The sequence below is a fragment of the Coptis chinensis genome, chromosome 8 (genome assembly GCF_015680905.1).
Source record: "Coptis chinensis isolate HL-2020 chromosome 8, ASM1568090v1, whole genome shotgun sequence".
In the NCBI taxonomy this organism is placed as follows: Eukaryota; Viridiplantae; Streptophyta; class Magnoliopsida; order Ranunculales; family Ranunculaceae; genus Coptis; species Coptis chinensis.
Window position 1 is genome coordinate 10,050,399 of NC_141463.1, and position 60,948 is coordinate 10,111,346.

The following is a 60,948-nucleotide window of genomic DNA, read 5'->3' on the forward strand; positions in this document are numbered from 1 at the left end:
TGGGGGAGAGCAAGGGGTGGAAGAGACAGCAGCATCGTCTTCGGAAGAAGTGAGACAGCTAAGGGAGGAAGTGGCGAGGTTGAGGGAAGAGAATGAGGAGTTGTGAAGGGAGAGGGAGACCGTAGAGGAATCAGAAAAGGAGATGTCAGAAACGGGGAGAGAGGAAGAAGGGAGACCCAACGTGGGGGAGAACGGGGTGCCGGGACTCACTAGGGAGCAAGTAAAGGAGATGATTGCCAACGATTTGAAAGCGAGCTTGGAACAGGAAAAAGGTACATCCGGGATGGCGAGCCAGGTAGTGGCGGGATTGAACCACAACCCATTGGCGGATGCAATTTGGAAGGCGGAGGTCCCGAAGCGGTTCAACCAGCCTAGATTTGAGAGGTATGATGGGATAGGAGATCCGGCTGACCACATCCATCACTTCCGGCAGCAAATGCCGCTGTGGCAGGAACCCAGATACGACGGACTGCGGTGCATGATGTTCCCAACAAGCTTGAAAGGGGGAGCCTCGGACTGGTATTATAGACTGCCCTTGAAGAGTATACACAGCTTCCTGGAGATGGAGCAAGCCTTCGTGGACCACTTCATACACCAGAAAAGGCGGGTGGTGGACATAGCGGCCCTGTTTAACGTGAGACAGAGGACCGCGGAGTCAGTGAGAGAATTCTTATGCAGGTTCAAGGTAGAAACATTAAAGGTGGAAAACTTGGACGAGAGGACGGCGGTGATTGCCTTTGAGAGAGGGCTGCGACCAGGAACAAGAGTACACGAATCTGTGGCTAAGAACGAGATTGCGTCACTGCAAGACTTATACCCGAGGGTAGAGAAATATATATGGTATGAAGACACGCTGCAGAAAGAGACAAGGAGGACAGGGAAAGCCGTGCTGGCCTTGGATCGAAGCGATGACCGCGGCAGGTATGGGACATCATATAGAGAGAGCGGTGGACGCCGTGGCTACACTTCACGGCCAGAAAAGAGTAGCATGGAAACTCGGAGAGAAAATAGAGAACGGAAGCCTTATCGAGAAGTGGATCCGACACCAGTGGATCGGCCATTGAGTGAACTGTTACCGCTGATTTAGGGTTTACAGGGCTATGAAGGTCCGCGGAGTAAGCCCAATGAAATACCAGGCAAGCCATACTGTGCATATCATCAAGTACAAAATCATGAGATGAATGAATGCTACGCCCTCAAGTGGATGGTACAAAAGATGATAGGGAGGGGAATGCTTAAGGAGTTTACCAAGGAGAAAAGGAAAGTGGAGCAGCCGCCAAACCAGGGGAGAATACTAGGTACAATAAATGTCATATTTAGTGGGGAAATTTTGAGTCACAACGCTCACCGGGATAGGATATGGCGGACAGCTAGCATACAACAAGTTAATGAGGAGGCAGGGTACTCACGGCCCATCCCATGGCCCGCGACCGGCAAAGGAAGCATTGTGTTTACAGACGCGAACTTGAAAATAGTGGACTTCCCACACGAGGATGCACTGGTGATCACGGTGGCCATGGGGAATTACATGGTGAAAAGGGTATTGATTGACTGCGGTAGTGCGGTGGACTTGTTATTTGTGGGGACGATGGAAGAAATGAAGATAGACAGGAGACAGCTGAGGCCATCGCAGACTAACTTGTACAGGTTCAATGGGAGTATGACCGAACCACTAGGAGAGCTGCTGTTGCCCGTGACCATAGGGCCAGTGACAGTGTTCTCTTGGTTCAAGGTGGTGGACGCGAATTCACAGTACAACGCCATCCTTGGTAGGCAATGGATCCACGAGATGAAAGCAGTACCATCCACCTATTATCAAGTGATCAGATTCCCCACTCCGACGGGGATGCACGAAGTTCGCGGAGACCAGGTGACAGCGAGGAACAGCCATCAGGGAACAGTGAATAGGTTGATTCGTGGGGACGAGGGGGAAACCTCGAAACCAAAGAAGAGGTAGGCATAACAATTACAGTGCGCCTCCGCGGAAGAGGAGGCTGAGACACCGGTGGTGCCAAAAACACTGGATGAGATCGAGATAGTAAATGTGGGAACCAGGGAAGAAGAAAAGTTCACATCGGTGGGGTCAAGTTTGTCGAAAGAGTGGAAAGATAAATTGGTGCAGTTCCTATCAGAGAATAAGGACGTCTTTGCTTGGACAATCGAAGAGATCACGGGGTTGGACCCCGAGTTCGCGTGTCATCGGCTGCACATGAGGGAAGGTGCCAAACCAGTGAGGCAGAAGATGCGCAGTGTTAGGCCGAGATATGCGGAGGATATCCGCGAAGAGGTCTCAAGGTTAAAGAGAGCGGGCATAATTCGGGAAGTGGAGTTCACAGACTGGTTATCCAACATAGTCGCGGTACCTAAGAAGAATGGGAAGGTCTGTATGTGTGTAGACTTTACGGATGTCAACTCCGAGTGCCCCAAAGACAGTTATCCGATGCCGCGGGTGGATGAGCTAGTGGACCGGATGGCAGGGTTCAAGATCTTTTCTTTCATGGATGCCTCAATGGGGTATAACCAGGTCGTGATGTATGGACCGGATCAGGAGAGGACATCATTTATAGTGGAGGGGGGTACATATTGCTACACAAGGATGCCGTTTGGTTTGAAGAATGCTGGGGCCACATTCCAGCGATTAAGGGAAAAGATGTTTGCGAGCAAGATAAGGAAGGGTATTGAGGTATACATCGACGACTTGGTAGAGAAAAGCATGTCAGAAGAGGAACATTTAAAGGGGTTAAAAGAGACATTTGGCATATTGCGGGTACACAATTTGAAGCTGAATCCAGAGAAATGTACATTTGGAGTCACCACAGGGAAATTTCTGGGTTATATTGTGACTCACCGGGGAATAGAAGCCAATCCCGAGCAAATACGAGCACTGATAGAGATGCCGTCACCTCAGGACGTTAAGGAAGTACAGAGGCTGGCGGAACGGGTCGCGGCCTTAAATCGGTTCATATCTAAGTCATCTGACAAATGTAGGCCGCTGTATCGGTTGTTAAGAAGGACGCCAGATTTCGTGTGGACACTGGATTGCGAGGAAGCTTTTCAAGAGTTGAAGAAATACCTGGGGTAGGCGCCTTTGCTATCGCGGCCTGAACTAGGAGAGAAGTTGTACCTATATTTGGGAGTATCCGAATATGCGGTAAGCTCAGTCCTCGTCCGAGTGGTGGACAAGATCGAAAGACCAGTGTACTTCCAGAGCAAAACACTGCTGGATGTGGAGACTAGGTATAGCAAGGTGGAAAAATATGCCTTGGCATTGATATTCTCAGCGTTGAAATTGAAAACCTACTTCGAGGCGCATTCGCTGGTGGTGGTGACAAACCTGCCTCTCAAGCAAGCACTGAAGGCGGAGCAATCCGGAAGAATGCTCAAATGGGCGGTAATTTTGAGTTCCTATGAAGTACAGTATCAAGTGAGAACCGCGGAAAAGGCTCAGACGGTAGCGGAGTTTCTAGCAGATTTCCCAGCGGAAGACCCCACTTGGGGGGGAAGAGATGCTCATGGAGCCCGAACAGGAGGGAGCGCCAGATGGGTCAGATCCTTGGGATAAAAGGAATGGGTGAAGAGTGTTCGCGGACGGGTCGGCAACATATGCGGGCAATGGAATAGGCGTAGTGTTGGTCACCCCTGACAATGACCGAATCGAGTTGTCCATGAGGCTCGGGTTTACGGCTACCAATAATGAGTCGGAGTATGAAGCCATGATAGCAGGGTTAGGAATGGCCGAAGATTTGGGAGTCTGCAAATTAACCGTTTATTCAGATTCCAACCTAGTAGTATGTCAGGTGAATGGGGGATTCGTTGCTAGATATGCTCGGATGGCGAAATACTTGGAAGTGGTGCATCGCAAGGCAGCCAAGTTCAAGAACGTCAGGTTTGTGCATTTGGTCCGCGGGGAGAACCGGCATGCGGACGCCCTTGCGTATGTCGCGGCTGCAATGCCGGGGTCGGAAGGGAGAACCATAAGTATAAAGAAATTAGAGAGATCAAGCATTGAAAAGGTGGTCGAGGTATGTCAAGCTGCGGAGGGGGAAGGAGGATGGATGAGCCCTATCAAACATTTCTTAATGGGAAGAGAGGTGGTGGATGAGAAAGAAAGAAGGAGATTAGAACAAACGGCGCGCAGATACACTCTGGTAGAGGGAGAAATGTACCGAAAGAATTTTGATGGATCGCTGCTAAGATGCCTAGGACCGAGCTTAGCACAAAAGGTATTGGCAGAGCTGCATGCCGGGGACTGTGGGAGCCATTCGGCGAGGAGAACAACGACACACCGATTGTTGACGCAAGGGTACTTCTGGCCTCATATGAAAAGAGACGCAGTGGAATTTGCCAAGAAATGCGGGAAATGTCAGCGATTTGCTCAGCTAATATTCTCACCTGCAGAACCGTTGTACAACGCATCTAGTCTGTGGCCATTTGCCATGTGGGCCATGGATATTGTGGGACCGCTGCCAATGGCGAAAGGGAAAAGAAGGTTCATGCTAGTTGCTACGGATTACTTCACTAAGTGGGTGGAGGCCGTGGCCTTGCAGCAAGTCAAGGAGGAGCAGGTGATCAAATTTTTATGGGAAAACATCATTTGTAGATTTGGGTTGCCTCATTCAATCATCGCAGACAATGGAACGCAGTTCGCGGGGTCAAGAGTGAGAGACTTCTTGCAGACTTACAATGTGAAACAAGGATTCTCAGCCCCTTAAAACCCAGAAGGGAATGGTCAAGCCGAGTCTTCGAACAAGATGATCATGAACAACCTCAAAAGAAAATTGGAGAACCGTAAGGGAGCATGGGCCGATGAATTGAGTCAAGTATTATGGGCGTACCGCACCACACCACGGACATCGACAAAAGAGACGCCGTTCTCACTGACATACGGAATCGAGGCCGTGATCCCTTCAGAGATGATGACAACTACAACTCGCACGAGGGCAGTCGACAGTGGATTGAACTGGGGCATACTGGCCCGTGACCTGAACTTAACGGAGGAGAAACGGGACACCGCACGCATCAGGCTAGAGGAATATCACTGTCGCCTGCGGAGACAATACGGCAAGCGGTTGAGGCCCCGTCAACTCCAGGTCGGCGATTTGGTTCTCAGACGAGTCACTCCAAGCACTAAAAGGGCAAACGAAGGAAAGTTGGGACCTAATTGGGAAGGGCCATATACAGTGGTGGAGGTCGGAGGCGCTGGAACCTACCGACTGCGGACCGAGGAAGGGGAGGCTGATAGAAAGACCTTGGAATATAAGAATGTTGAAAAAATTTCATATTTGAATGTAATGCCAATCCAGACAAGAGATGTGGGCTGTTTGCACATATATAAAATACAATGGCACTTTTGAGAAGTTAACAAAGAATCGTCACTCCTAGGGGCAAGACGATGCCCCATCAGGCTCATCAACCGTAGAGGAGAGCGGGGGGAAAGGACCCTTCGCGGATATTTGATCCGAATCAAACTTAGGGGCAAGGCAATGCCTCAACCGGCCCACGGGACACAGAGAGAGCGGGGGGGAAGAGCCCTTCGCGGACATGATGTCCGAATCAAACTTAGGGGCAAGGCAATGCCCCAGCCGGTCGCAGAGAGAGTGGGGGGGAGAGCCCTTTGCAGACATTGTGTCCGAATCAAACTTAGGGGCAAGGCAGTGCCCCGGGCGGCCTATCGGTCGCAGAGAGAGAGCGGGGGGGAAGAGCCCTTCGCGGACATTGTGTCCGAATCAAACTTAGGGGCAAGGCAATGTCTCACCGGCCTGTCGAGAGGGGAGGGGAAGAGCCGCCCGGGGACATGGAGTCCGAATCAAATGTAGGGGCAAGGCACGGCCCCAACATGCATTTCGGTTGCGGAGGGAGTGGGGAGTCAAAACCGAACATTGGGGGCAAAAAAAAAAAAATGTGCACAAGACTAGAGGCAGCAAAAGTTGTAGTTAAACATAACATATGAGATGGACAAGCAGGAGGCCCACATGCTTAGCAAGGCTACAACTCCATGCAAAACTCCTTACATAAAGAGGGAATTTAACATAACAGAATTCAGAAATGTTTGGCTCGCCACAGTCAAAGCATTTAGAGCCAAATACAAACGCCAAATACAAACGCTGACAAGACAAGTTCAAAGTCAAGGAGAATCTAAACGGGTATCCGAGGTGGTATCGATGGAGTCACCAACGGGGGTCTCTTCAGTAGAAACATTAGCAGCCTCCTCAACAAAAACGGTAGCGGCCTCAGCACTAGCTTCATCAACAGTCTCCCGGGTTTCTTCTAACTCTTCAACAGCTTCCCCAATGCCAGCTGACCCCTCCGGCCCCGATTTATCCGCGATGCCCATCTCTTCATCAGCAGGGATCGGCGGTACCTCTGGAAGGAGGCGGCCTTCCTTGAGAAGTCGTGCATGCTCCTCTTGGATCTTCTTGGCCACTCTCTTGTCTGCCAAAGACCGGTAATGGGCCTGGAGGGTAGCCAAGTCAGTCTTGTGCTGATCTAGAAGAGCCGCGGTATCTTGCTGATGCTGCTGGAGGAGAGAGGAGCGTTGCTGGCTCAAGCGGTCATTGACAGAGTCCATGTATTTTTGATGGTTGTTCTCTGCGATCCTCAATTCATCCTGAGCTCGGGATTTAGCCAGGTCGACGGCATCTAGCTCTTGTTAGAGTCGTGCACAAGTAGCTCTCAAACCATCGGAACCGCCGACCTCTTTCTCTAAAGAGTCTACCTTGGACCGAGCACTGAAAAGACCACGGATCATGTATGACATGTTCAGACTCACCTAAGTACAGACAAAACAAGTAAGTCAGAATGAAAAGACAAAGGAACAGGAGAATAGGGGAGGGGAAGTACCTTATCCCAGTTGGTGTACAGGGAGGTGCGGTGATGTTCAAAGGTGTCGGCGTCGGCATAAGCCCGGTCCTTTGGTAAATGGGAGCCATAAAAGATGGAGGATGCCACCGCGGGATTCTCAAGAGCCGAGTCTTCGACATTGACTCTGGGGTGGCGTACCTTGAAGACAGGGACAAAATCGACAGGAGGAGCAACTTCTTTTCCTGGTCGACGAGTGGTGGGAGGGGGAGCTTCTTCTTCTGTCACACGGACGGCGGGAGTGGGGTCTTCGGGCGCTACCATCCTCTGACGCTTGCTCGGTGGCCCATCAGTCGAAAGTGCCACCATGGAGGGGGAGACTTCAGTCACTTCATCATCGCTGTCAAACAGTTTCATTTGTGAGAGGTCCATGTTCGTGGAGGGAGACTGTGGAGGGGTATATTGATCTTCCCAAGTGGAGATGACTCTGTAGGAGGGTAAATGTTCGGGTGCCAAGGGCTGATGAGGAGCACGGGATGAAGGGGCTGCGGACACAGGGTGGTGGCCTCGAGTAGGTCGGCTGCGATGATGGTGAGAGCGGGAGCGGTTTCTGGGGGGGTGGTGAGGCTCTAGATTTACGCTCCTTGGGAGGGGGCGGACGGTAAAAGGGGGCAGAGAAACCCAGAAAGTCGCGGAGCTGAGGAATCTCGAGCAAAGGGGTACCGGTGGAGGGGTGAACGTTCAAGCGTTCAGCTTGGGCAGTACCAAGATCGCGGAGTCTGTCGAAGATGGGGCGGAGGTAGCCGGAGTATACACTAGATTTAGAATCGGGCTGCCAACCTGAGATGGAGTACAAACAAGAGACCAATGTTAATTCGCAAAGCTAAGGCCGAAAGAAGAAAAGATAATAATGAAACTCACCACTGGACTGAAAAACGAGGTGATTGAGTGTCACCCTGGCAGGGAGGTCCACAGGCAGAAAGTCACCGAAAACATATAGCGGATAGTGGTGCCACTGTTTATCTGAAATGGTGACGCGGAGTAAGAAAGTTTTCTTTTGGGGGCGGACACAAAAGGATTGGTATCCTATACCCACATCCTTGGTACTTTTCTTTAGGAAATACTGGGAGACACGGTCGCGGCTAGTTATCTGAGGGTCGCTGGTCCTGTTATAGTAATTCACGGCATACATGACTCTCCAGAAGTTTCCGATGCCTTGACAGGGAGGAATGTTGAAATGATTACACACCTCAACATCCAATACAGTGAGAGGGAGCCGCAGCCCGGCAACAATCTGACCTACCGTCACTACTACGCACTCGGGCTGCGGAGGCACTAAGTAGGGGTAATGGGTGATGGACGGCACGTGTTCTATCAAAATGCCAGTTGGAATGCCGTAGGCAGCCCTAATTGCGCTTAAATTAGGCCTACAATATCTAGAAGGTGGCAATAAGGGGGCAAGGAAACGGCCGGAGGTGGAGGGGGCCGCCGTAGTGGCCATAGGAGGTGGAGAGGCCACCGCGGTAGATCTAGAGGACGAAGAGTCATTGGAATGAGAGGAAGAGGAGTTCTCGGAGGCCGTTGCCGAGATCAAGAGGAAGATGAACAGACTGGAAGGGAAAGACGATGCTAACAGTTGTAAGAGGAAGATGTAGAAACAAACAATGCTGATAAAAAGATAAGAAGAGCAAGAAAGACAAACCTGAACCTGAGCCCAACGATGTCAAAATCCAACCGGAGCCACGCCAAAGGGAATGAATTCAGGGAAGAAAGAGTAGTGAGGTTGGAGAGAGAGAGAAAAATGCGAAGCAAGAAAAGCTAAAGGAAGAAAATGAGGGAGAGAATGGAAGCGGGAGTTTAAATAGGGCAGGGGCAAAAGGGTAATTGCCCAGGTACGGAAACCGAAGGGACAGCAGAGGAACCGCCAGGAGCTTGACACGTGGGGATGCATAACACGAGGAGGCACAGGAACGGCGCGCATAATGAGTGGCCAGCGGCGCGTGCGAACCCTGAGGGAAGACCAAGCGAATCCATATAAAGAAAAGGTGGATAAAGTTCTCGATCCCGGGCCATTCTCCATAGGCCGCGGCATCTAGAAGGGGCATTTGTAGTGGTAGGATTCGCGACTATCAAGGTCAAAGGTCGGTTGACCGATGCAAGCCGCAGTACTGGAGTCGGGGAGTAGAGGATAGCTGGGAATAGTGGGCCCAAAGCAAGACAAGCTGCTGAGTGGAGTGTACAGTATCGTACCGCAGAATGCTAAGGTGGACAGAAACCCTACACGTGGGAGGCCGAGAAGCGAGAGATGGAGAGACAGGTGGACGGCTATGGTGCGAGGTAAGGGGTATAAAAAGAATAGTGTTAGAGAGAGGAAGGGGAGGAGGAGGAGACATTAAGTCTTAGTGGGCGGAATACACGTTCATACAATTTTTAAGATAGTTATATATATATAGCTCAACCCTCCTCAATTGAGGAAACGTTAATAGAGCCCCAAAGCTAATTACGATAAAATAGCTTAATTTATTTCAATACTTAGATGACGTGATTAGCATGTGAGCTTCTTTTATTGTCTAAATTCTTCTCTTAAACATTTGAGGCCATTAAATTGTTGTTTCTGTAAGCTTGGCCACTGCATCAAAGAGTCAGTCACCTAGAGAAGTCATTAATTTCTCTCGTCAACCTCATTAAACTCTAGGGGTTTGGCGGGTGGGTGCTAGCATTTTTGGTGTTGTATATAGTATGATAATTCTTTACTGTTTAGTCTTTGTATGTTCTATAGGGTTTTTATGTTCAATATACTACTTTAGAACCCTACTTTATATCCACTGGGATTAAATGAAACACCTCAGGTCCTTCTTAATTAACCCCAAAAATATAAAATCAGTGAGCCGTATAACACTCAATGAACCATAATTTGTAAGTGTGGGACTATTGGGTGATTTTTAAGTATCTTTGGGTTGGGAGACTGCTTACTATCAATCAAATAAATTTTGTTTAGTTTAATGTGTTACATAGCCACAATCTAAAAAAGGTGGTTTGGTTTTTTTCCCCTTGTTGTAATATATCAATCTGCTCACTCTCTGGACTTTTGATTTGACCAGCAGAAGAAACTTATAAGAGGCGTAACGAATGGACAAACTTATATCATCCAAACTATGTAGAACACATACTAAAGTTGAGGTAGATATTTCCACTAAAGTTGCATATGTAAGTACATTTTCATTTTCTTTAGCAAACATTGTGTTATGATCGAAAGTTGATTGTGTTTTGTGATTCATTATTTATTTATTTATAATACTCTTCAGGTTGAGAAGCAATTCATTGAGTGTTCAAGTCTTTAAGTAAAACAAAGAAAGAGTGAAGCAGCTTGAACTGACATGTACTTCTTTACAATTTAATTTTGCTTCTTCATGTACTCTGTGTTTATTCACATCTTCTAAAAAAAGCTTGCATTTTCATCCTCCTCAACTCCTTTGAAAAGCTTTTCCATAACTTAGCTATTACCCAACACCTTACTGAGTAGTTTAGTACAAGCTGTAACGAACTCTAAATTTCCTCGGGTCTGCCACTAGCAGACTACAATAAGTGTCATAATATCTTCAAACCATGACTACAGTGAGATGTTTACTAAAATATGCCCACGCCATAGAAACCGAAGTTTACTTAGCTGTTTGTTCTCTGTTCTCAGTTCACACCAAATGCGCTACAAAAGATTTAGATGGTATACAAGCGCTGAAGCACATAGGCGATTTGATCTCTTGGAGGTTGGAGCATTGATAGTGAGTCTGAGTTTTGTTGTGTATCAGTAGTTTACACATGAACAAGGAATATGCTGGAAGACTTGCAATTTAATAATTTTCTACCTAATATGCATGCACATTTCCTGGGAAGCCTATGTAGTACCAAAAGTTGCCTTTTTGTCAAGGCCTTTAAAGTAGTTGCATGAGTCTATGAAATCAATTTCAAGACACCCTCACAATCCCTGAAAGTTGCATCCCACCTAGCTACAAAACCGTTGCATAAAAGTGACATTGTAGGAAATGACATCCTCATAATCCATGAAAACATCACCCAACCCAGCTTGACCTGCTTTGCCTAAGCTATGTCCTTTGACAATCACTTTACCATTTGAATTGCCAAATCAATTTGTTTCAATGTTTACGTAAGGGTTAGAGGTTATTTTGGATGCTTCCTTGATATGCCTTTAGATTATTAATATTTACAAAGAGAAGATTTTTAATGTTAGATGTCTGATATTGTGGTGATATGGTGATTGAGCGGAGTCAAGATTAGGCATGCAAAGCTGAAGGAGGTCCTTCTAGTGGATATTGTGGGAACTTTCAATGGTGGATTTTTTGTCGTGGGATCTCTTAGACTAATGGACTTTCATTGTTAGCATTACCTGAAACTTTGTTGTTGGTAAGTTCCTTTCTCTATAAAAGTTTTAATATACAAAGATCAAGAAACCTTTGAGTGCATATATTATTTACAGCCTAACTGCTCACATTTGAACATGAGTGTTTTTATTTGATCATTTCATTTTTCGTTCATTTTACATCGATTCTAGGACACACTATAAGTTTATTTAATCATTGGTTGCATGAAAAACAAATGGTTGAACACACTGTCCTGTAATGAATTGAGTGTTACCTTCTTCTACACGCCATTTAGAATTTTTATTAGATCTAACTACTGAAGTTTAATCCAAATTTGACTATTAGTTAAGCCTAGCATTGATTTTTAAATTGGTTGGTTTAGGACTTTAGGTGAAAAGGAAAGAAGGTCAACGTGTTATTGCAAGTTGTCTCTTCTAGATAAGCTTCTTGGTGGAATCATTGTTTATAGATATATTTCATTTGCTTGAATTTTTCGTTATCAGTTTTTTTTACTGTGATTTGATCATTCACTTGAATTTTTCGTTATCAATTTTTTTTACTGTGATTTGACCAGTATGATTTTTTTTATCAATATTTGACCAGTATGATTAATATTTTTGTTCTAAAATGTGATATGTGCTATGGTATTGTTAGTTGTTAGTCTTTGTTCATTTGCATGATGTCTAGCTTCCAATATTTTTATTTTTTGCAGTGATTTGATTCTTCTGCCGATTAAACTCTTACAAATAATAATAATCCATCGTAATAGTACCGATGGTTCTTCGCCATTTATATGTTTTGGTTATACTATTTTGGCACTATTTTAGTTGATTGAAAAGTAGTTTGAACTCTATATATGGGTAGTTGTTTCAATCTAGAAGTATCCAGTGGTTTATGATGTCATATGGTGTTATAATGTGCATATGCATTGTTGTGATGATAGGTTTGTTTTAAGCAGTTTTGAAAGGAAGCAAATACCATGTTTGATATAGGTCTGTAACCTAGCATCTTGGGTTTGACATAAGACTGTAACTTAGCATCTTGACTTCATTCTTCACCTCTCACATACTGTGTTTTTTTTTTGTTGCCATTCCCAAACCTGTTGCTCACCGAAAATGGTTTTTTCAATCAGAGTGTTGTTTTTCAGTCTTTGGCATGATGCTTATTCCACACAAACATCCTAACTTTGTATATAAAATACTACAAATGATTACTTTATGTGGTTTCGTTGCAGGAAGCTCATGACATTGCAACTGTTATTGATTGAATGATGGTAGAGTTTTCTTACCATGATAGTTATTGTAGAGTTTGATTATCTCCTATAGAATTACACATCTTAAAACATGGAATTTTGGAGAACTCTGATACTTAGTTTATGGCATTGAGTACTTTTTTTGATTGGGTTCATTAGCACAACCCAGTAGATTTTGTAGAGGCAGTGTTGGGCTTGCACACTATTCTAGCCCAACCATGTAGGTATTTTTTTTTTATTTATTTTTTTTCATCAGAAAACTGAAAGATATTGTATGGTTTGCATCCCGGGGAACCACACGAGCACCATTTCCTTAATTCTTAACTCTTTGTTGTTGTTGTTAGCACTGATGGCTTTGCCTTTCTCAAGTGTTACACTTCCATCCTCAAAGTTTCCAACCAATTCAGTCTCTAATCCTGTATTCCAAAAGTCTCTTATTATCACAAAATGTGAACAAACAAATGATTCATCAAAGTTATCTGCAGACTGAAATTCAACACTCAAGATAGGGTCTGCGATCATAATGGTTATGCTCCAAAAACCATTAAAACAGCTGCTTCAATATCGTGCCTCAGAGTTAACGCAGACTTAGTCAAGACAGGTAATGTAGGAAGGTAAGTAGTGTAAACTCATCTAATTATTTCAAGCTTAATTAAGCCTTGCTTTTAATTTGCTCCTACATGTGTGTGTGCATCTCACGCTATCCCAAGTTGAATTGAACTTTAGAGCTTGAGTGTTTTGTCCGTGCATTGTAAATATTAATGCAGTTACTTATTTCGTGCAGAATCGTTAAAGCCAAAAGATGTATGGGCAGTTCAGCTTGCTATTGGTACATATCAAATAGATGGGAAACATTTCAGGCCTTGGACCTTGATCAACAATGAATATATTTACATAATGATCTTGAAGAGGTGATCAAAAGAAGAATTTCTTATGGTAAAATCTATGATGTTTAAGTAGATCAGTGTTACAGTGTATCAATGAATAGTTATTAGATGTGCTTCAACAGTTACTATGAAACTTCAGAGGAATGAGAATCATTTTGTAATCTAGGCAATGCATATGGTTATTTGTAAATTTCCCCTAATCAGCATCTTTGGTAACCGGCCTTTTCGCTAGCTTGCTGTCAGCGCTATATGTACAAGTCTCAACAAGAATGTGATTTACTGAAACAATCATCAATAATAAAGGGTATTAGATAATATGACTTCTTTATACTCAGTTCTAACTTCCCAAGCTCCCATCAATCTTAATGAAAATTATGTCCAAATAGCTTACTATACAGCACAATGTGATTTCACACATTCACTATGTTGTATATGCTAATGTGCGTGGGTGTGGGTGCGGGTGCGGGTGTGGGTGCATGTAATAGTGATCTAATTCTTCTGCTGATTAAACTCTTACAAATAATAATAATCCATCATAATAGTACAGATGGTTCTTCACCATTTATATGCTTTGGTTATACTATTTTAGTTGATTGAAAATTATTTTGAACTCTAAATAGGGGTAGTTGTTTCAATCTAGAAGTATCCAATGATTTATGAAGTCATATCCTTAGATATATATTATAGCTATACCTTCCCTCTTGGTTCTATTTTTCAAGGCTTCACAGAGTCTCCAATTTTTTTTGTAAACTCTAATACTAATTACGAAAAAAAAAAAGAATTCTAAATCTTTATATATATTATTGCTATACCCTCACCAATCTATTTTTTTGAGCACTCACAGAGATTCCAGTTTTTTATAAACTCTATTACTAATTACGAAAAAGTAGAATATAAATAAATAACCAAGCACATCTAAAGTTTCACAGAGTCTCCAACTTTTCCTAAAGAATATAGCTAATTACGGGGAAAATAAAGAGACAAAAAATTAAATTGCTAAAAACAATAGTTTCAACCAAAAACGATTTTTCTAAAACCCTTACGCTACAAACAATAGTTTCCACACTAATCTCAGGTGAAGTTTAACATAACAAAGTTTCTTTCTAGAAAATGATTAATGATATACTAATTAATGATATTCATAGGAATCACATCAAAAGTTTAGTGAAAGCCAATATAATATTCATATCTCATAGCTCTACATAGAACATGTGGATAACAGTTACACAACCGAACTGGAAAAGACAAAGAACCGTCCACATCAAAAATTAAGTAAAAACCAATATAATATTCATATCTCATAGCTCTACATAGAACATGTGGATAACAGTTACACAATCGAACTGGAGAAGAAAAAGAACCATCCACATAAAAAATTAAGTAAAAGCCAATATAATATTCATATCTCATAGCTCCACATAGTTATTATAATTTTCATAATAATTTAATATAACGGCACCCGTTCATAGGATTGACCTAAACTAGAGAGTAATATTAGTTCAAGCGTTCTATGTTATTACCGTCTAGCTTCCAATTAATTGGTTATTGGAAAATTTCCAATTAATTTATTTTATTAATTGGAAATTTAAGGACAATATTTTAATCACTGTGGCTTAATCCTCTCCATTTTATATAACCACTGCCTACAAACGGGTGCTTTTATATGATTATTTTTTATTTTGAAAAAAAAAATTATAAAAATGCAAAGCTATGTATGAGATATGTAAATTATATTTTTCGGTAACTTTTACTCAAGTCAAAGCAAAGATTCAATTGAAAGCAATTTTCAAGAACTTTCTTAAAAAAAAAAAAAAATAAGCTAGGGTTAGGCAGACCCCCACCTGTATTGATTCAACTATTTCGTACATAGATTTGTCCACTTACATCATCATTTACAATACATTGTAGTCTATGATCTAGTGGAGGGACAAACTGTACAACAAATTTAGATGCATCATGATGTGAAGCTAAATAGTCCGCTGCTCGGTTCACTTCTCTATAGACATGGGAGAAGGATATAAAAGTGAACTCCGATCGTTTCATATCTATAGCTTTGATCATGTCCATGCAGAACCAAGGAGGTTTCTCCAACTTGTTGATTGCATTCACAGCTCTCAGAGAGTCCGACTCGACCTCCACTTCCTTATAGCCTTCTGCAATACATCTCTGCAGGCATATGTTGATAGCTTTGATTTCCTGAAACAGCACAGACGCCATGCCTCCACTGCCACTGAACCCCGCTAACACATGACCCTCTTTGTCTCTGATAACTCCGCCATGTCCTGCTCCCTTACTACTAACTGCTCCATCGGTATTAGCCTTCACTCGTCTGCCATTTGGACCCCTCCACACACATTCTACTTGCCTTTGCGTCATATATTTGGGGTCGATGTTAAGTCTCTGAAACAGGTTCCTAACTCTTGCCGTATCCTTGACTGCTGGTCTTAAAACTTGCAGGTAATTCCTTGTGTCTCGCATCATCTTCTCATAAAGGTTTTGCGCTGTCTTGGCAACATGCTAAAATCTTCTATCGTTCCTTTCCGTCCATAGGTATGCCACTGTTGCACAGAAAAAGACCTTGTAGATCTCCCCTAGCTCCTCCTCTTTGCAAATGCGAAGGATAGACGACCACTCCCCTATTTGTTTGCAGCGATTATCGATCTTTGATGAAGCCGCAGCCGCTTTTGACTCTAGCTAGGACTTCCTTAGAGTATACACATTCAAAGAACAAATGCCCTGAGAATTCTCGGCTATTATTGCATAGGCAGCAAGCTGAAGTTTGGAGGATTTTCCTATGTACGAGTCTGTCCTGGGTGGGAAGACTTTGGGAGAACAGCTGCCATGTAGAGAAAGAGTGTTTAGGCAACACCCACTTACCCCAAACCAACTTATGCCATCTCTTCTTTTCCTTCTCTGGTGACAGCGCCTGGTACGCACTGTGTGAGGTGAACTGCCCACTCGAATACGGTGTCCACACTATCTGATCTTGAGCGAGATGTTTGTTGATGTCCACCTCTTGGATCACCGCCTTTAAGGTTTGAGATTGTATCTGATTGACTGCATCAGTCCATTCCCCATTAGAAATGATAACATTAACCTTAGCATCTAGCGGAAAATCCCATTCTGCCTTTGCTTTAGTGTCTTCGAGTAGTGGTGATCTTGAGCACCAAATGTCGTGCCACAGCAGCGTTTCTTCCCCTTTTGCAATGGAGTATCTGATGAGTTTCTTGGCTGCGGTTCTATTATTCAAAATACTTCGCCACGTCCAGGAACAGTCTCGAGGCACTCTCATAGTCCAAAAGAAGTTGGACTTGATGTGTTGTTTCCAAATCCAATCTACCCAGATGGTGTCTTCTTTAGAGATTATTTTGAAAATCAGCCCACAATGCGCACCCACGTTCCATCTATGAACATTCATAACTCCGACCCACTTTCTTCCTTTGTTTGACAAAGCGCGGCTCCTATTTCGCTGGTGTAGTTCTTTTTTTATTATTTGTGCCAATCCAAAGGAATTTTGCACAAATACTTTCCACTTGCTCAAGTACTGTCTTGGGCAGAATGAAGGTTCTTGCCCAATATGTGTGAAATGACAGCAGGATGGACTTTATAACCTGTAATCGACCCACATGAGATAATACTCTTGATTTCCAGTTGGTAATCTTGCGTGTGACCTTCTCTACCAGAGGTTGGCATTCCTTGATACCCAATCGGGACGGAGATGAGGGGAAGCCCTAGATATTTCACTGGCGGTTTGATCAAGTCAACCTCTAAAATGTTAGCCAGAGCACTCGCCTCTTGATCGTTTAGACCTCCCACAAGTAGAGTTGTCTTGTGCTTGTTGATCTGTAGCCCAGTAGCATTTCTAAAAATTTCCAGACATTCTTTCATGGCTTGCATGGATGCACCCTCACCCTTATAGAACAGAAGAACATCATTTGCGAAAGCCAAGTGAGACAACTTCACCTTTTTGCATTTGGAATGGTACTGGATAAGTCGATTGTTGAGCCTTTCTTGAATCACACCACTCAGGATCTCCATAACTAGGACAAATAAATATGGAGAAAAGGGATCTCCTTGTCTGACACCTCTGCCACCCTTAAAATATCCTTCCGGCGCACCATTAATCATGACAGAATAGGAAGGGGATGAAATGCACATTTCAATCCACTGACACATATTATCTGGAAATCCGAAGGTCCTGATCATTGCCTTGATAGACTCCCAATTGACCATATCAAAAGCTTTCCGAATGTCCAATTTAATGGTACATCTAGGTGTGATATGCTTCCTGTCATATCCTCGGAGGAGCTCATGAGAAAGCAGAATGTTGTCTTGAATGGATCTGCCAGGAATGAAAGCTAATTGGTTAGGCTGAATCAGATCATCAATAACTAGCTTAATCCTATTTGCTATAACCTTAGAGATACATTTATACACAGTATTACACAAGGCTATAGGCCTAAAATCTTCAACTGCATTGGGATTATTGACTTTAGGAATAAAACATAAGAAAGTGGCGTTTATTCCTCTAGGAAAAATCCGCTTGCGAAAGGCATTAAGGATAGCTAGAGTGAAATCATGCCCAACTACATTCCAGCACTTCTTAAAGAAAGTGGGGGTGAACCCATCCGGCCCTGGAGCTGTATTTTCCTTCATCTCAAAGAGTGCCTTTTTGACTTCAGCCGTTGTAACCTCCTCTTCTAGGATAGTCTTCATATGTTCAGAGATGGTGTTTCGGACTTGCAACTGATTGAAGAAGTTCTCTCCACTTATCTTTAGTGCCTCGGTGCCCAGAATAGAAGTGTAGTAATCGATGATGGTTTTGGTCACCTCTGCGTGTCCCGTGATAGCATTCCCTTGGGCATTCTGGAGAGACCATATCCCTGCTCTGGCCTTCTTTTCTTCTAAGGATTTAAAGAAGAAAGCTGTGCATTTATCTCCTTCTAACATCCATCTTGCTTGCTTTTGATCTCAGAGATTTCCATACCTGCTAGTTCTCCATATCTTTGCAATGCTACATGTTCCTTCTGTCCCAGGTAAGGGTCCTATGGCTTTGATTAGAGCTGTCTCTGGATGTCATATAGGTCCTCTCTGGCCTGCTGAACTCTTCCATGGATGTTTGAGAAGTTATTCCTAGCCTACGACTTTATCCTCTCCTTCAGAAGCTTAAGTTTTTGCATTAGAACATACATAGGGTTGGAGAAAATAGGGTTCTGCCACACTTCTTTCAGCATGGAGTGGAACTGCGGCTGCTCAAGCCAAGAGTTCTTGAATCTAAAAGGCGTCGCCTTCCTCTCCGCGTCATCCCAAGATAGGAGAATAGGCGAGTGGTCAGAAACACCGTGAGGCATAAATTCTGCTTTGGAATTAGGAAACTCCTTTACCCAGCGACTGTTAACCAGACATCGGTCAATTTTGCTCATGATTCTGCCTTTGCCCTTCACCTTGTTGTGCCATGTGTAGAAGAAGCCTCTGAATCTCAGGTCAACAAGTTCTGCTTTGAGCAGACAGTCCACAAAATCCTCCGCTTCTCTTGGGTGCATTGGACGCCCACCCTTTCGTTCCTCCGCTTTGGTGATGTTGTTGAAATCTCCTGCTGTGCACCAAGGCAAGTTCAGTGAACTCTTTATGTCAATTAAATCTCTCCATAAAAGCTGCCTGAGATTTTTGGAATTTCTGGCATACACTGCAGTTAAAAGGAACTCTTCGTTATTGGGTTTGAATCTCCCCTTACAGTGTATGTATTGATCAGATTCTGATATCTTGTTGATTTCCATCAAGTACGGATCCCAGCAAATCCAAATACGGCCAGAAGGATCCTTATTGTAGTTATTCGTGTGCTCCCATAAAGGGCAGCATGTGTTTCTGATGAAGTCATATCTGTCTTGCCAGACTTTGGTTTCCAGCAAGCAAAAAACGCTTATTTTTTCCTCTATTCTGACCTTGTTTATTTCTCTCGCTCTCGCAACATCATTTTCACCTCTAACGTTCCAGAAGCATATAGGTGTCATCATCTATGATTCCGGTTCTTGGAGCCTTTAGGTTTGCCCCTACTCTTCTTGCCACTATTGTTATTTCTTGAATTCGGTTCCTTCTGCTTACCGATATCAGTTCTACTCTTGCCACCTTGTTTCCCAGATCTAGTTGTAACCCCAGTTGGTATTTCAACCATCGGTGTAACAGGTTCAGCAGCTGTTCTGTTATCTACCTGGACACAATCGTGGAAATGCTCAGTCTCCACTTCCGAGATTTCTGATTCCTCAGAGTCATGTATAGCTGTCAAGAGATGGTATCGACTTGCTTCCAGGTTGTACATATGACTCTCTTCTAGTTCCATGACCGAGTAACAAGGTTAGTCATGATTTGCTTCTTGTCTTTGGGCTTCTCTGACCCTGCTTTCTTCTTGTTGTCCAGTGTACACTATCATCAAGGAATCCAAGTTGTCATTCCCCGGAATATCTTCACTCTCCAGAGCATTCTGATCAGCCTCCACTTGTTCTTCCTGAGTTTCTACATCCTGTGGTTGCATAAGGCTTGTTTCAGGTATCGAGTTACTAGTGGCTGCTGACGTTCTTGGTCTCCACTCCTGTAAATTTTCAAGAACTTTGTAAATAGCTAGAAGACAAACACTATGTAGTCGTAGTTGCTATTACATTTGGTAGGTAGGAGTAAAATATTTTTTATTGGTTGGATATAATAAGTTTAATTATATTAATTGACGGCGTGTGAGTATCATTTTGAAACTTCAGGATTACCAAAGTGTAAAACTATATAACATTTGAAAAAATCACTAACTTATAATCAAGCATGATGATGAATTGATGCAACTCATATCAAAATACATAGCAAGGCATTCCAATATAAATATAAAAAAATTAAATTAAATTAAATTAAAAATATGAATACCATTATAAACACAGAAGTAATTTTGAGCTGAACATGTAGTGCCCTTCATGCACCTCAATGTGGTGAAATATTTTATCCTAATACTCACACGGCCCTATTTAATATTTTTCCCAACACGCAGATAACATTATCCCCAAATCCCTCGGCAATAAATCAATTTTGCCAAAAAATTAGAATAACTTGTAACATATACTTGTACTAATTAAAATAAAAAGTTTGAATGAACCCAACCAAATTCATATGTACATAGATATATGACTATGATTATTAATCCAATGCTTGTCTTGTTTCCTGTACTATTGTTGTTTCAACCTTTTTGGATAATGTGTGCCTATGTGGCTAACACTACTATCCAAACTGTTGGTTACACAAACTTGCCTTCGAAAAATAAATAATAATAAAATAATATTTATTACGGTGACAAAATATATTACAAAGATAAAATCTTCAGTTCATTGTGAGAAAGATTCCCAAAATTTGGTTGCACTCACACACACACAAACACAACAGAAATGATAGACATAAATAGAGATGAGTTCAAAAAATTTCCAGACACTATCTAAGTCACTGAGCTTGCAATAACATATGATGAAGATGTTGTAAGAAGTCATGCTTGAGTGCGGGGGTGCCAATTCCTGTGAGCCTATTTATCTGCAAATTGCATGAGCCAATACATGTACCTTTCAAAGTCAAGTTATAGCGAACAAAAGAACGTTTTAAACCCGCTGCTGGTCTTCATCATTGTAGTACTTAGTAAGATCCTTGAAATCAATCTCCACCTGACAAATTCCTTCAATTAAATCCTTTAATTAAAATGTTGTAGCTATGAACTCCAACAGGATTAAGTTAATCTCATCATTATGTTTCTCATGCATGACTAAGCCCAAAAATAACAATTAACTATTGAGATACTGATTTTCAGTCTAAACTCTCTTCGTAAGTGAAAAGATTCCACCATTTTGTTTCCACAATACTCATGATAGTTGAGCTACCCCCATATCTCCCCATTCCTCCAAGGTCTCAATAGCATTACTTGTGTTAGTAGGCCTGTGCAATAGATTATATATAGTAAAATGTCATCAACAATGTCACCAGGTACATTATTTTTGAACCATTTAGTTTCAGTAATTTAAAATCTCCGACTAATAGAAGGTAAAACAATTAAGATATGTACCAAGTGTCCAAGTCCCACCGGAACTTTTTCAATGCTTGCGGCTACTTACTGAATTATCAATTTAAAGTAAAAAAGGAGACAAAGATTACAAAATTGCTTAAAAAGTTAAAATCAAACTTAAAATACATCGTCACATTAGTATTTATGATATTAGACCAATACATATTATGACATCCCATTCAACTTTCAATATGTAATATTGATTTGCCACAGTGCCCTACATATATGTTGAAGCACCATCATTCCCCCTAAACAATTTTTCTGAATGTTGGAAATTTGACTATGATTAAGTATCAAAGACTTTGATATATCCACATGAAATAGAAGAGAGATGTGAGGGTCACAGCTACAGAAGAAATTAAATACATCAACTCTCTTACTTTTTAAAGAAATTACATCCCTATAAGCACTCAATGCAAGGGATGTAAATTTAGAAGAAATTCATAGGTCAAGTCAATTCATTGTATGTTGCAATTATAGACGACTGAACCCCTAGCCTCATCAGAAATTACTATTTGCAAAAGAGAAAATGGAAAAAGGGTCTCAAACTTAGCTTAGGGAGTTGGTAGGTAAAAGTATTCAAATGTTTACGCAATATTGTGTATTGTGTCTCATATAAGTGGTATGATCATTAAAGAACAATAAAAAGTCATAATGACACTAAATCAGTATAGTAAGAGTTGGTTTACTCACTGTTGAAGAACAATAAAGTAGTGACTGTTGATTACCGTAAACCAAGAGGTGCTCCGAATAATGTCTGGAAATTACTAACCATGCAAAGGAATGTTGTAATTCTGAAATCTGAGGACATTCAATGAAAGAACACTTAAAAAAAGTAAAGTATAATCGGAGTAAAAAAAAAACTCAATATTAGAGCAAAAGTAGAAAATTCCACAGATAATAGTGGATTCCAGCACTATTAATTTCACAATAGGTATGTAGAGGACTTGAACATATAACATCAAATTACTGGCTTGGACTTGGTGTATTTGACGAAAATGTCTTGTACAAACAGTAGGGATTGATGTGTGTTTATATATATATCCACCCTATGGTAATCAAGAGCAAAATAAGCATTTTCTTCAAAACCCTTCTTATTAGGTCTTACTAATCGGCAACTATTTTACCTAAAAAAAAAACTTTGAAATTACCTGGAGAAGAATATCGCTTAGAACCTTAACATGTGTATGCGCCTTCAGGGTGGCAAGTCTGAATTAGTGAGGGCATAATAAGAGCTATGAACTATCACAGGCCAATCACGGGATTGACCTTGTGCAACTTCACCTGAAAACTAAATCTGAAGGTTAAAACAAAGGTGAGGATTGGTGACATGTGCATAAACAACAGAGGTTAATGCAAAAGAATGTACCAGAAGCGTAGAATACTTGGAACCAACAAACATTAATCAGCTATGGTGAAGCAAAGGAAGCCCTCAACCCCCCTTACCATGATATATGCAAGAAGAAAAAATGATATTAACTCAAATCTCCAACTATGATGCCCAAGTCAAGGTCCAATACAAAAAAAGTTCAATGTTATAACGATCGTGCGCTCAAGGTTTTCGTAAGGATAGGTACAACAGATGCAAACATTGTTTTCTATTTCTCCTTGTAGTAAAAATGTACTAAAAGAAAGCTTTCATTGGTATCTTATTTATTGTCTTTCTGTAATCATAAAACTTAAATGACCAATGCCCTTGCAAAAGTTATTCTTTTTTATTTTTATGATATTTTGGGGCAAAAAAGCAAAAGACCAAAAGTTGACCTGTTTGTGTGACAAATTGCATTCTCAATACTCTCCCCACCCCCTGCTTACCAGGAAATAGGTGACGACGCATAGCTCTTATCTGATACACTTCATATGCAAGACACTGCTCATTCATATGGAAGTCCAAGCCATCAGGAAGTCCTAAAACTCTTTCGAGTTTTGACCCTTGTTAGGGAGCTGAGTTCAACATCAAGGTTCAAGATTTTCTTATAAAATGAATATCTGGTTTTTGGTAGCTTTGCACCCAGTTCTCTGGTAGGCACTTCATCCCAAGTAAGTTAGCTGGCACCTGCTAAAAAATACGTTTGGTCACAACAGTGAGCCTGATGTTCTTTTTGTAGCTTCTCCCAGAGGCATAACATCATTCTTGGGTTTTGGTAATGTGCGAGAATATAATCTGATTCACACCCATATTATAAAACCAATCATCATTGATGTAATGTATGCCTTGACCACTCTACTTAAATTGTTCAATCCAAATGCCCATTTTTCTACATCTTCAAGTTTTTTTTTATTTAAAACTAGATTAAGGGTTATGGCTGACCTTGACCTGTATTAAAACCTCACATAAATCTTTGCATCTCTATCCTCTTTTACATATACGCTGAGCTTCTCATCAAGAGGCTGTATGAAAAAGTTACAAGATTGCTCACTAGATATGCTAGCTAAATAGTCAGCAGCCCTGTTAGATTCTCTGTAAACATGAACCACAGACACAGTGTAGGGGCCGTTCATGATGATCTTAATAGCAAGTACCAAGTTTAGGCAGTACCACGGTGGTGGTTCCTTATCTGTGAGTATTCTTACAGCTCTGAGAGAGTCAGTAGCTACTATAATCTTAGACTTGTTTATCTTTTGGCACCCTTGCAGCCCAAGCAGAATGCCCTTTAGTTCTTGGTAAAGTACCGACCTCAACCCTCCTTCACTGGTGTAGGCCAGTAGAACCTCCCCTTCGCTATCTCTTATAACTCCTGTTGCACTACATCTCTCGTCTATCATTGAACCATCAGCGTTCAATTTCACTACATTTTCTGGAGGCTTGATCCATAGACATGGGATCGGCTCCTTTCTCTTGTACTTTGCTTGAAGCCCAAGTCTTTCAATTAGAATCCTCCCTCTCATTGTGTCTTCAATCTCTGAAATCTGGCTTTGCAGGTATGTTTTCAAGTTTGAAGAGCTAAAAAATGAAAATTTTCACATCAGTTGAGAAAAAGGTTAGAGGAAGGAACCAATAGTCTCATATTGGGCTATATTAAAAAGAAATACAGCTCATCAAAATATGTGCAGTATAAGATGGAATTATAAGTGGGTACTTCTTAGAAGCTTACATCTTAGATCAGTTAGTGCATTTCTGTTGAAAATCTTAATTTTGCCTTTCCATTTGGTAATTTAAATTGATACAGGTTTTAAAGTTGTACAAAGGTGCTGATCCCAGAATCTTTGTATTGAGAAGAAACTTGATTATGTGAATAGATACCTTTAGAGTTATTTGTTGGTGGCCTTGAACGATGAATTTTGCAATGTCCCGTGAGAGAATATATCCCGGACCATGAGCCCATGGTGGAAATGATGCATGAGGCCACTCCTGTAGAAAGAACCAACAATTTTCTTTGAAGAAATTTAACATAGAAAGATACCTCACTGCTGGTATACCATTTGATGTCTCTATCTCTATGCAGTGATGACACAAAAGATATGAGACCATACAAGAGAGAATTAGAAGTCTTTTTCCCGAGCCTAGATATAATTTCTTCAATTCTGACAAAAGCATCATCATCTGTTTTCTTTATATACTTAGCTCGGAGAATTTTGGTCTGCAAATTTCAAAGTACTAAGTATCAAAGCAAGCAAGAACGTAAAGATATATTAGTAGAAAGAACGTAAAGAAATTATCTGAAGAAAGAACTTTGCTCAATACAACACAAATTAGTCAAAAGTATTAGTAGGATTAGTGAAATAAGCAGCTCTAGCATGTTTAAACTTCAAACTTTTAAATTATTCAAAAGTTTACCACAGTCGAAAACAATAGCTTGCTTTAACACTATCTTAAATTTGAGCATCCAACTCAATATCTTCCATACTATGACGCAAGGCTTGTGGAACCACAGACAATATATCTCAACGTGCCCCTTCAGGTGGACCACTTTTAGTTGGTGACATGGAAAACATAGGTCCTTGGGCCAGATACTAAAATAGCCCAATCTGATCGATACCATCTTAAATTTGGAGCATCATACTAAAAACAATCAGCTCAAGTCCCAAATAAAAATCAGGTTAGACCCGGGAGGAATTTCACTCCCCTCAATCAACCAATGAGTGTAATTCTACCTCAACTCCTCCAAAGGGGTTGCTAACTTTGTTGGAGCACAGGCCTGTTCCTGATCCTTTGCCTAGGTGGTATAATCCGAATGCCCATTGTGCATATCATCAAGGTCAAATGCATGCTACTGACAGCCTTAAAGTTCATAAAATAAATCTCATATTTTCGATCAGCAATAGATAGTGTGACAAAATCCTTTCGATCAGGAAGAAAGTGCTGAAGAGAAGATCAATCGCGGATTTTTTAAGGAGGTTTTTGTTTTGGGTAAGTTATTATACGCCAATTGGAATTCTTTTTAGGTTATAGTTGGATCCTAATTAATCATCAAATTCTTAAGTATCGGTTTCCTAACAGAGAAGAGCAATAGTAGGGGCAGTTTTTAATTCTAAGGGCAGTCAATATCGGAACTAATAATCACAACTCTAGCATGATCCAAACAAACACTATTAAAATGTTCTTCTCCAATACCCACACGCATACACATACATAAATTGATAGAGTTGCTTGAACAAATGAAAAAAAGTCAGACCACCCAAGACTCTATCACCACTTACTTTAAAAGCGGAAATACCTACACCAAATTAGAGCTTATTACTTGAATTGCTTGTTTAACCATGTTCAACTTTGTAAAACAATAGTAATAGACTAACAATTGGCACATCCTTTGTTTTTACTTGTAAACCTCACGAAATAGATTAATCAATGTGATTCACGAACTTTTCATCCACCAAAATTTAGTTATAGCAACTCAACACTATAAGGTGTAGGCTAAAAATATAGCCCAAGTGGTGCCTAATAGGCACCCGAAGTGTTGTTGTACTTGTTTTCTTCCAAAAAATTCTAGTTTGAGGAGTTCAACATGGTCCAGAATAAGTTATTCCTATGGGTTAACAAAAGAACTTGAAAATATAGCAAGGTCAAACCCAAATGTTCCTTACAGCAACTAATAATAACATACATTTGAAAGTGCTTTCATGACTTGGTCATAGACGTGGACAATATAATGTAAAATCAATACACACCTGCTAATACCTAGTGGTTTCATTTTTATGCTAAGACGAAAGATAAAACTACAACCCACTTCCAACCAAATGAGATCAATATAGCAACAAAGGAGAGCAACATATTGCGACGTAAAACCATTAGTCCCGTACTTACTTAAAGACTCATCACAAATACTCACATAACTAATTTTCCTATTGGCCCAAGCATCCTTGGTCAAGTGTAAAAAAACTGTGAGGGGTCAAAATGTACCTGGTTTTGGTCATGAAACTGAAGCACCATCAGAGGGCAAGATTCAGAGATTTGATATTTCTGGTTAGGAGGAGATCTCTCCCAGTATTTGCTCGCACAGTCTACACCAAATGTAGGAAAGTTCCATCGCCTCCTACCTATTATAAATCTAGATTATATCCCATACATTACAAAGCCAAGTAGAAAATAGAATCAGAATGTGTCTTATTACTAACTATAGCTTACCTTATTTGCTATTGTTAGATAATACAGCGAGCAATGTTTATGCAATCCCCAGGGCGAACGATATGAGTGAGAGCTAAAGCTAATGCAATCACCAATCACAAGGGAAACATACCAATAACTCCAGTCCCCATTGCCAAGAATTGCAAAATCACTTGAAAAACATTGGTTTCATATCTATCAGTTCCGATTTTTATGAAATTTGTAATCTTCACTTCCAAGTAAGTTTTACATTTAATAGTATATTAAAAAAAATCATATAACTAAAGTAAGTAGATGGTTACCCCAAGGGCTAAAGACTCATCAGAAGAGTTGAGCTGCCGGCAATCGTAATCTATGTCATTCCCACCTTCTTCTCCATATGCTTTCTTTAACAGTGGTTCACCTTTCGCTTCAGGAGATATGAAGCTTAGTTTCCTCTTCCTCTACAAAATAAAGCTTCTCTTTGAATTTTGCAAAAGTGACTGCTTAGGGACTGATGTTGTTGAATACTCAACAGGCAAACTACCAACATCTGGTTTACGATGGCTATAGTAAATCAAATCTTCAGAGTCTCCATTACTTCTCATATCAGAGTAATATGATCCACCAGCAAAATTTGCATGGGCCAAAGTGCCATAACTAAATGACTTTCGAAGATTAGACTCATCCTTGCTGTCCTCCAACTCCCCTTCCTCGCTATCATCAAGGGAATCTGTGTCAAACAGATATGTGAGGTCTGCGTACTGTCCTCTTCCTCACGTGCCTTCTTTACTCTTCGAGTAGATACATAATTTTTGAGAATGTTCACTTTTCTCGGACACCTTTAAGAGTTTAAAAGTTTATCTATCTCGATGAGAGCCACGAATGGGAGATAATAGAATTAGTGATACTGCTCTCTGCACTGTCTCAGAATTTTCTTGTGTTGTTCTTAGTTCCAATAACTTGAAAAATAACTACCAAAAAATAAAGCACAATGTCATAACAGAAAACTGGAGAAATGCAGTCATAAAAAAAAAACAATAAATATATCAAGAGGAGTCTCATATGGATATAGAAGGATGAGGCTCAGCGACACCACTCGCGAGTCAGAGGCATGCTAACTTCAAATTCATCTTTCCCAGCTTTTGAAGCATATTCTGCAAGATTTAACAATGTTGTTCCAAAGATTGTACTCAAAAACAGAATATGGCAATTGATATATGGCCATAGGTTGTTATTTTTTTCAGTTTGTACTTCCATTGTACTTAAAGACAGAATTGCCATATGGAATATAGGGCTATTGCAAGCGTATATAAGATTTGTATCGAAGCGAGCACTTAAAGTTGAAAGAAACTACCCCTATTTAAAATAGCTTTTGATATTGAGTGACTATTTCCTGGATTCCAGAAAAAGTAATGGTTGTTGCAGTTTGATTAGAACACGTTAAGTGCCTGGTGTAACAAAACATAATCCATAAGTAACAATAACGATTGAGGAACTTTGCATATTCTTGCTCTTACTGTGGCAAGAAAACTTGAACTAAATAGCACCTATATAATACTAAATGCTCCAACCGCTAGTAACAAAAAAATAAAATAAAAAGCATGCAAATTAATAATTAAAAATTGAATGATGAAATTTGAGTTATCTCTTTGACAACAACGCCTTCCAGTTTCATAATAAAACCCCACTGATCAATTTTTCCAAATAAAAATAACAATTCAATCAATACGATACCCTATTCAGTCAATACATAATAATATGTTAATTATTAATTACCTATTATCTTGGTTGAAAGAAGCACATAGAATTCGCGTAGAAGATGCTGAAGAAGAAGAATGGAGCTCGAGTAAGAGAGATGCTAGATGTTTTGAGAGAAGAATGGAGAGTTTTGAGGTTTCGGGTTTGTTTTGAAGAAAGGTTTGTTTTTTATTTTTTTGGGTTATTATTACTTGCGAACAATTGAAATCAATAATATGATAATTACAGAACTAAAATGCAACATCAAAATTGAGAAGATAAATTAGATAAAAGAAAATGATTATTAAGAGCAGATTATTAATTACCTGTGCACACATTAGAATCAAATGTCTCAAAAAGGCATTCTCCATGACACTATGCATTCACTGCTAAAAATCAACCCATTCTTTCCTTCTGTACACCTATATCAAACAAACTTAAAAATCAATCAACCAATAAAAAATAAATGAAGAATACATTCGTAGGAAATTCAAAAAATAAACTACCGCTTCATTAACTTCACTAAGGAAGGTTATCTTTTGCCCATTTTGCGTTCCATTTTCAAACTGTACTTCCACCTACTTTTTCTACAGTACAACCCTTTTCAACCTTTGCATTGAGAACAGAGGTCCATATTCATTGATGGACTCTCTAGTGCCTTTTGTGAGAGTGATAGCTTCTTGGATGTCCCATTATAAAGCTCCTCCAAGATAACCTTCAGTGGATGCATCACATCCTCGCCCCTTCTTTGCCTTCATCCTATGCTGCTCCCACCACCTAGTGACAAATTTCTTGTCAGACTTGCATTCCCATATACATAATATATTTAAATATAAAAAATCAATAGATTTATACAAATCAGTAATCTTAAAACGAACTATTGAATTAAGATATATCCATAACCTATAGATTATACTCACAAAAACATATGAGCCAGGAGAGTGATAAAGGAGAAAAGGTGCTAGAATACTACTTACGTCAATCAAAGGGATTTCAACCGTTTGCTTGGTTGCTGGTTTAATAGTAACCGTAGTAACTGCATGCATCAACTAATACTGGATAGTGATGGTATTCAACCATGATGGATATGGAAACCTAACTTGCATCATGCAAACCATTCACTAACCTTTTGTATGCCTTACACATGTAAATGTAGTCCTTTTAAGCTGATACAATAGAAAAAGAATTATTATTGTTGGCTTGCAACAATCACATTCAATTGATTAATACAAACTTCGTGGAAAAAATCTCTAATGTTTAAACACTGTATGTTCAAAATGTGTAAAAATATAGCACTCTTCAAAAAGTTTCTTGGCCAATAAATTATTAAACAAAGCTTAATATACATGAATGAGAACCATTTCTAATTCACATAATTAATAGGAATAGGTGTCTGACTATTTCTTAGAAATATAATGGTTTAGTAACCATAGTATTGTGTTTAGACTCGATATAAAGTGAGCAGCATAGGGTTTTTTAAAGCTAGCTACATTAGTTGAACTATCAAATCAAAGCTTCAACCAAGTCGGTCTAACTTCAACATAGTTTTAAAGTTAGTCTAAATTAAATCCAACATAGCTTCAACCAATAGGAAAATACCTTTGTGTTTTGCCGAAAGGAGAGACATTCACGGTGATCCATAATTGTTCTAGTTCTTGTCGAGCATGCTCCTATTGTACATGGCTATCCTGCTCTTACTCTAAGCATACTCGAGCGTGCTGCCACTGTACTTGTCTATCCTGCTCCTGTTTTAAGTAGAACCCGAAGTGCTGCAACTGTACATGCATAGCCATCTTGCTCATGTTCTAGTTGTTGTCGGTCTTGCAACCATTGTTCAAGCCCATAGTTCTCTAAGTTAAGTATATTCCACAATCTAGTTTCTAATACCACACAAAGTACAATTCTAAATTACTAACCGTTGGACCAAAAAAGATCCTTGCGTGGATGGCATACACCTTATATCGATTCTAGGTATATAAGTGTATATATTCAAATACACATATAAACAATTTCCTAAGAATTGATATAAGGTGTATGCCATAATTCATGCATGCACTTGAAAAAATTATGTTGGAAATGACAAAAAAAATTTGAACATCAAAATCCAAAATAAATCTTTTCAATATCTAAAGGAAGTAGTTTACTTGAAAAAAGCATGGCAACCCACCAAAGAAGCGCCTTTATAAGTTCTGGAGGACGCCAAGGATGTAGCGTAGAATGAAAACATTTAAAAACACAACATATAATCTATTGTAATATAAACAACAGAGTAGAGAACCAACGTATTTTGAAATCACGACAACATCTAACTTGTTCTTCATTGTAAATAATGTCAGAGAGAGTGTATATAACATCTGAAGGTAGACAAAAAAAAAACAATGAAAATGATTACCTTTGCTTAGTTAAAATACATAGACCTACTATCTCCTACCATCTCCTCCCATCCATGGTCACCTTAACTCTCTATTTCAGGTGAAAAAATAAAAGGCATTTCTTACTGGAAAGATATCCATGGACCCTTTACTTGTGAATAACCGGTAGTTGCTTCCCTGTACTTCAATTGTAAGATTATACGAACCAAGTAAATGCGATAGCCATTAAACCTAATAAACCAAAAATAATCTGGAGCGACCACTCCCCCTTTACTTTCCTTGTCCATAAGGATATATATACTAACATACTGACCACTCTAGGTTCACCAATTGTCGACTCCTGCTCTCCTACTCTGCTCTCTAAATTTTGCTTAATAACCAAATTTTATTCCAATGCTCTTATTAAAAAAGAGTATAGCAGATAGTTGGAGTAGAGGATAATGTAAAATCAAATACCTTGAGCGGAAATCCAAGCACTCTGAAGGTCAGAGCCAAGCTTCAGCAATGCTGATTAAGAATTTAGAGAAGATCTCTGAAGATAATGACAATCTTTGATTAGATGGAAGATTTGGGGAGGGAAGTTTAAGAGAATCAAGGTATAGAATCTGGCATAAATCAAAACTTATATTAATTAATTACAAAGTTTTTGCCAATTGCCGCCATCCACCTATGGTTATATTATTCAGTTTGAATAAAAGTATGCCTCCATTCAATGATTCAATGATGTTTAAACTTAATTATGTATATTGAGCCTTAGATGTAGACATTGGTGGAAATGAATAAAGCTCAGAGATTCACCTTTTTAATTATTCGTGGGTTTGTTTTTTCATTTTACTCGTGGATTTTTTTGGTTACATTTGATTTCCATTTTAAGTTTAAGTTGGAGACAAAGTTTGGGCATGGGAGAGGTGAATTCGATGAAAGAAACTCTCTGGGCGATCATCGAGAATGAGCAGATGCGATTTTTTTTTGGTATGGAGACCGTGATTGAAAAGAAAGGGTTTTGGGCTTTGTTTTGTTTTCTTCAGATCAACAAAAGGATTCGCCTAAATTGTCGGGAGTAAAAAGGGTACTTAAAATTTGATTACGTGGACACCCTCACGTAACAGGAAAAAAGACTGCTATTATATATACTAGCCATTTGGCCCGGCCTATGGCCGGACTTACTACATAGATAGCTAATGACTCAAAAGCCTAAAGTCCACTTGAATAAATAATATATGTATATTGATAGCTAATGATTCATTGAATACTTTGTTTGAAGAGTTTATGTTTTTCTATTTTTTTTTAAGAGATGAAAACAATATATGCACTAAGTAGCAGTCAAAGGTGTAACATATATCAATTTATTAACTGTGCCTATATTGCTAGCAGCATAGCTATAAAGGATCGGGAACAAATGCAACAAAATATAAGTTACTTGGTCAAGTGGTTTGATCTACAAATCGTGTAAAGCATAATAACTGTTTATATGTATTTGTGGATCATAGAAAGAGTTTTTAGTTTTATCAAATTGTGTGCAAATTTAAAGAATATAAATAGAATCTTAAGTTAGTTTGGCCTTCTCAAAATACATACACAGTTCGAATGAACAACTAAGGCGGCATCATAACAAAGAAAAGATGGAGTTTAAGGAAACTACATTCTTAGAAAGTCAGAATATATACTATATGGAGCTTGGATCTTTAAGTAGCTAGGCTTACAGATGGATGCCATTAAGCTTAGGAGAAGGTGGCCGAAGGAGAAACCAAACTAACATAATTTAAAGTTAGAATATATACTATATGGAGCTTGGATCTTTAAGTAGCTAGGCTTACAGATGGATGCCATTAAGCTTAGGAGAAGGAGAAACCAAACTAACATAATTTTCTATGAATGACTTTATTTACCACCTATTCAACCAAATCCCTCCATTCAAACTTAGTGACTCCATATATATAAGCATAAAGGCAGCAGAACTCAATTTGAAAATCACTACAAAAAAAAAGAATTAAGAAAGATTGGGAAACATATATTTTTTTATATAATTCCATACAATGCAGATCAAAGTTAAAATTTTCTAGTTCACCATGATAAATCATTTCAATGCATGATCAGGGAAATACAAACTTTTGTTCTTACCATATTAAACGTTTGTTAGAATACATTCCATTAGAGATAACCTGTTGACTACAACTCCTCATCGAGCTTCGTATTGTTACTCTATGCTTTCTACAAAACGTGAGTAGACACTGAAACATGATAAAGTCAAGTAATGCTGAGATATGTAGAAAGAGGGAAATTCCTTTTTGCCTTTACAAATTTCTAATTTTCATGAATAAAGTCTGTATATGTCAAAACCCTATATTTCTAGACATTACACCCACCCTCTGATAGGAATTTTTCCTTTGTAGATCACTTAGGTATTCAATAATCACAGAGTCATTCCTGATGCAGAAGTCCATTAATGAATCCTAAAAACCCGACAAAGTTCAAAGGTGTGAAGTAATACCTTGCATAAATATTTACTAGATACCAATAATATAAAGATATCTTCAATTATAACCAAATTATTTGCTTAAAACATGAACATCTTTCCAAACTAAACCCAACGTATATAGAATATTGTCTCCTCAAAAGCTTAATTATTAACTAACACCTTAGGGGACTGAATACTAAGATTTCAAATGACACCTAACTGTAAATCCTCAACACGAACTCCATGGTAGTTATCTAAATCCAACTATTTCCAATAGCAGCACATTTATTCCAGCGCGCATAACTAAGTTATTTGTCTTATATCCAATTTGGAATGAAACAAATGTACTATCAAAGAAATGCACTTTGCCTAATGATGCTTCACAGAATTGCATTGTTCTTCATACCTCTTTAAATTATATGCATTGCAGGTATATTTTAACAGGTCATCCCTATTAGAAGTAAAACCATTTTCTTGCATATATGTAGTTAAAACTTTATATTGGGCAGTGAAATTGAGCCAATTACGAATCATGCATTCTCATTCCCTGTCATGTTTATTCCCAAACCACTTTCTCCAATTAGTTGAAGCTTCTTCTTTTGTCCAGAGAGACCAAATATGTTTCTTCATTTTCTGGCGAGATTGAAGAATCTCCTGTGGTGTGTTACACTATGCAAGAAGCAGTCTATTCTTAATCAATGATCTTGGTGTATATATTTCTTGAGATTGAAGGTCTAAACTTTTCCTTAGCAAATAATTTTCTTTACTAATGTTAAAAAGATGGAAGCAAGACACGATAGAAAAACTAACTAAAGATTTAAGGAAACAAATATATCACAGTAGATATTGAATTAATGACATATATGAAATTCAAAAGAAATTGGAAATTAAAAGCGTTAGATATGATGGAAATTCAAAAGAAATTGGAAATTAAAAGCAATCAAAAAGAGAAGTCATACCTGATTTGCAAGTAGAAGCTATGAATGGTGAAAGAGATTCCGAAAGTTTTTCTTATCTCTTCTCATACAATTTTGGTGATGAGGGATTGAACAATCTTGGAAGTATTGCTGATGAGAAGAGATGTTTTCATTTTGATGGGGAGTTCTAGGGTGGAAGACTTGATTAAATTTTGTAGAAGGCAAAGGGGGTTGCTGAAACGGCTGAATAAGACAACGGGAGAAGATGAATATTGTTGTTTCCCGGTTAGGGTTTTCATAGATTACGGTTCCATTTTTTGATGAGAGAGAGAAGTTTGTGCTTGAGTGGTTGGAGTAGTGATGATGTGGCGATGGAGTGATTCGGCTCCCCTACACCAAGGTAACTTACATCAGATTGGCTCCTCAATAGGTACAGAATCAATACCAGCTGCTATTTCTCCCTCTACTTCATTGCTAACAGTGCCAGGAATTTCTTGGCTCCCCTCCTCCTTCTCAAACAAAGACTCGTCTTTTATTATATATCCTCGTCCTTTATATTTTTGCATGACAAAACTGAGTAAAATAGTAGTATAAATCAAATGTATGAGAGCATCTCTAATGTACCCCTCATCCCCATCCATTTCCACTTAGATTGTCAAAAGAATGTCTTTGATGGTTCCCGATTTCTTCCCCATTGCCATAAATTCAGTATCAGTTTCCGCACTCCCACAGTTTGGTGGTCAAAGCAAGCAAATAAATGTCACAAACCTCATTCTAGGAGGTTTGTTGGCAAATTAAGTGTTGAACATCTTACTTTTGGAATACTTGCTTTCAATTTTTTCAGTAAAATAAAAATTAGAAAAGCAATCAGTTTCACACAATACTGTCCATCATCCGTTTTTTTACCCAATTCTTTACATGTAGGGCTATCAAGAAATCCTCACAGAACACTAAAAAAAAGTGTTATGTTATTGTTTTTCATTACAGTTTTAACTGTCTTAATGTGGAGTACTGTGCAATTATGCAAATGACATTACGAGAACTCCGCGAGGCATGTCCCATGGCTTTAGGCGGTATTCCCACGCCTACATGACACATGTCCACATGATGCGGTGCACCTAGCCATCTCATGCAGAAAAGCGAATAGTAAATAAGTTCATGAAGCAACCAAAACACCTTTGCAAGTGTTATCGAAAAGATGAATTACAACTTACCTGGCGATATCAAGTAAATTCTTTAAATAACTCTATGTTTGTCGCCCATGCATCATCATGTTCATATCCAAACCCAGTAACCAGAAGAGATCTCTCTACCTAAGATGGAAGTGGAAAGAAGTTTCTCTGCTCTCTCCAAAGCAATCTCTGCATCATTGACACGTTTAGTAGCCTCAACTTCAAATCATGCCACATTCTCGCGCTAGGTGCATTATATTTGCCACATCCTCCTCTGCTTCCAAAGCATTCATTTGTGCTCTCTCTGCGACCTCACTAAGTTTGTCTACTTCCTTCTATATCTCTTCTTTTCTACTTTGTAACCAACTCAACTCTGACTGACATTTTTCCAAATTATTTATACAGTTGACTATCTCATCCTGAGCAACCAAAAGTACCTCTTTTCCCTTCAAACCGACGCCATTTTTTTTTTCCCATTCTCTCAGATCACCCCTCATGAATCATCAACAAAGATACCCGCTTCTTTCGCAGATTCTAAAGCGAATTGAAGTTTAGCTTCTGCCATAGAAAACGCCATGGTTGCTTTCTGCATAGCTTCTTTCGTAACACCCTCCTCATTAATAACATCTTTAATATTACCCAAAACAAAAAACGGCGGCATTCAGATTTTTTGAGAGAGAGAGAAATTTGGTTTATGGAACGCGAATTTTGAACTTCTTTTGCCATTTCTTTGACCGTATCTTGTAAAAACTTTGCATATTCTATCCTTGCAGTAAGTTAGGGTTCCTGAGTTACTACTTTGGAGAGCTCTCACTTTTCAGGTTTCTTTTTGTTTAAGAATGGAGATAAGAGCTAGGAAGAGAGAGGTTTCTCTTTTAGACTTTCCGTTTTTTGGTTTTTTTTATGAACAATTGAAAAGGGCGTGGATTTGCTTTTTTTTTTCTGCGGAGGGTGACGTGTCTCTATTAGAGTAAAAAGGGGGCTGACGTGTTTCACTGGGAGCATTCTCAACTACTCAATATTCATGGTTTTTTATTAGAAGTCTTTGTATTTTACATTACTTTTTCCAAGCTAATTATTTTGGGTCCATATTGTTTGGACTTTCTCAATAACTATTTTAACCCATACATTGATATTGAATCTATTTCAAAAAAGTATTTTGCTTTGCATAATGATTAATTGAATTCAAATATACGAAGTATAATTATTGGTCCTTTTGTGGTGACATTCTGTCATTCTAGGATCCATTGCTAGGTTCCAATTGTTTTGAACAATATTTAAAAGAGTCATATCTTCTGACGGATTAATAGTCCCAAGCAAATCAAGACAGTCATTTGATTTTACATATAATGAACCATAGAGGTGCTCAATACAATTCCTGGATGACTGTGAAGTGGAATGATCAATAAAGTTGCTATACAAAATTTTCATATCTGCAAAATAGGGCAGAACCCAAACATATATATCCCAACACTTCATTAATCCACACCTCCTACAATATCCCAACAACTCAAAATCAAAGTGGAATTAAATTACAAAATTTAGGGCAGAACACTAAATTAGTAGGTCTTGATAAGAACTTGAAGGCTTACAGAGACGATATCACACTTAGGCAAGTGAAGATATTTCATTGTAGGCGGGTACTGGAGGTTCCCATTGCGTCTCGTTCTATTAATCCATTGATTGGAACCTCTGCATGTATGTATCACTGTGTCCTGATTCAAACCCATGTCAGATGGCTTGATTTGTCCTGTCATACATACCTTTGTCCACTCAACATGAAGCCGCCGGTCCTGTCTTCCAAATTTCGCCTTGTTAAGTCCTCGAATTGCATCCTCGGCATCTCGCTCATCATCCATATAGACAAAAGCAAATCCTATAACATTAACAAAAGGAAATAAAATCTGGTAGATACCACACAACTACCAAAGAGGAATAAAAGAAAATCCAGAATCTCTATGTAAGGATCCCATTATCAGGAGATATATGGTTGAAGAATTATAAATGTAGACACTTACTTTTTCTTTACCTAAGAGAATCGCTAAGCTTTTCGTTCCAAACTCTTCATCTCCATCCATATCAGGTATATCCTAAAGTTCTTCTATTAATCCATTGATTGGAACCTCTGCATGTACGTATCACTGTGTCCTGATTCAAACCCACGTCAGATGGCTTGATTTGTCCTGTCATACATACCTTTGTCCACTCAACACGAAGCCGCCGGTCCTATCTTCCAAATTCCGCCCTGTCAAGTCCTCGAATTGCATCCTCGGCATCTCGCTCATCATCCATATAGACAAAAGCAAATCCTATAAAAGCAACAAAAGGAAATAAAATCTGGTAGATACCACACAACTACGAAAGAGGAATAAAAGAAAATCCAGGATCTCTATGTAAGGATCCCATTATCAGAAGATATATGGTTGAAGAATTATAAACGTAGACACTTACTTTTTCTTTACCCAAGAGAATCGCTAAGCTTTTCGTTCCAAACGCTTCATCTCCATCCATATTAGGTATATCCTAAAGTTCAAACCAAATTACAAAATTTATACTCGACTTAGAAGTCAATATATATGCTATTACAGACTTTTTCCTATATGTCCAGATCCGTTTTTGAGATAATTTTGATATAATAGATTAGTGATCTCTCACAGCACTGCAATTCCATCTCATCTTCTAGTTCAATGCTACCGTAACTTTGCGCAAACATTAATGTAAGAATAAAGTTAGCACTCCCTTTTCATATGGGGTTAAGTGATTAACTGGGTTAAGGCAAGGACGATGGGGACCATGATGAAAGAGAAGGAGTGAATTCTAGGAGTTGAGAATTTGGACTACGTACTCCACCTAAGCCATTTAACAATTGTAGTTGTTCACCAAAACCAACTAATATTTAGTCCCACTATATTCAATGCAAATGGAGCCTTCACAAGGTCACCCATGTACGCGTACCCCAGGATCATCTACCTATCTAAACAAAAATAGAAAAAATCAAATCAATTTTTCCCAGCACTAACATTTCTTGGTTATTGTAAATGAGTCACGAAAGGGAAAAAGCTAACATTAGTAGTATGCCTTCTGCATTCAGAACACCCGGTGTACCAACCAGTGTCTTTGTTCCTTACCAACTTTTTTGTTTAGAAAATAATATTCACGTTTAAGGATTTCTGAATATGATTGATGTAATACCTTGAGTACTGAGACAACAACTGCAAACATGCACATGAACACTGTGGCCAAAATTGATGATCTTGTAAACGCCATAGGCTTCCCAAGTACATATCTCTGGAAGTTAACATAGATGTTATGAACTCTTCTATTATATGAAATAAACTTGAGATATATGGCTAAGATAATCTGATGATACCTGGATGTGAAGGAAGACGCAAATTTGAATAGAAAATGCTCTTGCACCCATGATGCAAATTGCGCCAAGAATAGCATTACTCTTCCATCTAAGAAAGGGAAACTAATGCAAAAGAACAAAATAATTTAAAGAAATTTATATGAGGAACTATACTACAAAGTAATCTACTTTTTCGAAAAAAAAAATCAAATAAGTTAAAAACACTTACACCAATAGAATATGCACCTCCAAATGCAAAGAACGTAAGAATGGCACATAATAATGGTGGCGACTGAATCATTATTACCATAACAATATTCTGTAGAATTAAGGAAACCATTTAGTGACTGTATTAACTTCTTTCTGTATTAGACATAGTAACAAAAGTGATAATTTTGGAAGAAGAGAAGAATAAGAGAGAGGGTTTGAAGAGATGAATTTTTTTTTGGAGAGTTGGGAGTGTTTTGTAGAATTGAAAAAAAAGTATAGAAAGAGGTTTTTATCTATTTTGGGTTATGAACAATTGAAATCCCCAAGAAAGGGCGTAGAATTCCTTTTTTTATGTAAAATCTGATGTGTCAGTCTCAGAGAAAAAAGGGGGGCTGACGTGGGTCACTGGGAGCATTTTCCACTACTCAGTATTAATGGTCTTTGATATAGAGATAAAGAAGGGTACATTTAAAATTTGCCCTCATATCATGTATGCATCCCCTTATTCTCTTTCTTTTCAAATGATTAGTTGTAGATTTTGTCGTTTAGTCATTACCACTTTCGTTTTGTTCCAATAAATTGTTAGGGTTTACAAATGAAATAGCGAAAAGCCAATTGAATAAGAAATGATTGAATTAAAAACATGGAATAGAATTTAATCAAGAGGGCCAAGTTCATAGAATCGTTTAAGTTATATAGACTTCTATCTGTCAGGTTATCATTGTCCAACTAACAAAAAGGTTTGTTGCATCCTTTGTTTACTAAGATGAAAAATTAGCAAAAAAAAATATGCAAAATTAGCAGAGGGGTTTGTTATTCAAAATACACCTTTTTTACTCTCACAAATGCTCAATTCATGAATATGGCTTTGGCAAAATCTCATATTGACCACAAAAACCAATAGGTAGCGAAACCAATCCTTCATCACAATATATAAAAAATGATAATAAATCAAGTGGTTTGAAACTTTGAATAATAGGATGCATACCTGGTTGCTACCCATCCACAATTTAAACTTTGAATCAAGTGTAGTTCAAGCATTTCCAATCGCCCAGTCTGAGTGCATCTGGAAATGAACATAATAGGATTCATTCACTGTTGCTATTTCAAAGCGTACTACCCAAAAGCACCAACAAACTTGTCGACACAACAAAATATATATGTTCATTCCAAAAATAAATAACGATAAATTATCACAAAAAAATAGTGTTTCAAAGAGAAGTAACTAAATAACCAAAAGAGCACATATCATATGCAAACACGCACGACTAATTGCCATTCTCGATTTCGGTCTCGGTCCCTTTCCTTCCCATGTTCTCTGTCTCGATCATGAACATACTCTCGAGGTCGATCTCTACCCATGTCCCTCTCACGGTCCCTCTCTCTCTCTCTGCTCTGCTTCTGCGCCTACCCCTCTCGAAAGAGTGATCATCCCGGTCATTTGATAAAACAATATTTGTAGATTTATTGTTGAATAAGAAGATGGAGTGATCGTTGGGGAGGGAGAGAGAAAAGCGTTTTTAGGGTTCTAAAAATCAAAATTCTTTGTAGGTTGGGTTTTTTGGTGTGGCAAACTTCCTTTTTTGTCTCCTATTTTTTTGTAATCTCCCTTTCGACGTGCACACCCTCACAGCACTCCAAAAGGGACTGCTATTACGAAATTTTTTAATTATATTCTTTAACAAACTATAAATTTTATATAATATATAGCGTGATAGGGAAAAAAAAACTACTATAATACAATATTTGAAGTTGGAATTAGATAGATCAAAACAGAAACGAACATAAAAACTCTCGAACCCAAAATCCTACGCTCATTCTAGATAAATCTCTTCAAAATATAGTTTATTTTTTTAATTATAAAGTAAGCACTGATACAGAAAACAACGAAAAAGAGTTTTTAAGAATAACCCGAGTCATATTCTCAAAATCCATGTCCTTAATTGCTTTCATAGTTAGTTCAGATTAACTAACTGAATTTCCCCCTTCTCCAACCAACATATCCCATCCAAAGATTAATACACGTTGTTTTTTCTTCTTCAAATTTTCTGGCTACTTCTCAATTTCATTGTCAAAAATATTTCACTACTAACTCAAATCCATCACTAAATCAAAGATCAAGTTTTTGAGTTTGACTACTTACTCAAAACTTATTCGCTAAAAGAACAGACCCATTAGCTATATTTCCCAGACTGAAATAGGACGATTTTGTAATACAAAAGATGCAAACTGAGTGCTTTATCCAATCAAAGGGACTTTGTGTTCCATCCTTTTACAAGAGTTTAGGTTCTAAACCTACAATACACTTTGCAATATGCTACAGAGTTTTTCCATCCTGTTGCGGGCTACTATAGGCAGTTAGGTTGCTGCGGGCTACTGTATCGTCTTCTTCACTCTCCTTTTGGGTGCAGGCTTGGTGCTCGAATTAACAGGTTAGTGAGGCTTACTTTCTCTTTGTTATTTCAAGCGTTGGTGGATGTATTAATTACTTTGAGAAATTTTGGTTTGCTCATGTATATCAAACAAACTTATTTACTGATTGAATTTTGGATATTCAATAAAGCTTCGTGCATGGTTGAATTTGCGTGATCGTTTCTTATAGGTTTTTTGTTTGTTAAGTTTGATTTGTTAAGAATAAATGGTTAGTTTAATTTCATTCACTGTGTGAAGTTTTCTGTCGAGAAAGGTCGTTGTATGAATGATATGTGTTAATATTTTTTCACCAGCCTAATTCAGGCTAATGAATATGTAATTTTTTCTGTTTTAGCATTCTACATCAATAATTAAGCCAAGCATGCCAAACTTGGTCTGCTTTGTGTGATGCGTAACATAAAAACAAAATCAACATGAATAAGACACATTTAGTCCTGATTCTGGCCTTCTGGGCAACTCCACAGTTGGGCTTAAGAGTTTGAGACTCTTTGTGACATTCATTTTCCTGAAACTATATAATTGATTCTTTCAATCTTACTTTCTGGTTAACATTATTGTTGAACCATTCAACTTCAACTTCAAATTCTGAGTATGTATTAAAAGTGCGGTATGCATGTGGAACAAATAACAAACAATGATTTATACATCAGTAGCTACCTAGCCAGGAAGTAAAAGTCTATTGAAGTGGGTTTTATATTCCTTTTTCCTGTATAATATCATTAATATGCATTGCGTGTTTGAATAATTAAAAGAGACAACTGAGATATTTCATGTCTATCTTAGTGTGGGCATTAACAAACTAACAACGAATTTTTACATCAAATGCCTTCGCCTCATACGCATATTAGGCTGGACATTTTGGCACAAAGAAATGAAAACAAATTTCTGTTTTCTTTGTCCAAATCCCCTCTCTTCATAACTGTTTCAAATACCAAAGGACTTCACCGCTGGGATGTAAAGGTGAACTTGGTTTGCCCAAGAACTCGAGCACTTGCTTGATTGATTGATTCATAAATCTTTGAGATATATAATAGCATACCCTTTTCGGGCTCATTGGGGTTGTCCATGTAAGCAGGGGGATTACGAAAAAAGCGGAGAAAAAAACTGCGATAGATGTCTCCCACTTAGAATGGAAGGATAGCTAAACCCGCCTAAAAAACCTACGACTATTCCCAAAAAAAAAAACCCCCCCCACAACTAAAATTAAAAAAACCCTAGAGATTCTCTGATTGAAATTTTGTCTCTCTTCTCTCTAATCTTTTCAATCTTTATATATGTTGTTTCTGTAATTTTGGGTTTCGGGGTGTAATAGGCGAGATCTTTTGCTCTTTCACAATTTTTATTGATCACTAATTTGTGGTTTCTTTAATCACTATCGAACTCCTCAGGGTATTTCTCTGCTACTGAGTGATGAGCAAGTTGAGGGACGAGAGAAACACATTGTTTTTTATCCAATTCATTGAAGCAACATGTGAGGCATCTGCTCGCTTTTTATTTTATTTTATTTTTACATATATTTATGATTTGTAGGAAATTATTCATGATCTATGTCAAAAAGCAACATTGTGATCAATCGTCTCTAGGAAGCCTTCATAACCGATGTTTAAGCAATTGCTATTAGTATTTAGTGAAAACACGGGTTATTCTTTCAAAATGCTACTCTCTGTCTTGATGAATTGTGAGAACACTTACGGCTGTAGCAGTAAAAGTACCAACATTACATCTCATGTCCCACTTCTTAATGCTATTTTCTTTTTCCATGACATTCAAGTGTCATTTTTTACTCTACAAGTAATCTATCTCATGTGATAACCTTATTTTTAACTGCTAAACAGGTTAGGAAGATTGTTGCGGCTAATGTAGCTACACTTCTAATCTTCAGTTTGCAGGTGAGGGTGATGTCCGAGTTGGTACTTTCTCAAACACTAATGCACAAAGGTTTAGCTTCTCCCTGAATTGTAAGTGCTTCTGAATCAGTATTTTTTTAAAAGTTTGGTTAATGAGGTTTTCTTTTGATACCACCTGTTGTTGTGTTAGCATTAACCCTTATATGTGGTAATGCAATAGCCCCATAGGCTTCTACCATCCTTATGTATAAGATATGTATTATAGGATCTATTGTGTAGGATAGGAATGTGATTTATAGGTTTCAAGGGGTATATATGGTCTCCAATGATGTCCCATTGGGAAGTTCTTTTCCCCTTCTCAAAATTAGTCATTTAATTGGAATGTGAAATAATTTGTTACAAACTCCACATCTTGATATGCAAAATAGCCCTAAGACATTCATGAGGCTGGGGAGCTAGAATTCCTCGAATATGATATTTAATTATTTTTTAAAATAGGATTTTGGTTTTTGCCAGCATAGTCCTGTTTTACTCTAATTAACTTTGTTGAGGATATAAATCTTTTGTCTATTCAAAAAATTAGTTTGCAAAAGAGGCGGTCTTCCTTGCTACTTAAAAACAAATCTTAAGGTCTTGGTTCTTTGTTATGACTTAGACTAATAGGTTTGTGGAAACTCATTCTCAGGTGTTATTATTAGTTAATATTAGACTGGATTTGAGTGCATTGGATGCTCTTTAAGTCGACTACTTGGAGGGTTTACTCTAAATGAATTCTCTAAAGATCCCACTGTTGTATTCGAGACTGTCGCTAAAGAAAGAAGGCTGGAATTTTGTTATCGCACGTATCATTCTATTCGTTTTTGGAGATTCATATGAATCGTGTGTTTGAAATGTGAATCTTTATATATATATATATATATATATATATATATATAAAATAGGAGTCCCTTTTCTAGCGCTTTGAGGTTATCCACGTCACAAGCGGATTATGAGAAATCAGGAGATATTCAAGGACTAGAAAACCGGGAAAAAGCCAAAACTTCCTAAAAAAACTCTTCCTCCCAAAAACTCTCAAATCTTATCACAAAATATCATGAATATCCTTTGTCCGTTATCTCCTTATCTGCTTTCCTACTATGTTTTCATTGAATTTGCACCGATCCAAATACCTTTTTGATTTTCTTCGGGAAAAAAGTAAATTCGCTGAACATTAAGATTCATGCCGCTTAGAGGAGGAGAGTTTGTATCATAAGAATTATTATTATTAGGGCAATAATCTATTATACATGTGGGTGAGAATAATGTCGTCGTTGTTGGACGCAAACACGGAAGAAGGTAGTTGTGATTTGATGATGGAAAACTTTAATATTGATTTATTAGGGAACGAGAAGAAGAAGAAGCCAAACTGAATGATGAGGATGAACAGTGGAAACTGTTATTGAAAGAGAAGGAAGAGGAAGAGATGATATGATGGAGAGACAGAGAAAGGAATTCCAAGAATGCGAGAGGTTGTGGTTGGAAAGAGCTGCCCAAAGGGACCAAGAAGAAGAAGCTCAAAGGAAGATTTTCCAAGAAGAACATGTTTTCTTTTATCAACAACTTATCACGTTTTCATACTCTATAGTTGTTAGAATTGTTTTAGGATTATTGTTTTTTTTTTCATTGCTATTATGAAAATTTGGAAAACTGGCTTACAGTTGGTCTACTGAATTTTTTAGTTGGAAATTTTTGTCAACTAAGTACAGTGCCAATACACAAGCTAGCATTGAGGTAAGATAGTCATTGTTTTATATATTTGTCGTTCTAGAAAGTTAAATTTGTTGTTTCTTAAAGGCAAATCAGGTGATATTAGGGCATCACCAATGCAGGCCCTTAAAATAGAGGGCCACATCAGCTTTTTCAAGGTGTGTATGAAGGAGCAAATTGGTATAGAGGATCTTCAAAACTGGGTTCTACAGTGCACACCTTCAAAATCAAGATTAAATGCTTGGAAATCTATCACAGCTCATATGTTGTGGGTACGGTAATATTCTATGTGGCCTTTCAGTGGTAGGTCGCATGTTCGATTCTCAGCTTGAACATTGTTTCTTTTTTGTTTTTTGTAATTGAACAGAAAAACAAATCACAACAAGTAAGCACGCTGGGGTTCGAACTCGGGTTGAAAGTCAAATAGCGTAAATGCGGGCCAACTGGAAACTGGAAAATCACCGATAAAATTAGAGACAGTTATAAAGGATGGTAATAATAGAGTCTCTTATAGGGGTTGCATTGGAAGAGAGTTTTTCCTTTGCTCCCTCAAATTTGAAGATAGAGGGCTATATGAAGGACCCATTGGTGATGCCCTTAAGGACCAAAAAATCAGGAAAAAACCAAACTCCCTAAAAAAAGCTCTTCCTCCCAAAAACTCTCAAATCTTCCTCAATTCAAACAGATTTCTCTATTCTGAATGGTGAATCACCATAACAATCCTATGAAAAATTAAATCTCTGGAAGATCCCCCCCCCCACCCCCCCCCCCCGAACACACACAACACACAAGAACTCTCTCTTAAAACCGAATATCAATCATATTAATCATAAACCCTAAATCAATCATCTCGCCCTTTTTCAAGATAAAAAAACCTATTCTCTCTAAAAACAAAAGGTTTCCGAACTAAAAAATGGAGGCATACCGAGCTAAAAAAGAGGATGCCATATACATATCGATTATGTGTTCCCAAAGAAGGTACGTTTTCTGTCTTCTCCCTTCGTCATTTACCTCTCTCACTAAGAAAAATGGGGTTTGATCAAGTTGGTTAAATTGGTTTCTAGCTTACAGGTTTATGCCAATCATTTATTCTACTTATAATAATTCAAAGATATGTCACGTTTTCATTTTGTGAAGGTTTTGAGATGGAGAACCAGCTCAACTTTTCGCAGTTGGGAGATGAGCTTCGTGGGCAGTCAAAAGCTTTTGAGTATCACAAGTTTCTGAGGAAAACAAATGTGAGTGCTCCTTCATACAATGCAAAAGGAAATGGTAGACTTTGTAATTTTTGTTTGAATTGCTATAAAGGTCAAAGGGCAATTTATGGTCTGGAGATTTATATTTATGAATGAGGTCAGTTTATATTCTTGCTCAATAATTCTTTATTTGAATATGAAAATAGGCTATAGTTGTAATGGTAGGTGTAATTGTAATGTGTCAATTTTAGTCAAATTAATTAGAAACTTGGGATTGTATCTTAATAGATATATATACATAATGGTTTATGTTTAATGCAACCTTTGATGGTATCTCTAACATGTGTAGCCGCAATGGTGATAATACATGCTCAAGACAATCAAATACAAGGTGAAAACTTACTTTTATGTTAGTTTGATACGCTTAACACCATATCTGACAATGGCAATTTCACTTAAGACTTTCATGATGTTAGATCCAAAATTATGTTTGTATGAAAGTAACTTCTAAAACAAATCTGAGAATGAATATTATTCATAGCAAAGTGTTTGAATATATGGAGGAACTTGGTGGTGGAGGATTCGATAAATTTTTCCCTTAATTACTGATAGATTTTGTGTCTATTTCGATAAAATTTTCACCCTTCCTTTTGCTAAATACATTTGCAACTTTAAAGAGTACTTATAGCTTACCGCAACTAATTAATATCATTTCCATAATTTGGTACTTCTATATGATAATTATATATTGCTTAACTTGCTTGGATATATGTTGATTTAGGTGCAACATATACATAATCCAAGAACCTAACTAAATAGAGAATTTGAGATAAGGAGCAATTCATGTCTCAATTAAGACACAATTATTTTGGAAGTTAAAATGCATTTCATTGCGCGCTTGATATATGCTTAACCAAGGAAATTGGGGGATGGGGATGTTTCCCTTCAGTTGGCCTGCTAGGGCTTCACTATGGAGAGGCAAGCTAACTACTATTCCGTGCTTCATTACTTGGAGATTCTTGACAATATTCAAATTCAAAATAAACTGACTGTAATATGTAGAAAACTAGCCTGGTATTATATCCATTAGAGTTGAGGTTGAAAGAGAATCATATCGAACCTGTGTTTCTATGCTATTTTTATATGAGATGCAGGTGAGCAAAGGTATGTGCTATCTTGAAGGTGAAAGTGCAGCATTGAGGAGAGTCAATGAGTACTTTTGGAGTAAGGTAACAAATTGCTCCTTATAACTTTCTTGACATGGAATTGAATATTGTTTAAGAAATTAAAGATGAATTGTTGAAAAACTGAAAATATATGTACAAAGTGTAAAAGTTGCATTACATTTTTAAGAAAATGAGATATACCTTTCAACTTATCTGCTGACCATGTCTCTCCATTGGAACTAAGTATGAATAAAAGAAAAAAAGAATAAGAGAAATTCTACATAGTCTTCCCTTCAATGTCTGTAAAGGTTGTCTTCCTTTCCCTTTAAGAAATTATGGAAATCTACAGTTAATTTTTGGTAGGTAGGAAAAATGAAACAATTTATTGTATACTTTCTGTGATGAAACATAGTTTTTAGTGACGAGTGTAGTGCTATCAAGAGAAGTATACATGTGGTGGTAATGTCCTGTAGAAAGCATACATGCATGAACAGTAGATCCTATCCCTTTACTTGCACTGCATGTATTAGTGCACCAAAGAGTTGAGTAACTTAAGTTCCTCTAACTGTAAGTGCCCTTATACATTCAATATTCATTTTCTATTTTTTTTTTCATTGAAATTTCAGCACCAGCGTTTTTATATCCAGTATGTGTCTTGGCGCCATAATCTATATCGTCTTAAAATTTGGTAACTGTTATGAAAAAGATTACATGATTATCAGATTCTATTAAACTCTTCATGTAGGATTTGATTAGGGTTTACAAAGAGACAAGAAATGGAATGTCAGGACCTGATTATTCAACAAAATTCTCTCCTTGGCTTGCATCAAGATGTCTTTCTCCACGTTTGCTGTTTGAGGAGGTAAGAGATGTCTTGGCGATACTTGCTTATTGCATATTTCATTTCTTAAGTTAATGATTCTAATCCAGCTCATGAATCCCACAATTTCAATAGGTAAAGAGATATGAGAAGGAAAGGCTTGCAAATGATTCAACTTATTGGTATACCTTCTACTTCTGTTAGCTGGTATTGCTTAATTAAAATCTGTATGAATGGAAGATTATCTTTAATTTGAAGTTCATTGTGTAGTCATTCATGCAATCATGATCTATATAGATATAAGCTAGAAGAACAGTATATGCAGTATGTTATTGAGTCACCTATTTTTCTACATGGTCACACTCGGTGAATTTTTACAATGTACATAGGTCAATATGTTAAGTTCTGTCTTTCTTAGTTTGGTGTCTGAAACAATACCATGCCATCAAGATTACCAGGTTTTGCTTCCAAGATAAAAAACAAATCACAGGAAGATGTGATAGCTACAATAGTAAGTGTTGGCATGGTCCATAACTTTACTTACACTAAATGTGGTTGAAGAAGAAATCATGGTTTTTATGAATAAAGTTGATGTTAACAATGGCATAGAACACTACTCGAAATTCTGTTAATCTAAATGTTGAAATTGTTGCAAAGAAAATAGCTAATTTTGGGAATTTGTGCATTTTGAGAATCTGTGACTTTAGATTCTAGTATTCAATGGAATATAAATCGACTAACTTAACGAATAACGATATAGAAATCTGACGTAAAACACTTTAGTTTTGATGGTCTATGACAATGTGTATGCTTATATAAAGAGCATATTGGTATGCTCTCTATGTGTAGGTTTGCGGGGATAAAACACATATTTTATGTATAATCTCAGATTATGTCAGGAATGTAACATAATCTCATTTAAGACCTGAAGCTCTCCAGCAACAAAGCGGGTGACATTGAATAAAATCTTCCTGCAACTGAGAGAATTTAGAGAAAAATTCAGAGAGGAAGTTAGGAATATAGAGAAATGCTTGGAAGTAAACAAAACATCTAATACTGAATATCTAGTGTTCGATCTGTCTAACCATCTATTCCAAAACTATTCCGGTAAGAGACCTTAACTAAGTTTGTAGAAAACCCGAGGATTTGCAATACTTGCGAGCAAGGAATATTGATCTCTAGACTTTATGCTCTAATTCAGCTATAATGATTTCAAAACGGTTTTGATATGTGCACTAGAGAATGTCCTGTGGAGTTGTCTTTTCGATAAATATCTTTCACTAAATTTTACTTTGTTCAGTCAAAGCATTTTTTATGTTTTGGTTCATTGTATTTTTTATTTTATTTTTAGTGAAGGTAAACCAGCTTTTTTCATTGTAAGAACTGTGAGTTCCCATTTCCCAAAGGTAGTTTAATTGGCCACTCATGAAATTGCATTGGGCACCCCCCAAAAAAATATTACAAGTTTCCCATTTTCTAAAAACAAAATGTTTTGTATTGGGCCCAAGCCCAACAACCACTCAAACGGTCTCGCTATGTTGTTTGAGTGTACACTCAAACGGTTTCGCCATATCGTTTGAGTGTACACTCAAATGGTCTCGCCATGTCGTTTCAGTGTGCACTCAAGCGATCTGCGCGTGTCGTTTGAGACAAAGCTCTCGGGTTTTTAGTTAGACGATATGGCGGGGTCGTTTGGGCAGTCTCCAGGACGACATGGATAGGTCGTTTGGGGACTCTCTTGGGCGACATAGCTGAGTCGTTTGGACTGATTTGTTTTTTAGTCACTTTCATATCCCTGATTAAACGATCAATTCTAAACACAAATTCCACTTTTCTTATACATAAATGCCAACACACAAACTATACAAAGAATATTAAAAAAAATAAAATAAAGACATTCAAACGACCTCATTGAGTCGTTTGGGGAACCTTGAAAATGACCTCACTGGGTCGTTTGGGGCTTTTTCAAACAATAATTCGGTTTGGTACTTTCAAACAACCTTATCAGTATTCAATGGGTATCTATAACATCAGACCGCTTTCTGTTCATCGAATGGAGTTTTCCGAAAGGTATGTATATTTTATATGGTGCAAATCAACATGTGTTCATGCTATTTCTTTTCTTCACTAGGAATATACAAAGTTAGTTTCTCTTCTAGCACAAATGCATATCTTGATCAACTCAACATTGGAGGAGTCTATTATCACTCCTAAGTTACTCTCGCCCTTTCTTCAAAAATCCTCTGGGCGGTCTTCTGGAATTCCATACTTCTTACGTTAGTCAATTAAATAGCCCTTGCAAGCAACACTTGATGATTTACATTTTGAAGGTTCTTAACAATGGCGAGAGACGAGAGAAAACTCAATTTTTTTTTTTAAAGATATTCTCTTACAATCTCTCCCTTTCTTGGTTTTGGTTAGGTTAAGTTTTTACAGAAAAAAACTTATATTTATACTGTTTTCGAAAACTTCCGAAAATAGTCGAAGTTGTGCTGAAATACGGTGGGGTCGGGCGCGCCCTTGGCCAGGCAAAAGTCGAGCGTGTGCGCGCCTAACAACCTGGAAGTCGCCAAAGAGAGGAGCGCATGCGCGCCCTTGTCCAGCATACTGAGAGCGCGGGCGCGTCTAACACCAAAGAGAGAAAAACGTCTTTTTTCTCTACATTCTCCACCTCGGTGAGGTTTTAATACATAAAATCGAGCCGAACACATTCAACAAGAAGTACTAGTCCCAGAACTCGCTGTCAACTACCCCGAAGGGCCATGCCCACAAAGGGCTCTTTCAAATATGTAGGATTTGGAGCAAGTCCAAACAGTGTTGGAAATTAACTCCGGTGACAACCTTTGTCAACATATCAGCAGGATTGTCATGGGTGTCCACTTTCTCAAGTGCTACATCACCATCCTTAATGACATTCCATACAAAGTGATAACGGACATCAATATGCTTGGTCCGAGCATGATAAACCTGGTTCTTCGCCAAATGAATATCACTCTGACTATCATAATACAAAGCAACACTGTTCTGCTCAATACCCATATCATCCAAAAGACCTCGAAGCCATAGTGCCTCTTTCACTACCTCTGCCACTGCCATATACTCTGCCTCAGTAGTAGATAAAGTAACTGTAGACTGTAGCATAGACCTCCAACTAACCGGTGCACCATGCATCATAAACACATAACCAGTAGTCGATCGTCGTCTATCTAGATCACCTGCATAATCTGAATCCACATACCCACTGACATAACAAGTTCCTCCACCATAAATTAATCCCACAACCAAGGTACCCTTCAAGTACCTCAATACCTATTTCACTACTTCCCAGGATTTTCCATATACCTGCTTACAACACTAACTGCCTGTGAAATGTCTAGGCGTGTGCACACCATAACATACATCAAACTGCCCACTGCACTAGCATAAGGAAGATGAGCCATATGCTTTTGTTCCTCCACCAAACTAGGAGAGAACTTAGCTGAAAGCCTAAAATGCCCAGCCAAAGGAGTAGAAACCGACTTTGGATTTAACATACCAAAATGAGAAATTACTTTCTGAAGGTATTTCTTCTGAGATACAACTATCCGTCGTTTCTTCCTATCTCTGTCAATCTCCATGCCCAATATCTTCTTGGCTCCACCTAAGTCTTTCATCTCAAACTCAGAGCTAAGTTGAGATTTGAACTTGTCTATCTCCACCATGCTTTTGGAAGCAATAAGCAGGAGATAGATGAAGTCATTACCACGAAGCCTACAAAAGTAAACACAATAGTCATACTTACTTCGGGTGTACTCATGTTGCATCATAAACGTGTTAAAGCGCTTGTACCATTGCCTTGGCGATTGCTTTAAACCATACAATGACCTATTCAATTTGCACACATGATCTTCTTTCTTAGCAACAACAAAACCCTCACGTTGTCTCATATAGATCTCTTCCTCCAAGTCCCCATGCAAGAAAGTAGTTTTAACATCAAGTTGCTCTAACTCCAAGTCGAAGTGAGCAACTAAACTCAATAACACACGAATGAAAGTATGTTTGACCACCGGGGAAAATACCTCATTGCTACCACTCTTGCCTTGTACCCAGTACTGTCAGACTCAGGAAGGGCCTCTTTCTTTCTGAACACCCATTTACTGCCGATAGTCCTTTTGCCCTTTGGCAGTATAACTAGGTCCTATGTGTTATTTTTACCAAGAGATTCCATCTCTTCTTGCATAGCAACCAACCATCCTCTGTAATGAGCATCTCTAACAACTTCCTTGAAACTATCTGGCTCATTATTTTCAATATTCAGTGCATATGCTACTAAATCCACCTGACCATAATGTTTTACTGGCTTATCGTGCCTATACTTGTGCACTTCTTTAACCTTTTTCTCTGGCCTAGGGTCAGCCACTACAAGTTACGGATGCTCATGCTTTTCTTCCTATTGTTGCATGGTTCCATGATCTGGTACCTCATCATGAACCAACCAGTCATCTACTACATCAGACAACTCAAGCTCAGTAGCTTGAACTTCTATAGACTCACCATTCTGCCCAGCTTTTTCCGGCTTACTGAAAGATAAAATGGAAGTCTCATCAAAGATAACATCTCTGCTGACTAGGAATTTGTGGTCTTCTAGACACCACAATCTGTATCCCTTTACCCCATTTGCGAAGCCTAAGAATATGGCCTTCTTAGCTCTAGGATCTAGCTTGTTTTCCCTCATATGGTAGTAAGCAGTCGATCCAAACACTCGCAAAATACTATAATCAACTGGGTTACCTGACCACACCTCATAAGGCGTCTTGCAATCTATAGCTAAAACTGGTGACCTATTATATAGGTAACACGCCATGGACACTGCATCTGCCCAATATTTTTTGCCTAAACTGGCATTAGACAACAAACATCTTGCTCTTTCAACCAAGTATCTATTCATCCTCACCATTCCATTCCATTAGGCGTGCCTCGATCCCGATTAATGCGGCAATTCCCTGTTGCTCCCAAAGGCCCATAGGTATACTCTGTACCATTGTCAGACCTTAGTGTCTTAATCTTCCTATCTGTGCGATTCTCAACCCTTGCCTTCCACTTCTTAAATGTCTCAAACACTTCATCTTTTGTTTTCATCATATACACCCACACGTAGTGAGTATGATCATCAATGAATGAGACATAATAACGGTTACCTCCTTTTGAAGCCACTCTGGAGGGTCCTCAAACATCCGAATGCACATAATCAAGGATGCCTGTTGTCGTGTGTTTGCTTGAACTGAACTTGACTATGCACTGCTTCCCATATACGAAATGCTCACAGAACCTCATACTTGGCTTCTTTAAGTCATTCAAGAACCATCGCTTGCACAACTCAGACAAACCCTTTTCACTCATATGCCCTAAACGCATATGCCACATCTTAGTGCACTCAGAATCATCACTACATGCACCCACTACTACATCGCCTATCATCGTACTACCCAACAAAGTATACAAGGTTCCATGTCTTTGACCCTTCATAACAACTAAAGAGCCATTAACAATCTTTAGGACTCCACCTTCCCCCGCAAACTTGTGGCCTTTGGAATCTAAGGTACTAAGAGAAATAAGGTTTTTCTTTAGCTCAGGAACATGCGTCACATCGGTTAAAGTCCCCACTACACCATCATGCATCTTGACTCGTATAGTTCAAATTCCTACCGTCTTATAAGCAACGTCATTACCCATCAAAATGGAACCACCATCAATGCTCTTATAAGAAATAAACCACTTTCTATTCGGGCACATATGGTAGGAACATCCGGAATCAAGAATCCACCTTTCGGCCATATAGTCTTGTGTGGACACACAGAGACTCAAATCGTCCCCTTCAGAGCCTGAAGCAAAACTTGCCTCAACTTTAGCTATACCTCTCTTCTTACCATCTTTCTTGTTATCTTTCTTCGGGTGAGGACAATTACTTGCGTAATGTCCCTTTTTATCGCAATTGTAGCACTTCACATGTGTCAAAACCTTTTTTGACTTGGACCTAGACTTCTCATTGCTTGTAGAAGCCTTTTCATACGACCTTCCTCTTGCCACTAGCCCTTGTCCTGCATCAATGCTATTCTCTACTCGTGACTTCTTCATAAACTCATAAGAAATGACACTTTGAACTTCGTCAAGATCAACATCTTTTCTGTTCATAAATGTAGTCATTAGATGCTCATAGCTTTCTGGCAAAGAGAATATTAAACATGCCGCTTGATCCTCATCATCCATCTTCATGCCAACATTCAAATAATCCGCTAGACGTTGACGGAACTCACTAACGTGCTCTTGCATCGTTGAACCATCCACCATCATGTACCGATAAAGACGCTTCTTAAGGTACATCTTGTTCGTCATGCTCTTAGTCATATACATAGATTCTAGCTTGAGTCAAATACTGGCAACGGTATTTTCTCTCATCACATTATACATGACCTAATTAGCAAGACACAACTGGATAGATGAACAAGCCTGTAGATCGAACTCTTCCCAATCATCCTCACTCATACTCGCCGCCTTAGATTTAATCCCCTTTAACGCCTTGTGCAAACCTTGTTGGATGAGGTTGTCCTTTACTTGGATTTGCCAAATCCCAAAGTTATTCTTCCCATTAAACTTCTCTACTTCAAACCTTGCATTTGACATCTTGGGAGCCATTTTTCAAGGTACACATAATAACCCAAAAAATATTTTTCACTTGAAAATTTTATCGAACACCTTGTCTACACAAATTTTGAGCACTATGGTTGTTCACCAAAACTCAAAATCCTAGGTCGTATACCCCGCTCTGATACCAATTGTTGTGAATAAACAACTGCAGAAACAACGTTATCCACTACAAATAGATCAACCCTACACAAGGATTGATCTGTCTCTCTAGACAAGACTTCAACACCCTCCAAGTACTATCCCAACACTTTTCAATGTCAATTAAACAAGCATATAAAGTAAAATAATTAATGTAAAAGATTACCAACCACAAGACAATGATATATCATGGTTCGGCAATTTGCCTACATCCACACTGGCGAGTTTCAAGCTTTACCAGAAGTCCGGAGTAACAGATTACAAGAGCTCTTAATTCACTCACAAAGAATAAACACTCAACTCACAAAGAATTGTTCTCTTACAATCTTTTTTTTTCTTGGTTTTGGTTAGGTTAAGTTTTTATAGAAAAAACTTATATTTATACTGTTTCCGAAAACTTCCGAAAACATTTGAAGTCGTGTTGAAATACGGTGGGGCGCGGGCGCGCCCTTGGCCAGGCAAAAGTCGAGCGCGTGCACGCCTAGCACCAAAGAGAGAAAAACGTCTTTTTTCTCTACATGGTGCTAAGAGTATGATCTTCATTTGGGGACCGTTGAGTTGTAGATAATTGTATAAACTAGTATTACAACCTCTAATCTCACAAGTCTCCTCTTCTCTCTTCCCTCTTCTCCTTTTTTTCCTCCTCTCTTTTTGGTGCTCCTCTCCCCTTTATATCTCTCTCTCCTCCATGGTCTCTCCTCCTTCCACGTACCGCAGCAGTTATCTTGCGGTTATGGTTCCGCTCTCCCTCTCTCCACGTCTCGCAGCAGTTCCAGAACGGTTGGGATACCGCGGATCTGATCCTGTGCAACCTGTCTCCCTCAGCTATACCGCATCCGGTCCCATTGTTACCACTAACCTCCTAGGTCATGTGTACGTCCTAAACAATAATAATACGGTTGAACCTCCATGGCCTAAATTTGGTCATGTTCCCACGGCCACGGGTATAAGCATTCACTCAGGCTACACCATTGTTGTATAGGAACAGAGCAACTAACTCATCTTAGCTTCGATAATCTTCCCCTTGTGGCAAGTTTTACTTTGTAAATGTAACCCTTCAAACTGGTCACATAATCCTTCATCCTAGTCACATAATCCTTCAAACTGGTCGATCAGCTCGTCACCACTCTTGGTTGAGTGATACCTGAGCAATTCAGCAAGCTTGGTTATGTTCTGGGAGTTCTCATGGATACCAAGGTTTAGGTTATTCTTGGAGAAAGCCTCATAGAACTTGTTATAGTCCTCCTTGAGCAATCTCAAAGAAGAGCTCGGCGCCACTTCTTCACCAGGTTTTGCGTACAGCCTTGACAATCTTGTTTTGTTGCAACATCTCTTTGGAAATATTCAGGGGAAGATCCTCAGAATCAACAATACCCTTCGATATTTGGCAATGAAAGAACATGAGATCGGAATATTTCCTTATTTCTAGTGATTTGATTTGATTTTTTTAATTTTTTAAAAATTTTGTTTTATCCAACTCCGTTACTTGCAGTAACTTTTTGGGGGTTAAATGAGTGGACATGTGTCAAGATATTTTTGTAAGGTGTAAAAGCTTAACTTTTCCACCCAGGCGGAGAAGATTTGGCCTTGTAGATTTTCCTTTTGACCTCTCAGCTTGACTTAGGAAGTCACCGATTAATAGGTACATGATATGGATGCACTTCTACATGTCTAATTTTCTATTGGTAGGAGCTGAAACTCGTAACGAATAAAACAGAAAAGAAGTAGCAAATAAAGCACTAAGAAGCTCATAACCAAAAGTTTTTCCATCATCAAAATACCGGCCACCACTTATAATATTGCCCTTTCAAGAACAATTATTTCAAACGAGGTCGTTTATTACTAACTTATTATTCAAACCCGTTTTGCATATATAAGTACTATTATTAATTAAGTAGGCAGACCATACAAAGTACGAATGCCTTGAACATCATCCGCTTGCAGTTCTCTTTTCCTTTCTCCTGGTCGAAAGCTAGAATACATTATAGCCTCTGTAATCTGGCTATGTCGTAGACCAAGAAGGTGTCCAATTTCGTGTACAGCAATAGATTCTAAATCAATCTCAGTAGTGGTTGGGTTAGTACTCCAATTCTCATCTGCATCATAGTGAAACACACCAATGGTTGGTGCATACGCGTGTGCCAAAACACCACCAGGCCCATCAAAGCTTTCAGTATCACCATGAGCGCCTCTATAGAACCCAATTGAGATATCAGACTTGGCGCCAGCCTGAGCCTCTGCAAATGTAAACTGGGTTACAGCTGCCCATCGTGCGAAAGCTCGAGATATAAGAGGCCTTAATGTTTGTACATCAATGACTTCAACACCGGAAAGGAATGTATAGGTAAGACTTCTTTTATCCGGTGGCCATTGTCGGTTTCCCGGATAGAAGGCAAAATGTGAAACAGTGCCAGAACTCATTCTTGTGGTATCATTGATGATATCAGGCACACCACATCTAGGCTTCATCATCTGTTTCACAGTCATAGAATTGAGACTTCCAGTTGGCTTTAGTTGGTGGTTGAGTTGGTACTCCTTCACTGCAGACTCTAACAAGTCATCAAACACGTCGTCATTTGCATTTGCATGAGCTGGATCATCATTATAATGAAGGTAACCAAATCTTTCAAGATATTGTTTGACTTGATTCAGGCCTTTCACTTTTTGACCCTTTTGACATCCTTCAAGATGTTGGATGTCAAAGGATCTCCCATTTGGTTTAGAGAAAAGCAAGGATGGCAACATAAACATAATAACTAGAAGGAGAAAGGCTTGCAGGCCTAGAAAAGAGATTTTGAGAGCCATTAGGATCAAAGTTGCAAAGAGACTTCAGTTTATCACTGATGCAAGATTTGATGAGGATTAATTGATGTTAGAATTACTAACAAAGTTAGACATTTATAGGGGTTGTTGCCCATTTTAGACGGACTGATCCTCATCTTTGCGTACAACACACGTTTGAATTTTCTAAAAACATAACTAGACGCCTGACTGTCGTTGTCGCGATTGAAGTGCATGGAGACTTAATTAGATATACCTTGATTAAATTATTGAGTCCGGTTCCTCTATAACCGGGTTCAGAGATTCATCTATGTAACCGTGTTATTTCACCGTTAGATCGTCTCGGAATACACCCATTTGTCTCGAAATACATACCTCGATCTCGACATTCATGTGTTGTGTATCTCAGCACAAATCCGACAGTAAAATAACACGATTAACATAGATGAATCTCTGTACCCGGTTATAGAGGAACCGGACTCTAAATTATTTTGCACTTTCCCTTATTGTGGAATTTTGATTTTTTTTCTTACTTTTCCATTTACAAGCACATGCTAGCTTAGTGAGCTGGGCCAAATTATCGGTTTGTGTTATTAATATTACCTAATCAAACTTTCATCCCGGTAAAATCCAGTATACCAGCTTCACATTGGTGATCCAGTATACCAGTTTCACAGTTAGAGCTGGGCCTGCATTGGTGATGCTCTAATACTGTATTCTAGGTCAAACTCCAAATTATCGGTTTGTGATATTAATAGGTGATTCCATTGGGCACTCATCAAATTGGATTGGGCAACCCCTCAAAAAAAAAGAAATTTTACAAATTTGCCATATTACAAGTTTGCCATCAAAGCCCAAGCCCAGCAACCAATTCAACCGGTATTGCCAAAACGAACCCTCCAAGATCGTTTACTTTTTACACTCAAACGACCACGACCATGTCGTGCGAGGTGTACACTCAAACGACTTGGCCAAGTCGTTTACGTTTTACTCAAACGACATGGTCATGTCGTTTGAGTGTAAATAGAAACGACATGACCATGTCGTTTGAGTTAAAGTAAAACGACTTCGCCAAGTCGTTTGAGTGTACACTCGGGCGACATGACCATGTCGTTTGAGTGTTACTTTGAGTTTGAGTTACACTCAAACTAGATGGATGCCAAGTCGTTTGAGTGTATACTCAAACGATATGGACAAGTCGTTTGAGTGTTACTCACACTAACACCGAAACCACGTGTCCATGTCGTTTGAGTTTACACTCAAACACGCTGCCATGTCGTTTGAGTGTGCACTCAAACTACATGACCAAGTCGTTTGAGTGTATACTCAAACGACATGGCCGTAGTTTTCGTGTTACTACACTAACACTCAAAACACGCGGCCATGTCGTTTTGAGTGTACACTCAAACTACTACGGCCATGTCGTTTGAGTGTACACTCAAACTACATGGCCACATAGTTTGAGTGTACACTCAAACGACTTGTCCATGTAGTTTTTGAGTATACACTCAAACGACTTGGACATGTAATTTGAGTATACACTCAACGCGGAGTGTTTGAGTGTACACTCAAACGATGGACACGACTCAAACGATTCCAAATGCACTCAAACGATTTCAATTGAATTAGAAAAATTGAAATCCGATTTAAAAAATTGGGTTAGAAACAACACAATTACATTAATAAAACTACATGCACTCTACACTCTTTATATGTTATGACATAGTATCTTTATAACCAAGTTAAAACATGTAATCAAACATGCTATAAAATCTAAAATAATAATTTGTTTTATATCTAAACTTGTTATTATTATTATTTTTTCAATTGTGAATCATAAACTAGTTTGGGGTTTAGAGTTCAGAGTTCAAGGTTTAGAAATTTCGTACCAACATATTTCACTTAATTATTTGAAATAATAATTTGTTTTATATCTAAACTTGTTATTTTTTATTTTATTTTTAAAATTGTGAATCATAAACTAGGTTGAGATTTAGGGTTTAGGGTTTAGAGTTGTTTACAAATTTCGTGCTAACAAATTTTACTTAATTATTCAAAATAATAATTTGTTTTATTTATAAACTTATTATTTTTTATTTTCTTTTTCAAATTTTGAATCATACACTAGTTTGGGGGTTTGGGGTTTGGGGTTAGGGTTTAGGGTTTAGGGTTTACAAATTTAAAATCACATACATAAAAAAAAAATTTAATTTCAAACATATTTCACTAAATTATCCAAATCTAAAATAATAATTTGTTTTATATTTAAACTTGTTATTTTCCATTTTTTTTTATTCAATTGTAAATAATAAACTAGTTTGGGGGGTTTACAAATATATTTCACTCAATTATTCGAAATATATCAAAATTTCAAATATATATAGAATACTCATTCACTCAGTTTATAGTTTAGGGTTTACATAGAATACTCAAGTTTCTACATACTCAAGTTTCTACACACTCAAGTTTCTCTAAATGGAACATGAAGATGAAGAAGAAGTATTTGAGGTAATGTTTGAGGTACAACAACAAATTAGAGAAGAACAACAAATTAGAGAAGGAGAAAATAGAAGAAATGTTGAAAGTGAAGAAGTGGAACAAAATGTTGAAGGTCAAGGTGAAGAATTTGAAGATGCGACAAGTCGAGCAAATGAAATTCCGAGAAATCGTCGACGACAAAATGCAAACCTAAATAATGAGGTAACACTTGATTAAAATGAATACAAAACACTTGATTGATTGAATGAATGAATGAATGGATGCAAAATGAATGAATGCAAAACCCGAGCCCAAACGACATGGCTGGGTCGTTTGGGAACACTATCAAACGACATGGGCCTGTAGTTTGAGAACACTACCGAACGACATGGCGGTGTAGTTTGAGAACACTACAGAACGACATGGCCGGGTCGTTTCATTACACTATAGCACTACATGGCCGAGTCGTTTCATTACACTATAGAACTACATGGCGGGTCGTTTGGACTCTTGATGAAACTACA

The 60,948-nt window shown here is 38.5% G+C and overlaps 2 protein-coding genes, 2 long non-coding RNA genes and 1 pseudogene across 16 annotated transcripts; 1 reads left to right on the top strand and 4 right to left on the bottom strand.

Annotated features, from left to right (window-relative positions):
* Positions 1 to 18,451: 18,451 nt before the first annotated feature.
* Positions 18,452 to 19,324, bottom strand: LOC147479850 (uncharacterized). The gene has a single exon (XM_086578503.1). The coding sequence runs from the start codon at positions 19,322 to 19,324 to the stop codon at positions 18,452 to 18,454; it is 873 nt and encodes a 290-aa protein (XP_086434629.1).
* Positions 19,325 to 23,646: 4,322 nt separating this feature from the next.
* LOC147479851 (uncharacterized) lies at positions 23,647 to 27,554 on the bottom strand. The gene is made up of 6 exons (XR_015204918.1): positions 27,241 to 27,554; positions 26,960 to 27,110; positions 26,735 to 26,871; positions 24,868 to 24,974; positions 24,638 to 24,745; positions 23,647 to 24,337 (listed from the first exon to the last, which is right to left on the bottom strand). It is a non-coding gene; the product is annotated as an uncharacterized LOC147479851 (long non-coding RNA).
* Positions 27,555 to 27,809: 255 nt separating this feature from the next.
* On the bottom strand, positions 27,810 to 32,103 carry LOC147479852 (uncharacterized). 5 transcript variants are annotated; one of them, XR_015204767.1, is made up of 6 exons: positions 31,828 to 32,103; positions 30,257 to 31,561; positions 29,784 to 29,823; positions 29,164 to 29,434; positions 28,984 to 29,079; positions 27,810 to 28,742 (listed from the first exon to the last, which is right to left on the bottom strand). It is a non-coding gene; the product is annotated as an uncharacterized LOC147479852 (long non-coding RNA). The 5 variants fall into 5 exon arrangements; XR_015204765.1 differs by lacking the exon at positions 29,784 to 29,823 and having other exon boundaries at positions 30,257 to 30,537; positions 31,486 to 31,561; positions 31,828 to 32,090; XR_015204766.1 differs by lacking the exon at positions 29,784 to 29,823 and having other exon boundaries at positions 30,257 to 30,432; positions 31,486 to 31,561; positions 31,828 to 32,089.
* An 8,813-nt stretch (positions 32,104 to 40,916) lies between these two features.
* Positions 40,917 to 48,760, top strand: LOC147479853 (cryptochrome DASH, chloroplastic/mitochondrial-like). Of its 8 annotated transcripts, none has more exons than XR_015204768.1 (7): positions 40,917 to 41,567; positions 42,957 to 43,039; positions 43,404 to 43,526; positions 46,299 to 46,399; positions 46,470 to 47,586; positions 48,269 to 48,385; positions 48,479 to 48,760. XR_015204768.1 is itself a non-coding variant. In XM_086577739.1 (7 exons), the coding sequence occupies exons 4-7, from the start codon at positions 46,307 to 46,309 to the stop codon at positions 48,545 to 48,547; spliced, it is 354 nt and encodes a 117-aa protein (XP_086433865.1). In that variant the 5' UTR covers positions 40,917 to 41,567; positions 42,957 to 43,039; positions 43,404 to 43,526; positions 46,299 to 46,306; the 3' UTR covers positions 48,548 to 48,760. The 8 variants fall into 8 exon arrangements, 4 of the variants coding, with proteins under 4 accessions (XP_086433865.1, XP_086433866.1, XP_086433864.1 ...); XR_015204769.1 differs by having other exon boundaries at positions 46,707 to 47,586; XM_086577739.1 differs by having other exon boundaries at positions 47,512 to 47,586.
* Positions 48,761 to 56,916: 8,156 nt separating this feature from the next.
* Positions 56,917 to 58,069, bottom strand: LOC147479854 (metalloendoproteinase 5-MMP pseudogene; annotated as a pseudogene). Its single transcript, XR_015206150.1, has one exon. The product of XR_015206150.1 is annotated as a metalloendoproteinase 5-MMP pseudogene (transcript).
* Between the last annotated feature and the right edge of the window lie 2,879 nt (positions 58,070 to 60,948).

What these genes read in the sequence shown, in the direction of transcription:
- LOC147479850 (XM_086578503.1), bottom strand. Translation starts at nt 19,324, where the DNA reads ATGACACCTATATGCTTCTGGAACGTTAGAGGTGAAAATGATGTTGCG.
- LOC147479853 (XM_086577738.1), top strand. Translation starts at nt 46,103, where the DNA reads ATGCCATATACATATCGATTATGTGTTCCCAAAGAAG. An exon ending in AGTTTCTGAGGAAAACAAAT is followed by an intron (nt 46,400 to 47,511) that starts GTGAGTGCTCCT and finishes TATGAGATGCAG; the next exon opens with GTGAGCAAAGGTATGTGCTA. An exon ending in ATGAGTACTTTTGGAGTAAG is followed by an intron (nt 47,587 to 48,268) that starts GTAACAAATTGC and finishes CTCTTCATGTAG; the next exon opens with GATTTGATTAGGGTTTACAA.